Below are 70,569 nucleotides of genomic sequence, written 5' to 3'. Positions count from 1 at the left end.
AATCGAATGTTTGATTCTAATTGTGATTCTTATTGGCCATTTGAATTAGGGTTAGATCATTCAAGTTATCTAATTGCAAAATCCGTAATTGTTTTGTAAATTAGACTAGGTAACTGTTGGGTTTTAGCCATAAGAACATTCATATGTGCGCATGCAAAACCCTAATGCTTGGATCTAGGCTTTCTAATAAACATGCATTGAATCCAAGTCTTCTAATGACTAATTAGGTTAAATAACAACATTGAAACAGATCTAGAATCATACCTTTGAGTTCCTTGTTGATCTTGAGGTCTTGGAGCTTCTAGAGTCACAAATGTCACTCCTCTAATGGCTTACAAACACCAATAGCAATAAGAATGATTTAGGAGAGAGGAGAGGGAAGGAATTCGACCAGAGGTTCCTTGCTTTAGGAGATGTGTCGAATTCCATCAGCCATAGGGTCTATTTATACTTGTAGACTCCTTAAGGGTTTGGTAAAAAAAATTTAATGTCCCAAATGATTTTAACTTATTTTTTATGCCTAGAAAATGAATCTCCGGCTCCAAAAATACTTCACGGGTAGCTTAAGGAGGATGAAGAGGAGGTTCACACCACAATTGCGAGGCTCCAAGAACGATTCGGTAAATTCTTTCCATATCTTTAATCGTTCATAATTTACTTAAAATTCAATTGGTGTGCATTTGTAACTGTTTTGAACTCATTCTCAACCCAACTACCATCCTCCACCATCCTACTCTCAATAGGCCGACTATACCTCTCTCCAAGCATCGAGGACGATGCTTATTTTAAGCTTGGGGAGGGGCATCCATCCATGCATAAATCCCGTTGCATGTAGTTTTGTACATATTGCATTAATTTTCATTTCATTTTCTTTTTCATTTTTTTTTCTGCATGGAAATTTTTTCAAAAAAAACCAAAAAGATTTTCTTTCTATTCTAATTTTTATTATTTTCTTTGCAATTTGTTTGCATCTAAATTTTTGCATTGCATTCATTGCATAAAAAAACGATCCAATCCTAAGCAACCGAATCTTTTCAAAACAGTTGAGCCGGTAAGTAAGTCATGTGCCTTGAGATTGACTTGCTCTTTTTATTGAAAAATTTAAAAAGCAAGTTAATCGCCGCTCAGGCACTACAAACCTGGGATCCCCGATCCCCTAACTTGACACTAAGGTCCCTACCAGGTCCCACCTGCGCTGCTAAAACTCAGGGGCGTCGCCCACGGGTCCCACCTGCGCTGCTAAAACTCAGGGGCGTCGCCCACGGGTCCCACCCGCCTCTATCCTTCTAGTCCCACTAGTCTATTCACCCTCGCTCGGGCCTCGCCCACGGGTCCCACCCAAGCATACTACTTAGCAACCCTCCTCCCAGGTCTTATCTACACTGCTAATCTCATACGGGCCTCGCCCACAGGTCTCACCCAACTATATCCTGGAGCAGCCTCTCCCAAGGTCTCACCTTGCTAGGGCTATACATGCAACTCCCTATCATCCTCATCCACTATCCATCCTGATCCCCATCTGATGACTAGGAAATAAGGGACTCGCCCCAACTCCGCTAACAAAGCGACTAAGGAACGCTACGGCTTACCCATAGTCTTACATCACCATCCATTGCTGACTGCTAGTGAATGCTACGGCTGTCCCGTAGTCTCACATCACTTCCTACCACCGATTGCCGACACGAAGGCACCCATGCGCCATTAGCTCTCAAGATCCTCATTCTGACTCCCTCAAGTCCTACGGGTGATCCACGACCTGAATTCCCAACCATGAACTAACCATTACCATCACACGCACTAGCTGATGGGGAGTTTCTCAAACTCCCAACCCTGAAATCCTCAAACCATCAACCGCTGAACTACTCCTTTCCTCCCCGGAGGTCGTGCACTCATTCTAGGTATGCGTGCTCCCTTCTGGGCACACTCGGAGGATTCTCCCCCACTTCGATCCTGCTTACCCCTTGCTACTCAATACTCAAAAGAAATCCCAATCCTTGCTACCATCCCGCAATTAATCTGCTAAGGAACCCAAGCTTACCATAGCTAGGGATCTAGCCAATCCATCTCTGACACTACACAACCCCGGTCTAGAGAGACATACCAAGTCCCTCTCAAGCATGCTATAGCTACTGCATCCTTCGAAATCTTCCTCAATAAAGCACATCCCCTAACTACCATACAAATAACCAAGGTATGCAGATGGCATATAACTCGACCATAATCAACCACACATAAAATAAAATACTCATACCGATAATGATGCAGAACCACAACAATATAATCATGCACAAAATAAAAGAACTGAGAATGGAAATTGCATACCTGCAACGTCCGGCGTTGCTCGCGTCTCCAAGGTCGTCATCTGAAAAGCCCTGCTCCTTGTTGCAGGTGCCTCTACCCGGCCCTGACGGCCATCCGTGATCCTCAAGGTTGCAGGGGCGGGTGCCACCACCCGTCCTGCCGAAGACAAACTGGGGCACTGGGCCTTCTTGTGGCCCTGTTGGTTGCAGTGAAAACACATCAAGTCTAATCCCTGCGCGGCGGTAACAGTACAATCCCTGCTGAAATGACCAGTCCGACCGCACTTGAAGCAGCCAGACTCACCACCGCTACCACTCCTGCACGCGCCCCCGTGCGCCCTGCCACACTTTCCACACCGACTGCGTTCCTGATGATCCCTCGATCTCGAATCCAATCCCTTGGGCCTTTTGCCCGAACCCGTAGCTACCTGAATCTCATCCGGCTTCCTCCTCCGGATTTGCTCCAAATCAATTTCCATTTCTCTAGCCCGAGAAATCATATCTTCCAGCGTCTTACAGTTGGATCTGCTCACGAACTCCCTGATGTCATCCCTCAACATCTCATGGTACCGGGCCTTCTTCATCTCCTCATCCGCGACATACTGCGGTACGAGGAGAGCCCTCTCCCTGAACTTGGCGGTGATTTCCGCTACAGTCTCAGTAGTCTGCGTCAAATCCTGAAACTCTCGTGCCAGCTGCTGCACCTCAATAATCGGCGAAAACTCCGCCCTGAACCTGGCCGAGAAATCGCTCCAATTCATCGCGTCCAACGCGGCATCATCCCCCAAGGCATGACCAATCTCCTCCCACCAATCTCTCGCTCTGTCCTTCAGAAGACAGGAAGCGAGTCTGACCTTGTCCCCCTCGGGACACTTGCTCGAACGAAAAGCGTTGGCAACATCAGCCAACCATCTGCTACTAGCAATGGGGTCCCTAGCCCCATGATAATCTGGTGCCCCGCAGGCTCTGAACTCTCGAAATGTCAGAGTACGCGCTCCCATCAATGCCATCATCTCAGTATGGAAGGCTCCCAACCTATCATCCAAGATCTCCATTATACCCTCCTTGACCGTGCCGAAGATCACAGGAGTCTGAGCTAGAATACTGCGCGTAACCTCAGCTGATATCAACTCTCTCATCCGCTCCTCGAGCTGCTCGGCCCCTGAACCCGAGCCTGATCCCTCTCCGGCGCCTGATCCGCCCGCTGGTCTCTCTCGCAACGTCACCATGCTGAAACATATAACACAACCACTATCAGAATACTCATCACTGATGCGAGACCAAACACACCCTTCCAGGTCCCCGTTCTTGTCTCGGCCTTTCCCGAATCGAGTACGGATCCTCTGCTTTCAGTAGTACGGGCCCATACTACCTTCCACATCTATCCGTACTTTCCTCCCTCCGCTACCGGAAGTACCTGAAAACAAAACTGAAAACCGTAAGCACGAAGCTTAGTGAGTTCCCCACCTTACCACATACCATGCATAACCACATATTGCACATACTGGGCCACGCCCGCTATCCGGGGCCTCGCCCCCTACTTCGGGCCTCGCCCGCTACAACGGCCCCGCCGCTCCAGGCCCCGCTTGGCTTCGAGCCCCGCTCGGATACAAATCTGTTTCACTTAGGCCTCGCCTGTCATAGGGCCCCGCCCACTAATATATAATAGCACATACACGTATCACATAACATCACATAAGCTAAACATATACTAACAACTCTTGTTCTAAGGCCTCGCCTATCTCTGGGCCCCGCCCGTGTCCTGCTACTGATTATTCATGGAACCTCGTCCATACTCCTGCTGATAGTGAGATACGGGCCCAGCCCACCCTCACTCTTTTCCTAACTTGGGCCTCGCCCCTGGACTGCTGCTACTGAGATGTGGAACACCATCCACCCTCTGCTATTGGTGAGATACGGAACCTCGCCCACACTCACCTCCCTACCAGGCACATACAAGTATCACACAGACAACAAGTATAAACTATCACATAAACCATTTCTTGGGCACCCGCCCTCTATCATTGGACCTCGTCCGAATATCATACTAGCATACTGTGCCTAGGGCTGACCCCCGGGTCTTCTACTCATAACTACATGGGCCGGCATTGTGGCCGTAGACCCATTCATACAAAGGGAAACTCACCTGATACTGCTGAACTGCTTCTGCTAATCCCTTTGACCGCTACCCGATCACTGACTCCGAACTGCTGCTCCACTAGCTCCCCGAGCTACCAATATCAACACATTACTTAATCCAACCGATCTTCAAAGGTCAACCAAGTCAACCCTTTCCAAAGTCAAAGTCCTGGTCAAAGTCAACCTTCCAGGTCAACCCTACTCGCCAAGTCCACTTACTGACTCGCCGAGTTCTTATGCTCAAGGTCCTTCCAATCGCGACTTGACTCGCCGAGTCAGCCCCTGACTCGCCGAGTCTACAGATTCCTGAATCCTGTCCTGACCAACTCACTGAGTCCTTGCTCGACTCGCTGACTCGAGTCTTAACTCGAAGGGTTTGGGACTACGCGACCTGACTCGCCGAGTCTAAGAACAGACTCGCCGAGTACCAGGTAATCTTCATCCAACTCGCCGAGTTGTTCATCCAACTCGCCGAGTGCAAGCCCAACATCATCCGACTCGACGAGCTGTTCATCCCACTCGTCGAGTTCCTCTTCGTCTTCATGCTACTCGCCGAGTCCACTTAAAGGACTCGCCGAGTCCATTCAGATCTCCAAACATGCAGAGGACTTTTGAGTCATGCAGGGACTCCAAACCATAGATCCATACTTCCAAAGCTCAATCCCTACGTAAAGTTGCAAACTTTACGTATAACTAAAGAGATCTAGGCTCAAAACATACTAGGGTTTGGTTTTAGGACAAAAGGGCTTCACCAACTACTCATCTCCTGATGCTTTATGACATAATGGACCATCCCAACAATAGATCTGAAGTGGCAATAACATATCTAATCCCCCTAACCCGATTTGGGTCTCAAACAACCATAAAACCCCCAAATCTCATGGCAAAATAGATCTAGATGCAAAGAAGGGAAAATGGCAGCTAAATACCTCCAAGATGAACACAAACTGAAGTAGATCTCGAGCACACACCTCTCCTTTGAAGCAACCTTCTTGATCTACAAGCTCCTTTCCAAAGTTTCCTTCCTCCCAAGCTATTTCTCTCAAATGATGGAAGCTCACACGAAAATAGGGTTTACAGGTTCTCTGGGATGATATGGGGGCTGAGGGAGGGACATAACACCCTTTATATAGGATACAACTCTCGGAATTAGGGTTTTCCTCGCACAGACCAGACTCGCCGAGTCACCTTGGCCGACTCGCCGAGTCGGTCACTTACTCCTCGACCCGGATCCCGCTCTGACTCGCTGAGTTCATCCTTGGACTCGTCGAGTCGCCCCTAAAAATTAGGGTTTTCTTTCCTTTCTTGTCCTTCAAAACTTTGGGTGTTACAAATGTATTGTCTTATACATACTAGTAAGAAGTCAGAGGGAAACCAAAATAAGTACATCATAATGAATTTGAAATTTATGCTTTTTTTGCACAGTCTGACAATATGAAATAACAACAATGTTATCAAAAAGTCTATCATGTTTACAGTATACTTCTATTTATGTTCTTACAAATCGTTGGAATAAAAATATCATGACTATGAGCTACTTTACCATTTTGTTAGATATAATATTGTAGTAGATAGGCTTAATAACAACAACAACAACAACAACAACAACAACAACAACAACTAAACAAAGAATGGTTAGATCTCTGCAGATAAGTATGGTCTTGATGGTTATTAAAAGGATGAAATAGGCTCAAGCCAAAGCCTTAGCATATTAAAACATGAAATATTAAATCTTGAACAAAACATTAATCTTTGAGGATGACATCATAGCGTAAAAGTCTTTTAGAGTCGATTTGAGTATTAGAGTATCAGGGTATTCAAGATCTTTTTATGGAAGAATCTTGGCGATATTTATACTTCGTTCTCCCAGCACTAAGTTGTATTTACATATGAAGTTGAATTACTAGTAGCCAACTATAAAGGTAGATATGATGAGATACATTGTCGAGTGTGTGACATGTTTTCGAGTAAAAATTTAACATAGAAGTCCTGTAGGAACTTGGAACCATTATCAATATATATGGATCCATAGGATGATCTTACAATAGATTCTATCACCAAGTTACCCAAAACAAAGAAGGATCACGACATTATATGGGTTGTGGTTGACCAGTTGTCTAAGAGTGTTCATTTCTTCACAAAATGCAAAAAATTATTAATATAAACAATTGTGTTCATGAAAGAGAATATCAAGATACATAAAGTACCCTAATGATTGTATTGGATTGAGATAGCATATTAATTATTTACCAAAATAATTTCTAATTAATTTATTAATTCATTCATAGATTAACAACTTATTTTTTCCATGTCCTTAATCTTATTTTTGTCATGAGGCCAATCCAAAAGGACCATGCTATTATTTAGAAATATTACCAAATAGTTAATAACCTTGGGCACCATTTCTAACACTTTTCAAACTATTTTAGCTCTTGAGGGCAACCCGAAAAAGGACTTTGTTATTATTTTCAAAGTTCCACCAATTAGCTATGACATTGGACGCCTATTTCCAACAACATGAACTACCCTAACCATTGTTTTGGATCAAAATAACATATTTACATATAGTATATCATACGGATTATGAGATGGGCAGGAAGTTGTATCTAAGTACTACTTACTACCCCCATATTGTTAGATCGGCCGAGAGGACTATACATATGTTATAGAACATGGTGAGAGTTGATGTGCTATAGTATTTAAGGTAGTTGGGATCCTGGGATGACCACCTCCCACCGATGGAGTTCACTAATAATAAAAGCTACCATTAAAGCATAAATATGGCACCATATGATGTGTTTCATAGGAGGAAATGTTGAATATCATCTTGTTGGGGGGAGGGGAACAATATGAAAAATGGTGTAAAAGGTGATAGATAAGTTCAAGGCGGTCCATGAGAGGCAATTGTTGGCTTAAAACTGTAACGCCCGCAACTTTGAGCTAGTTAATTAAAATAGAGTAAGCAAAAAATGAATTTTTGATAGAAGATTATTTAGGATAAATAATCTTAACCAAAGTTATAGTATATGTGAAAAAGATTTTGTACATATAAAGAATGTTGAAATCTGAATTCGTATGAAGAAGTTATGCTTCTTTGAAGTTTTGCGATTAGATCAGCACGACTTTGCGTATCGTAAAATGTGATGTTTTGATATATCACTTATCAGCCTAAGTGATCTAAACTAAAGTCATAATGGTCGTAAAATCAAGGGTGGGCATATAGAGAACGTCCAAATATGACTTCATATGAGGAAGTTACGATTTTTTGAAGTTTCAATGCAGCGGTGTTAACATAGAAATCAAATTTTAGATCGGTTAATTGTTATCCGAAACAATATAATCAAGAGTCGAAGATCTTGTTAAAAGGAGTCTGTCCATATAAATACAGACGAGAACGGACGACGTATGCAAAGGATATGTATTTTAAACGAAAATTAGCAGTCTAAACCTTCTAAAAATAATAAATAAATAAACAAATTGACAACTAGCCGATGGAGTCTCATCGAAAGTTGTAGATCTCGTCGATAGCTACGCGTGGATATAAAAAACATCAAAAATGGAGTTTGTATGAAGAAGTTACGAATTTTTGAAGTTTCAAAAGTTCACCTCGCACAAATAAGGTGCGGCGCATACCTTCTAGAAGAAGTCACATCGCACCACAGCATGTAGGACACGTTTAACACACTAGGAGGGCCGACCGGGCAAGAGCGTGGTGCTCCTCTTGTCTGGGCGCGACGCACCTCCCCAAATCTTGCCCTGCAAACAACATTTGATGTCTATTCAGTTTTCCCACACTCTCATATACTTCTCTCTCAAATCTCTTTACATTTGGCCAAAAAAATTCTTAGTTTTTAGTATTTTGGCAAATCCCTGAGGCCCCTGAGAGCCCGACATCAAGTAGCTAGGAGGTCGGAGTTCTGCCAGTATAATTTTTAGACTTTTGTCAATAAAATCTATCTAATTTAAGCTACTCTCAATATTATTTTAGGGTAATTAATATTTATGTTTAAAGTTCTTATTATGAACCTTAAAATAATATTTGTCAGTTATTTCAAGTCAAAATACTGATTGATCTACTTACAGAGATGATATTTAAGCTGGATTTAGTGAGGTATTTAAAGTGGGATTTCCAAACAGTATACCGTGTATACCAAAGGACCCTACCTGTAACGCCAACTTTCAGGTATGTTTCTTTTAGGTAATTTAATATTTTGGATTTTGGATTTCTTGTGGACTAGATGTGGTGATGGACTCCCACGACGTGGCCAAGGCCAATGTTTGCATGGGCACTAAGTTTTAGCATCACAACATGACATCTAATCTCCACGACGTGGTCGTTGTTTAATGGTAAACCCTAATCCGAGGATTGTGCCCGTATTTAAGGGAATGCGATGGCTAGGGTTGCCCACCCTCATCCTCGATCACTCTTCCTCAGCCTCCAAGAGAAAACCCTAACCTCCATTGTTAACCTTTGAGTTTTTGTGGTGTTTGTGGTGTTTTGAAGAAGTAGAAGGAACCCTTGGCATTTGTTTCAGTAAGCAACTCTCCCTATCCCTCTTGTGCACATTTTCCAGGACTCTTGTAAGTCCTCAAGATCATATATTTAAGTTACTTGTCTCTAGATCCAGACCTTTTGTCCCTTAATCTTCTTGGTGTGGGAAATTGGAAGGTTATATCCCATAAAGTTCGCAACTTTATTGATCATTATGGTCATCTTAGTGGCATATGTTCCAGATCTAAGGATCTCTGGAGTTTATTGTCCCATTCTCAAGCTTGAGTTCCATATTTCCATGTTTTTGACCTAAAATGAGAGGGACGTGCATTGGACATGCATGTCCATAAAGCTACAATTTTTATGGCTTATTAGGTGTAGGAAGCCCTTTGGAAACGTTGGGTGAGTAACTTTAGAGCTTGGGTGCTTAATGGGTGCCTTCATGCCTTTTACTACCTTTAAGGAATTAGGGTTTGGGATCTTGACTTATTGAGGTGTATTAATGGATAAAGTTGGAAACTTTATCCATAAAGACCATGGGAAGGACCATATATGAGCTTTGGAGCTCTTAGAGTTGTAGTAAAATGGCTTAATAGGTTAAGTTATCCAGACCAGTCCCCACGACATGGCGAATGGGTATAAATATGTCCGTTTTGTCGTTTGGCTACCACGGCGTGGCTACCAGCTGGAGGTTGACCTTTGACTTTTGACCATTGACTTTAACCAAGTTTGACTTTAGGTCATTTGGGGCATTTTGAGTAATAGATTGAGGCTTGGTCCATGCGTATTGTACAAGTGACCCATAGAGCCAGTGCTTGGAGCAGTGATCAATTTAGCTATCGTTCAGATTGTGAGGTGGGTTTTCCTCACTGTACTTGTGGGTCGAAGGCCCCAAGGTCGGCCTATTAGGTTGTATGATGTATCCTGGTATATAGGATGTTGCTATATTATAATGATTTGTAGATCTACATGATTGTTTGTTGTTGGTTATATGATTATTTGTTTGTTGGTTATATGTTTATCTATTGCATATGTCGACATAGTATGGTTGGGTTGAGGCAATATTGCTTTGTGCGGAAGCCAACAAACCCGGGAGCAATCCAGACATAAGGTGAGGGCCAGGAGGGCAATTCATACTTATGTTGTGGGCTCATGGGGTAATACAATATGGTGATTATATATATATATATATATATATATATATATATATATATATATATATATATATATATATATATATATATTAAACCTTTAGAAAAAGGTGGTTATATGTGTCTTGTCTATTTTTCTTTTTTTTTTTATTTTGTTACTAACCTTTTCTTTTCCTTTAAATATGTTCGGCAAAACTAACTTCTTGTAGCTTTTATATATATACGAGTGTTTGTTGTAGCTTTTATATGTATACGAGTGTTTGAAAAAACTAGTTAGTAGTTAGAAGTTGTAACTTCTATTTGTATACTAGTTTTCAACAAAAGTAGTTGGAAGCCTTGAAACTTTTAAAACATATAAAACCATATAAAAATAACTTATAGAAAACACGTCGTTGCAAACCTCTCCTATTGATGAACAAAATTTTTTCTTAAAAGCTAGAAGCTCTCAAAATTTACAAGTCGAACACACACAAAATCTCCTTTTTCTCTTTTGTTTTCTTTTTCAAAATATTTTGTAGCACAATACTATGCCCTTTACATGTTACATATCCATGTTTGGCAAGCAGAAAAACGATTCTTCTCATCTTAAGTAAATTAATTGTCGTAACACTGCCATCTGTTAGGTAAAACTAACACAAATTAAATCATCTTTTCTCTTTAATAATAATTATTTTTTACATTAATTACCACAATGTATAAGTATGAATTTTGGGTTAAAATTTTCCGAGCCAAACATCCTTGCAACCCCAAACATCAAAACCAAGCCCATGAATAAAAGTAGATTCGAGAACGCAAGACTTAAATTGGAAACCACAAGAATAAGGATACAAGTGGATGGAGGGTACAGATGGAAATCAACATCCTTTCATCTGATTGGCCAAAAATCTATCCAAGATTTCAGTTCATCCTACCTGGCACCATTCACTTCTTTCCTATTGATATCAACATCCCCATATAATTTCATACCCAAGTCACTAAAACACACACTCACACAAAGACACTCAGACTCAGTCACCACCAACACCACCGTCAGCCACCTTATTTGCTCAGCAACAATGGCAGCTGCCTCCTCTGCTGCTGTCCTTAATGGATTAGGATCACCCTTCTTGTCTGGCGGAAAGAGGAGCCAGACCCTGCTGTCTGCACCCACCAGTGGTGCCACCATGCCAGCCGCTCCTAGGCGGTTAATCATCACAGCCGCCGTTGCTCCCAAGAAATCTTGGATCCCCGCCGTTAAAGGTGGCGGCAATTTGATCGACCCCGAGTGGCTCGATGGCTCGTAAGTTCTCTTCCTGTCTGATCAAATACTTAGACTGTCCCACCTAAGAATTCATAACTGTGATTCACCTATTTCTTTTTTACCGATTTTTCACTAAATTTCGTTTGACAACAGGCTCCCGGGAGACTACGGGTTCGACCCGCTAGGCCTAGGAAAAGATCCGGCGTTTCTAAAATGGTACCGGGAAGCGGAGCTTATCCACGGGCGGTGGGCCATGGCGGCGGTTCTTGGTATCTTTGTGGGTCAGGCATGGAGCGGCATCCCATGGTTCGAAGCCGGAGCCGACCCGGGTGCGATCGCTCCGTTTTCTTTCGGATCTCTTCTCGGGACCCAACTCCTGCTGATGGGTTGGGTGGAGAGCAAGAGATGGGTCGACTTTTTCAACCCGGAATCACAGTCGGTTGACTGGGCCACCCCATGGTCCAAAACCGCTGAGAATTTTGCTAACTTCACCGGAGAACAAGGTTATCCGGGTGGTAAATTCTTCGACCCGTTAGCGTTTGCGGGTACCCTTAATAATGGGGTTTATATTCCGGATACCGAGAAGCTTGATAGATTGAAATTGGCTGAAATTAAACATGCACGACTTGCAATGGTGGCAATGTTGATTTTTTACTTTGAGGCAGGACAAGGGAAGACTCCTCTTGGTGCTCTTGGGTTATAAGGGAAATATGGTTTTGTTATTATGTAACATGTAAATTTATTTATTTAGATATATCCAACAAACTCAAACCTTAATTCATCATTCATATGTTATTTATAGTTGCAAATGCATCTTTATTTAACATATAATAGTTAGTGCAACAAAAATATCAATTTTTTGTCCTACCAAAAGAGATGGGAGCAATGTGAAACAAAACACCTGGATGTAAGCATCATCTCCCATACAATTTCACCCTTGAAAACATCAAGATATCAAGATTACATTTAAGAAAAGGGTGTTACAAGAACCCCCATTGATTCATTTACTTGATACAAGTTCTACTAAAAGCAATAAGAACAACTTAAATTAACTCAAAAGTCGAAAATATTCAAAATTTCGACTTATGAAATATTACAATAAACGAAAAAAAAACATCACTCGCTGCTACCCATAGCCATCAAGAACTCACCCTCACAAACCACCTCACCTCCCACATACGCCTTTCCATCCATCTTTGCAATTCCAAAGCGTTTTTGAAGCTTTGTGAGTGTCATTCTCATGACCAAAGTGTCTCCGGCCACCACCGGTTTTCTGAACCTCACCTTGTCAATTCCGGCGAAGAAGAAACTGTCACGTGAGCCGCCCACTTCCGGTTGCAACATTACCAAACCACCAACTTGTGCCATTGCCTACAAAATATAGCAATGTACTTTTATATATAGACATTGCTATAATTGGATAATTTTTTTCAAGGTACAAGGATGTAATATAATAAATAAATCAATTAATTTACATTGATGTTTGTTGCATTTAAATGATATGCTCAAAAGATATTTGAGAAAACTTTGTAAAATGTTGGGAGATAATGGGAAAGCCTCCTTTCGCTGACTTTCTCTATTGAATTGTTCTTTTTTGCATTAAATCAAAAAGAAACACTTGTATATAGTTTACTAGATTAAGTGCTATATATGTTAAGTCCATTAAGTAGAAAAAAGAAACACCACATTTGTCACTTATACAGGAAGAAAGAAAAGAAATTGATTTAAGTCGATTTTTATTTTCAACTACTCTTTGCAGATTTTAAAAGTTTATTGGATAATATCATTGGTTCCTTGCTAAAATGCTACAAATTCCATGTCTAATGAAGTGTTTGGCTACTAGTCAAATATCCGAAGTACCCCTCAAAAGTAGAGGAATCTTGCAGATGATAATCAGTGATATCAGTCTATAACATTTCAGATATTTAACTAACAATGAAATATTTTCACTAAATTAAGTGCTTAATCCAACATTGCATTTAGGGGATGCTAGGTTTTATCCAAAACATAAAGTGTCGATCTTTTTAATGGATTCAGTATTCAGATAGTGATTATAAGCAGACCTTTAAATCTTTTAATTACAATGCAAAGTAGTACTTTTTTACCTCTTTGTTTTTCTTTAATTTAAAAGCTTATTAAAATCACCCAAAAAGTACCAAAGCAATAATTTTTACAGAAAAATGGCAAGACACCATAAGAATTATGAGTTCAAAAGCACAATATTCACACAAGATTTTCAAAAAGACTTGGATTTTAATCTGAACACCCAGAAAACATATATATATATATATATATATATATATATATATATATATATATATATATATATATATATATATATATATACTACACATATAACAGAAAACGTGAACAAGATTTTTAAAAATGTACCTCAACCATAAGAACACCAGGCATAATTGGTCTATCAGGAAAATGGCCAGGGAAAAAGTTGTCATTGATGGTCACATTCTTGATGCCAACTGCTGAAACTCCTGGATTGTACTCAATCACCCTGTCCACCAAAAGAAATGGAAATCTGCAACAACCAAACAAAACCCAACAGAAATCAATGCATCAAAATTTCTACAAACAAATTAAAGCAGGACTTAGTTTTTGCACAAGCAAACAAACGAAACCCAGATCAGAAATCAAACGATTCAATGAAATTCGTCAAGTAAAAGTACAAACCGGTGTGGCAAAATCTCACGAATCTGATTGATATCAACAACAGTAGGAAATGCAGGGAACCCTGAAACGATTGGAGACGTTAGAGAGAAAAACGGTGAAATGAAAACATGGTTTTTATAATTTGAAAAGGAAAAACGGCTTACTGAGTTCAATTGGGGTTTCATCTTTTGAGCTATCACTAGCAGTTGAAGCACAGTTAGCGATTAAACTGGTGTGGGTTGTCTTCAATTGGTTAGATACAAGAGGGGATCTGGAGATCCTTGGGATAGAAAACCCATTGAAGGAAGATACAGAGAGGGTTTTAGGGGTTCGGTTAGAGATCGGGGAATGAGAATTGAGTGGAGAGATGAGTGAATGAGCAAGAGCTGAGGAAGCCATTTAGAGGGATGATAACAGAAATGATAAACGAGTGTGGTTTTGGATTTATGGGTATTTGAGGCGGAGGAAGGCGAGAATAACGATGTGGAGGAGCTGCAGACAGCGGAGGTAGTTCGGTGGTTGGAGTGAAGAAGACGGAGATACCGAGAGTGTTGGTGTTTGTACTTTGGAGTGTTTGGGTTCTATGACAAGTAGAAAGTGGGACTTTGGAGCGGATATAAACCGGGTCGAATAAAATTAAGAGTAAATGTATAAAAAAAGAAATTGAATATCCTTTTATTTTTCTTATTTTTTATTAGTTAATTTTTTTAACTACCAATTAGCTTTTTAGTTAGAGAAATTAAATATTTTCCTATTATTTCTTCCTACAAATCCTCTTACTTAATTGAAATAGTGACATGTGTATCATTTAATGCTTATTTAATGATATTTTAATATATTAATATGACATATGTCATTATTTAATTGGATAAAAGAATTTGTAGGAACAAAAGTAGGAAGATATTTAATTTCTCAGTTAGAGAAATTAAATATTCTCCTACTATTTCTTCCTATAAATCCTCATACTCAATTGAATAGTGACATGTGTATCATTTAATGATATTTTAATATATATTAATATGACTCATGTCATCATTTAATTGGGTAGGAGGATTTGTAAAAACAAAAATAGGAGGATATTTAATTTCTATTTTAGTTAGAGAAATTAAATATTCTGCTATTATTTCTTCCTACAAAATTACAAATCTTCCTACTATCTATCGATTGGTTTTCAGTTATCACTTACTTTTTAATTAACAACTAACTTTCCAACTAATCTATCAAACATAATATTAACAAAAAAAAATATGCATATTATCAAGTGATTATTATTTTTATTAAACTTTTTATTTAAGTTTAATATGTGAATATTTAATATTTACATTTAGTTTTATGTCTTAAAATTATTATTATTATTATTATTTATTAAACTTACCTAAGTTTGTAATCTATAGATATTACATAAAATCAATAATTAGTGCAGTACTTATTCTATAAGTCTTGTTTTACCCTAGGAAGTATCTATAATACATGGTTGGTTATTAATCAATGCGAAATCAACCAAATTATTCTCAATATTGTTTATGGTATCCAAACTAAAGAAATTTAAACATTATGGATCTTCTCCCACCATCACTTTGAATATCATCTTGTATACCCTTCGTCTTGTATTAGAAAATTTTCACCCTACTAACCCCTAACCTAATATCCATATTAGGAAGGAGAAGGACTATACGTCGCCTTCACCTTGCATTAAAACTCAAGCCTTCACTTAGCCACAATTGTTGACTACTATGGTAGATCGCATAACCTAGTTAAACCACCACTAACTCCCCACCACAACCATTAGATAGAGAGTTTATAGTTTAAGATAATTATCTTTTTTCAGGATTAAAAAAATCACTAATTCCACGAAACGGCCATGTTCATCGTATGAACTTTTTTTTTTTTCTGACAAATGATAAATGTTTGTTTTGATCAACAAAATTCGTAATAATAAGTTTCTGCAAGTAAACAATTTTATATAAAAAAGATAAAAAAAAATTATATTTATTTATCTATTCATGTATTATTCCGAGATTTCAAAAAAATCACTAATTCCACGAAAATGCCATGCCTTCGTGTGAATTTGTATTTTTTTTGTAACTTCTGACGAATGATAGATGCTCGCTTTGATCAATAAAATTCGCAAGAATAAATTTTTACAAGTAAACAATTTATATAAAAAAAGATTTAAAAAAAACAATCATATTTGTTTATCTGTTAACAAGTTAATATAAGATAAAAAGAAAAAAAAAATAGGGATGAACGTTTGGACCAAAAAACTGAACCATAATCAATTTCAAATAACCACAACTAAATCACTGGTTTTAAGCTTCTGTTCAAAAAAAAAAAAAAAGAAGAAGAAACTGTTAAAGGTCATGTACTCTTGTTTTATCTCCTCTGGATCGAACACAAGATGTGGCATCAACTAGCAAGAGGCATGCACAAGATCAGGAGGTACTTTTGTAAATAATAATAATAATAATAATAATAATAATAATAAAACTCTTTTTTCGTTTCGCTCCTCTACCTCCGTCAACTCTTCCAAAGGTGAAACTAGGATAATGATCTAGACGTGAGTTGGAGTGTTCATATGAAGGCACGCATTACCCCATAAGCTACAAGTAAGTTTATTTAATTATAGTGTTGTTTCTTTGAACACAAGCTCACAATTGTATAAATAATACAGATTACAAGATGCATAAAGGAAAACGGAATGGGCTTGAACCTTGCATTTAATTAGACTTTACATAACTGCCTCTTTTCATAATTTTTGAAACAGGTTTGGTTCTACAACCTAACCCGATTTTTACAGTCATTTTAATCCCATAACTAACCAGCCCAGTGGCGAACTAAGAAGCGTCCAACCGTAGCCATGGCCTCCTTGATTTTTTAACAACTAACTACATAATATATATATATATATATATATATATATATATATATATATATATATATATATATATATATATAGAGAGAGAGAGAGAGAGAGAGAGAGAGAGAGAAAGAGTGTTAGGTTCAAATGTTTTCACTATCTATTGTGTGCATGTATGACTGATTCTGGACCAATCATTTTAGTTATTTTAAGAAAGTAATTAATGTATATTAAATATTGAAGATATAATTAATATTCATTATATCTTCAACATGTAATATGAATTAATTACTTTCTTAAAATAACTAAAATGATTGGTCCAGAATCAGTCATACATGCACACAATAGATAGTGAAAACAAAATAACATAACCCTATATATATATATATATATATATATATATATATATATATATATATATATATATATATATATATATATATATATATATATACACACACACACTAGGTGTGAGACTCGTTTACTACAGGAGTTTTTTAAAAAAAAATTAATATCAAGTTGTAAACATTAAGCAATTTTTAATGTAATACTTTGTTAGCAATTTTGAATTTTATTACAACACAAGTGGTAGTAAAGGATTCTAATTTATTTAGGAGACTGACATCATATTTGTATTTTTTATCACTTAATAGCAACATTTTTTCATTTGTATCAGATAATAACATTGTACTTTCATTTTTATACCATAGTAGAACAACTAAAAAACCATTCTACCCTTTTTAAAAATTTACCATTCTACCACTACACGGTTAACATATTAAAAGTAATAGTTTTAACATATATCTAGAAACATATTTCTAATTTTCAACAAAATAAAAACTTACTTATATTTATGTATGGACATGGCATCATATTTGCATTTTTAGCCGATAATAACAACATGCTTTCATTTTCATCACATAATAGCATCGTACTTTCATTTTCATCCCATAATAGCATCATACTTTTATTTTTATCACATAATAGCATAATAATTTCGTTTTTATACCATAATAGCATCATACTTGCATTTTCAACCAATAATAACAACATAGTTTTTGTTTTTATCAGATATTTCCATTAAAAAAACCAATGTGAGTTTGATGATAAAATTAAATAACGGTATGATGATATATTATACAAATCCACAAACAGAAATAAAAGTACAATGCTACAATAGGAAGAAATAAAAGTAGGATGCAACATTAACAATAATAAATGAATGTACATTGCTATACCTTGCATTTGAAAGTAACAATCTTATATAAAACATATGGAAAATGGTCCAAAAATGCAAAATGTAACCGGGGGGAGTGGGAATAAACCATATTGAGCTAATGAACAAAATGCACCAAGGGATAAAACATCCTCAAAATGAGGCAGAAAAACTGCACCAGAAAATTGAAAAAAAAAAAAAAACCCTTATTGCATACCTAGCAAAAAATTATACCATGGGTTGAATTAACGGGAGGGTCGATGATGATTTCCACCTAATCTCATTGAATGATGAAGAAGAAGAGTGCATAACAAACTTTACATGTGAGAATCACAACTGAAGAATCACCGGTGCTTCTCGTGTTCAATTAGTGTTTTGAGAGATAAATGGAGCGAGAAGGGATTTTGAGAGATAGTAAGAGAAGGAGTGTGCTATAATATCAAAAAGAAAATGATTTGGAATTGAGAAATATTGAGAGAAATCAGGCAATTGCAGAGATTACAGGTGGAGAAATCAAGTTTCCATTTTAATGGGATTTTAATTGAGTTTGAATTTTTTTTGGAAGATCACGTTCCTGATTTTATGCATTGTGAGTTAAAATGACCAAAAGGGCAATTCTGGAATATCACTTAGACATTTTGAGCGGGAGAAATAACTTGGGGGAGGATGAGAAATTGTCACGTGACAATTTGGTACTTATTTATTAGATTAGGGTGTGTGTGTATATATATATATATATATATATATATATATATATATATATATATATATATATATATATATATATATATATATATATATCATTTTTTTTTTTAAATTTTCTTAATTGTGAATTGAATCGTTAATGTTTTTTTTTTAAAACTTCATGTTGTTACGATTCATATTTTTTTTTTACTTGGATGGTTCATAGTTAATATCGTTAGCAACTTTATGTTTGCATTTATCATTATCATCACTTCACATTTTGTTTTGTATTTTTTTTTATAATTTTAGTTATTTATTATTCTTCTATTATTTTTAATTATTTTGATTCAAGTAATGAAAAATAAGAAGAAAAAAAACTCAAACACCAAAATTATAATATACTCGAATATATTAATACATTTTGCACTTTTCATCTTTTTTTGTTTTTTTTTCGTAGTTTTTTATTTTTTCGTATTATTTTATTAACTTTTTCGTGTTATGTTATTATTTTTTCATTGTTTCGTTTTGTTTTTCATCAATTTGATAAAATAATTTGATCTTTTTCTAAAAGCGTAAAATGTATGAATATATTAGAGTATATTATAATTTTGGTGTTTGAGTTTTTTTGGTTTTCTATTTTTTTAATTATTTTGGTTATTTATGGCTTTTGTATTTTTTTTATTTTGATTCGAGTAAATTAAAAAGTTATGTGTATTTTCTTTATTTATATTTGTAAATATAACTATTTTATTTACTCGAATAAAAATATTAAAAATTACAAAAACCATAAATAACAAAAATTATAAAACACACACACACAAACACAAAAAATTGTAATATACTATAATATATTCATACATTTTACACTTTTTAGGAAAAAGTAAAAAAAAAAAGTTTTCAAATTGATGAAAAATAAAACGAAATAACGAAAAAATTAAAAGAGTTCAAAAATAATATGAAAAAATTAAAACAATAATACGAATAAGTTTAAAAAATACGAAAAAAAACCCAAAAAAATATGAAAAATGTAAAATGTATTAATATATTAGAGTATATGACAACTTTTATGTTTGAGTTTTTGTTTTTTGTTTATCTATTTTTCATTATTTAAATCAAAATAAATAAAAATAATAGAAGAATAATAAATAAATAAAATTATAAAAAAAAATAAAAAACAAAATGTGAATAATGATAATGATAAATGCAAATATAAAATTGTTAATAATATTAACTATGGAGCATCCAAGTAAAAAAAATGAACCGACATAAAATTAAAAAAAACATTAATGCTTCAATTCTCAAATAAAAAAAATTAAAGAAAATACCTTTCATGTAATTTTGCAAATCATTTTTAAAATCCTCAAAGTGAGGTGTTTTACAAAGCATAGGGACTAATTATGAAATTTTGTCAAAAAAGGGGTCTATTTAAAAAAATAAAAAATAAAATAAAATATTAGATTACTCAATTTTCGGTATATATTAACCCTTATTTATATAATTAATATATATATATATTAAAGATAGGAAGGTTATAATAGTAAATTTGATATTTTTTTTTGGCAGAAATGGTCCCTACACTTTGCTTCTCATTGTTTACCTATTTTGACATTTTTGGACTATGCAATCAATATTTTTACACTTTTTAGGAACCTTTTAATATTTAAAGTTTGGTCACAAAACTTTAACGGTTTGACAACTTTGAACCCTTTTCTAAAAATTTCTAATTCCTATCCTTTTAATTCTTTAACCGTTTTGAAACTTCTGATCCTTGCAGTCAAAACTTTTACATTTTTTCATAAAAATATGAAAAAAAACGGTCTGGGGCAAACTACGGGCTTTTCATCCTTGCACTTTCTAGTCTGTCATATTTATCGATTTTTTTGGCAGAAATGGTCCCTTCACTTTGCTCCTCGTTCTTTACCTATTTTGACATTTTTGGTCATTGCAATCAATATTTTTACATTTTTTAGGAACCTTCTAATATTTAAAGTTTAGTCACAAAACTTTAACGGTTTGACAACTTTGATCATTTTTCTAAAAATTTGCTAATTCCTATCTCTTTAATTTTTTAACCGTTTTGAAATTTCTAATCCTTGCAGTCAAAACTTTTACAATTTTTCATAAAAACATGAAAAAAAATAAAAAAACGGTCCGGAAAAAACACCAGGCTTTTCAGCCTTACACTTTCTACGTCTGTCATATTTATCGATTCGGAAATAATATTAAAAGCTTTTGGCCTCTGCGTAACGGGATAACCTTTCTAGTTGTCGTTATTACAATTTTAATTATATATAACTGTTATAATTTACATACATAGTAATCATTTTTACAAAATTTTCAAATTATACTGAAACAGCAACGACTTCATGTAAGCCACGTTTCCCTTTCCGTTTCCGTTTCCGTTTCGTTTTCGCTCTCGCACCAAAAACGTCACGCCGGGGAACTGCCATAGCTACCACCGTAGATGGACTTCCCTCCCCAAATCCCCGGCGTATCTCCTCCCTCTTCATCCCAAACACACACGCATGCGAAACAACATGACAACAATGCCGGGCTGGCAATAGCGACTACCACCACAGACGACGAACACACGAATTCCATCTCCAATTCGAAAGCCCGTTCTCGCATCCAGCTGTTGTCAGCCCTATTAACCGGTGATGAATACGACACCGGAGACCGGAACCCGATTTCATCCCTAACGGACTCCGATCGACCAGCACGATCCCTCTTGTCCTCCGGCACCGCATACAGCGCTGTATCATCGTCTCTAACTACCTCACATGCGTCTGCCGCCGGAGACGGTCCAATTTGCCACTGGCTGTATGATACCTTTCTCTCCGATGATTCCGACCTCCGTCTCGTAGTCATTTCCTTCATCCCTCTCCTCGCCGGCATCTATTTTTCTCGTATCCACTCTCTCTCCTCGCCTCCTCCATCAGTTGCTGGATTAGAAGCTGTTCTCATTGCTGTATATTCATCGGAAACAAAGTCTCGTGCCGGGAAACCTATGCTCATTTCCATCCCCGATCTCTCTCAACCGTCTCTCTATCACTATCCTAGGGTTGTCAACACCATACAAAACCCTAGCTCAGCTAAATCCAACGATAATTCGCAAGCTCAGCCTATTATCACAGTCGTATCACCTCCGCTCGAGCCACAAACAGCTATAAAATCAACGAAACGCGCTACGATTGTAGGAGTTGCTTTAGACTGTTATTACAAGCAGATCTCTCAAATGCCAGAGTCGTCGAAACTTGATTTCTGCAAATATGCCACTGATTGGGCTGGCCAGGATTGCCCTTGCAAGTCTGAATTCGACCAAAAACCCCAAACCACCATAATTACTGATACCATTAGTACAGAAGAAATAGAAATCGAGGAGAATGTTTTGGAACAGATGAAGAATTTGCAGATCAATGATGGATATTCTAACAATGTAGCGAGAGCGACTAGAATTCCACTTCCATGGGAGCTATTACAGCCAGTTTTGAGAATTCTGGGACACTGTTTATTGTGCCCCTTGAATTCTAACGATGTGAAGGATGCAGCATCAATGGCAGTTCAGTGTATGTATGCAAGATCCTGTCATGATTTGGTTCCACAGGCAATATTAGCAAGTAGGAGCCTGGTTCAGCTTGATAAGAGAAGTCGTGAATCTGCTGCTTCCATGGTGAATCCAGTAAGTTCAAATGATAGCTCGCCTACTGAATCTATGAAACCAGAAACCTTTTTGCTCCCAGAATGAAGACAGAGTATACTTTTGTTATCTTTACAGGTTAGTGTTTGATATTTGCATGTACTGTAGAACAATGCAGTGTAAGTAGTAAAAATTTTCTATAATTTGCGGCTTAAACAAGATGAAAGTTGATTTGGCTAAATATCTTTTTGAATCTGAATCTGCATTCACTTAGATTTGATTCTTGAATGATGTTTGCTTTAATTTGATGATATTCCATGCTGATTTTTTCTTGCTTGTTGGTTTCTTTAAACTGCCAAATGTTCAAGAAATTGTTGATAAATCAAGTTCACTTGTGGCACCATTATGATTATTTTTCTGGTTATGACTTGATTCCTGAATGATGTTTGCTCTAAATCTTGTGTTGCACACCTTTGGAAGGTGGTGTTTTTTTTACTTGGAGTGTAAGGATAAAATCGTCATTTAGTCTCAATTAGATAGTTTATTCATTTAGTTTAATAAAGAAACATACTTCATGTATGCAACAACACTTTATATAGACAAACATCATTGCTCATTGAGCCACTTTATCCATATCCGTTGACTTATTGTGGAAAAAAGTTACATGCCGTTAATCTGGTAAACTATTTTTTGACTTAATACAAAAAGAACGACTCATTACAGAAAGTCAAGAAAATGAGATTTTCATTTTTGCCAAATGTGCTTTTTTTCCACTTTTCCAAAGTGTGCACTTGTTTTTCTCAAATATTTTTTGAATGTTATTTCCTTTATGAATAGAATGTTAGTTGATTTGATATGGAAGTAGTTTGCATAAGTAATGTAGAAAGTATGCTATGCAAAATGTTATGAGAGTTGGATGAATAAGAGAATGAGAATGAAGTTTTCAAAGAAAATCTACAAGTAGTACAAGATGATATCGAGCATCCTAAGGAAAATCTAAAACTAGGGTAAATAACAAGAAGGTGTCCAAGTGCACAATACAAATACACAATTAGTAGAAGATGATAATGATTAATGCGATGCATATCAAGAAGTAGATGAAGATCAATAAGGAAATAATAATTACCTCTAACGTACCATGCAACTATACATTATGTTTTGTTAAATGATTTACATATATTAATATTAATAATTTTATAATTATACGTTGTGAAACAGTTCAAAACTCAACCACAAAAATGTTGAGTGTCAACAATTAAAAAATGAAACATAAAAATCTTAAGAGCCGTGATAAATGGACCGTTTGAAAATTATGTTTTTCTTATTATTAACATTTTTTGTCATACGAAAAATAATCAAACATATCAAAATTAATAAATTTTCGTTTCTAATAATTATATTGATATCTATATATTTAAAAGATACAAAAGTTATGTTATAATATTCAACTATGAATATTGTAACATAATATTTTTTTTTCGTATTCAAAATATATCTGATTTATTAATATAAAAAATATAGAACTATTAACTATGATATGTTTTTGAATATTAAACAGATGTAAGAAAAATAAAAATAATAAAATAAAAATGGTATCTTTTCAATCCTAGCGTCCAACAACAAACAAAAAGTTTATATTAAAAACTTATTTGAGATTTATAAATTTTAGGATGATGATTATTATTACTTAAAAAAACCAACTTTTTCAAAATATTCTAAATTTACCAAATAACTGATTTTATGTTTTAAAGAGTAACCAACTCATTTTTCTTTATGATTACCTCTTATCTTAGGATGAATAGGTCTTCCTTCTTACAAATTTATTATTTTTGGCCTAAAGGTTTTTTTTTTTCAAATTTGCCCAATATATGGTTTTTTTTTTTAATACAAATTTTTTCACTACAACTTTTTAAGAATGATTTATAAGATTTTTTTCTTGACTTTTCTTTTTCCAACTTTTGTATTGTATCATATACATTAATAAACTAATTTTTCTAGATGATTGTGTGACATTTGGATATGAAGAAATACGATTTAATCGTTGTTTTTACTATTTTCTTTGATTTTAAATCATATTCGTTGTTATTTCATCTGTGACATCTTCATTTTTACGGTCAGAAAAGACATTTTTAATTATGTTTATTTTAAATCAGAGTATTCTTTTATGAATGCAGAATTTGTCTCATAAATTATTTTTGAAGAAATATTTTTCATTGATTATTAAAAACTTAGGATGTCATAACCGATAAAAGAAAACATAAGTATAAACGTAGTCATTACCGACCTTACAATGCAACATCTTGTATATTATGGCCCTATATTTCCTCAAATCTCTAATCGGATCCAAACATCATTATCTTTGTACTGCTTCTTGTGATACAAAGAAACTGAGTAGATCAGGTTGGGAAACTTGATAAGTACATAGTGTTTTCAACCCACGATAATAAAATTAATATGTTTAGTTATCTATCAAACAAATAACTCAATTACTCGTCCCTGTTTTCTTCTATATTCATCTCTAAGGATCTATCCTAAGGATCATCAGGAACATCGTTGCTGATAGTACTGTTTCAGAGATTTCTACGCAATACATGTCAGTAGGACCTATCGTAAGGATCATCGTGAACATCGTTGTTGACGAAATTGTTTCCGGGATTTCTCCACAATACATGGCAGTATGAGTATAGTACATCAAATGAACACAGTCCATCACCTACAGTTTATAAACATGCCTCATTGGGTCCAAACATCATTATCTCTGTACTGCTTCTTGTGATACAAAGAAACTGAGTGAGTCAGGTTGGGAAGCCTGATGAGTACATAGTGTTTTCAACCCACGATAATATTATTAATATGTTTAATTATCTATCAAACAATTAACCCAATTACTCATTCCTGTTTTCTTCTATATTCATCTCTAAGATCTATCCTAACGATCATCATGAACATCGTTGCCGACAGTACTGTTTCAAGGATTTCTCTGCAATATATGTTAGTAGGACCTATCCTAAGAATCATCGTAAACATCGTTGTTGACAGTACTGTTTCAGGGATTTCGCTGCAATACATGCTAGTAGGAGTATAGTAAATCAAATGAACACATAGTCCATCGCCTACAGGTTATAAACATGCCTCATCGGATCCAAACATCATTATCTTTGTACTACTTCTTGTGATACAAAGAAACTGAGTGGGTCAGGTTGGGAAACCTGGTGAGTACATAGTGTTTTCAACCCATGATAATATAATTAATATGTTTAATTATCTATCAAACATTTAACCTAATTACTCATCCCCATTTTCCTCTATATTCATCTTTAAGGATCTATTCTAAGGGTTATCATGAACATTGTTGCTGATAGTACTGTTTCATGGATTTCTCCGCAATACATGTTAGTAGGACCTATCCTAAGGATCATCGTGAACATCGTTGCTGACAATACTGTTTCATGGTTTTCTCTGCAATACACGTCAGTAGGAGTATAATACATCAAATGAACACATAGTTCATCACCTACAGGCTATAAACATGCATGTGTCCCATGGGACTACCTTAAATAGTATGTGGTCGTCATCTATACTCTGTTAGATAACTACATTGTTAGTAAACTAGTACTATTTGTACATCGTTAGTACACTAGTACTCTTTCTACATTGTTAGTACATTAGTACTATTTCTATATCGTTAGTACACTAGTACTATTTCTGCATCGTTAGTACACTAGTACTATTTCTACATCGTTAATACACTAGTACTATTTAAAGTCATGGTATATTATCATCGTTTTCATTTCTCATCACCCATCACCCTTATCATTTATCATCTTTCATCGCCCAACGTTATCCAATATTATAAGTATAAAAGTACATATATGGTAGAAAATCATATAAAGAGCATGTTATATTATTTCATTTAACACATAACATCTTTATCGTAGATAATAAACACATGTAACATTTAATTATCTAAATAATTTATATATATATGTGTAAGATGAAAGTAACTATGAACTCACTTGTTAAAAGTGGAAGACTAACGAATTCGACAACACTTCAACTTGGCACTTAGCTTTTCCTTTGATGTGACCTAAGTATTAATATTGCTAAGTCTTAGTCTAATGTCCTTCATGACTAATGATAGTCTATATTCCTCAACAATCCTAACGTCTACATCAAGATCTATCAAGTAAGGAGCAACATGTAAGATCATATCGGAGGTAGGGTCCATTTCGTATACAATGTATACTGTTTGAAAATCTCACATTAAACACCTCAGTAAATCTAGCCTAGACATCACCATGTAAGTATATCAATCAGTAATATGACATGGAATCATTAATAAGTCTTATTTATAAATTCATAATACCTACTATGAATATATATATATATATATATATATATATATATATATATATATTCATAGTAGGTATTATGAATTTATAAATAAGACTTATTAATGATTCCATGTCATCTTATTGATTGATATACTTACATGGTGATGTCTAGGCTACATTATATATATATATATATATATATATATATATATATATATATATATATATATATATTGTAACATCATGATGTTAAGGTACTTCTAAATTCAATCCTATAATTTAATCATGTTTGTAACACCCAGAATCAGAAAGACCAAGAAAGGAAAGGAAAACCCAAAGTTAAAGGGGTCAAATCGTCGAGTCCATGGGCGAACTCGGCGAGTTGGAGCGGGACCCGTGTCGGGGTCTAAGTGACCGACTCGGCGAGTCGGAGGGACCGACTCGGCGAGTCAGGTCTGGGTTGGAAAACCCTAATTTCCGGGCTTAGTGCCCTATTTAAGCACCATTTCAGGCCTTCACCCCAGCCTCCATCACTCCCTCTACCTTCACTCGAAACCCTAAGCAGCCATTGAGTGTCATTGAGCTTCTCTTGCCATTTTTGAGTGATTTAAAGCAATAAGGAAGAAGGAAGACTTTGGGTGATTAAAGAAGTAGCAGTGGACTTTGTGTTGGTGTGTCATTTCAGATCCTAGAAAGGTATGAAGCTCATACCTTGGCTGTTATTCACTTAGATCCCCTTTCCTAGTTAGATTTTGTCATTTTGGGCCATTTGCAAAGCCAATTCGTGTATTGTGCCTTTATGAGCAAGGAGAACTTCGGATCTAGGGTTGTCTTGGCCTAGAAACCCATAAAGCAGCAGTCTTTGGTGGGTTGGTGAAGCATGCTTGTCACAAAACCTAGCCTTAGAGTGTTTTAAGCCTATAGCATCTTGGTTTCACGTAAAGTTTGCAACTTTATGTGAAAGATGGGCCTTAGAAGAGTGGATCTACAGTTTGGAGCCCCTGCATGGCTCGAAAAGCCACTGTACGGATTAAGAGCTGAAGCTACTCGGCGAGTTGGATGAAGTTGGGCAGGAACTCGACGAGTTGGAAGAACAACTCGGCGAGTCTGTTGAAGATTGCCTTGGACTCGGTGATTCTGTTCTTGGACTCAGCGAGTCAAGTCACGAAAACCCAAACCCTTCGAGTTACGACTCGGATTAGTGAGTTGAGTGGGGACTCAATGAGTTGGACAGGTCAGGACTCGTAAATCAGTGGACTCGACGAGTCATGGACTGACTCGGCGAGTCGAGTCGTGAATGGAAGGACTCTGAGCATATGAACTTGGCGAGTCAGTAGGCAGACTCGACGAGTAGGGTTGACCTGGAAGGTTGAATTTGACCAGGACTTTGACTTTGACCGGAGTTGACTTAGTTTGATTTATGGAGTTCAGTTTGGAACTAAGTGTTATGTTGATACTAGTAGCTAGTGGAGCAGCGGTTTAGAGGGTTGTCGGTTAGCAGCCAGAGGATTATTAGCAAAGTTCAGCAGTGCGGGGTGAGTCTCCTCACTGTTAGTATGGGTCTAAGGCACCAATGCCAGCCCATGTAGTTTATGTACGATAGGAAGACCCGGGGGTTAGCCCTAGGCAAAATGCATGAAAGACCAGGAGGCGGCTCCTGGCATACAGTATGTTATTATGTATGATAGGAAGACCTGGGGGTTAGCCCTAGGCAAAATGCATGAAAGACCAGGAGGCGGCTCCTGGAACACGGTATGTTATTATGGAAGGTAGGAAGACCCGGGGGTTAGCCCTAGGCAATATGTTTGAAAGACTAGGAGGTGGCTCCTGGCGCATTGTATGCTATTATATATGAAAGACCAGGAGGTGGCTTTTGGCACACTATATGTTGTTTAGCTAAGTAGAGTAGTATGTACGGTTGTCTTTGTGATACTTGCATAAAAGACCAGGGAGTGGCCCTTGGCACTTGTTTGTAAGACCCAGGGAATGGCCCCAGGCTTGACCAGGAAGACCACGTGCGGCCCGTGGCATATCGGCAAGACTATGTGTGGCACATAGCACCTTAGCAAGACTATGTTTGGCACATAGCACCTTACTTGATTATGGATATGTTGGCTTTGTATGGCATGTATGGATTAGTTGGTTTGTATGGTATGTGGTATCTGGGGAACTCACTAAGCTTCGTGCTTACGGTTTTTAGTTTTGGTTTCAAGTATCCGGTTTTCAGAAAAGGAACTCGGGAGGGTTGCAGTGCACACACCATGACAAGTTAACCTGGGATGTTTTACTCTGATAGTTAAACAAGCGATTTGGAAATGAAACTATGATTTGTCATATAAATCCTTTTTGTATGTTTGAATAACTTTATACTATGATGTAGTAATATTTTTTTTAAAGAAATGTTTGGCCTTGAATTTGGGACGTTACAAGTTGGTATCAGAGCCTTAGTTTGAGGGATTCGGGCACACTCTCGGGTGTGTCTGAACTCAAACTGAGGAAGTGGTATAAAATTTTCAAAATAAATTCCATAATGATAAAAGGATTTTTAAGGAAAGAAAAGGGTTTTAGAAAAAGCAAAAAGGAACTTTGGAAAGAGAAAAGGGTGTGGTGCATACAATCAGCCGAGCTCAAGTAAGTACCCCAAGATACCCATACAAGTTATGTTTTGATACGAATATTAGAAATGCATGCTAGATTAGGACTAAGGATCTAGGAGGATGCCTTATGTGCCTATTATATATATATGAGCTTTATGAGATGCATGCTAGAATAGATTCCTGAGTAGGGGATAAAGCAATATGATTGTATGATGTGGTTAGATTTTCCCTTGTCTGAATGTTGCTTGCTTTGTGCATTGTGGGATTCTGAGTGATGAGAATTAGCCATTAGGTGAATATGTCACATCACGTGTGGTCAGGATTGAATAATCTCAGAGTGTTGAATTTGGCCCTATTGCATGCGCAACTCTTGTCTGAGTCTAACTGTTGTAGGGACGAGTCTTTTACTCGAAGGATTATCTGAGCCTCATCACATGTGATGGTATTCAGGTGATGGCTAATTGGCATCACAAGGAGGCCTTCAGCAGCTGAGGACTGGTTTGAGTTGAGTCAGTTGTTTCCCTAGGGTAAGCCTAGGATGAGAAAGTATTGGGCGTTGTAGTAGTAAAGAAAGGGACCTAGTGGAGTCAAAGCAGTTCTTGAGGAAAGTACGGATAGATGTGGAAGGTAGTATGGGCCCGTACTACTGAAAGCAGAGGATCCGTACTCGATTCGAGAAAGGCCGAGATGAGACCGTGGAACTTGTAGTGTGTTAGACCTCTCAGGAGTATGTATGATCCTGACTTTTACGCGTGTATTTTTCAGCATGGTGACCACATGACACGGAGCAGGAGGGTCAGGATCCGGTTCAGGATCAGGTTCGGGCGTGGGATCCGAACAAGTTGATGATGGGTTACGCAAGTTCATCGCATCTGAGATTACGAGAGGCATCTTTTAGGCAACCCCGGTCATTTTCGGGTCGATCAAGGAGGGGATCATTGAGCTGATGGAGGATCGCCTCCGAGCTTTCAGGAGTAATTTGGCATCTAGCCAGGCGAGTACACGCACGCCGTCCTTCAAGGACTTCAGAGGGTGTGGTGCGCCGAATTTTCACGGGGTGAAGGACCCCATTGCTGCCAGAAGATGGATCGCAGACATTGAGTCTGTACAGTTGACGAGCTTCTGCCCGGAGGGGTCGAAGGTCCGCTTTGCGGCGGGATGTTTGAAGGACCAAGCCAGAGATTGGTGGGAGTCAGTTAGTGACTCATTGGGAGCCTCGGGCGTCGAGGCTATGACCTGGTCAGACTTTGTGACCAGGTTTAGGGCGGAGTTTGCACCGGCAGTGGAGCTTCAGTAGCTGGCCATAGAGTTCCTAGAGATGAGACAGACGACCGAGTCGGTGGCGGAGATTACCGCCAAGTTTCGGGGGAGGGCCTTATTAGTGCCTCAGTATGCAGGGGATGATGAGATGCAGAGGACCCGCTATCATGACATGTTGAGAGCGGATATTCGGGAGCATGTCAGCTTCGCGGCATGCTCGACCCTGGGCTCTATGATTGCCAGAGCTAGGGAAAGGGAGATCGATCTGGAGCACATTGTAAAGAAGAGGTCAGATCAGACATACACTTTAGAGGGTCCCGGGAAGAGACCCAAGACTTCAGATCAGCGATTAGTAGGTCGGCAGGGCCGAAGTCAGTGCAGCATGTGCGGGAAACCGCACGAGGGAGTGTGTCGTTCCAGGGGTTTTGACTGCTACAAGTGTGGCAGTGATGGTCACGTCAGCAGGGAATGCCCACAGGGGGCAAGCCCATTATGTTTTCACTGCAATCAGGTGGGCCACAAGAGGGCTGACTGCCCAACGATGAGGGGAGGAGCAGGGAGTGCATCTGCCCCAACGAACATGAGGATTCTGGATGGGCGATAGGGTAGGGCCTTGCAGTGACAGATACGGAAGATCTGGATTACAGCAAGGAATGTTGCAGGTACATATCTATGGCTATTTTCACTTCTATGCGAATTAGGGAAGTTTTTACCCCGGACTCAGGCAATTTTATGTATGATTTGTCTCTCTGCTTGTATTTGGATTGTATTTGGAATCGTTATGCCAATTGCATACCAGGAGCTTTTAGTAGCTAGTGTAGGTCATCTTTCACTTCAGGTTCGAAGTGTCCAATATCATCTCGGTTACGGTTGAAAATGGTTCAGGGAGTAGTCAGCCACCATCATCAGGGTTTGATGGTTCTAATCTTGGCGTTCGGGATGGCTTTTGGAAGCATCAAAGAAAGTGGCTTATCACCAAGGAGGTTGCCCGGAGCAGTAGTTATTCGGACCTTAAGGGCATTAGTTGGAGATCAGGGGATTATCAGGATCGGGGATGCAGGAGGTGTTCGTCTAGTATTCGATGATCGTACGGTATTAGGAATGGACTAGCGATGGATCGCTAGCGACATACATGCGATGGTAGTTATCATGCTCTTCTCTGCAAGGGAGGAAGGAATGGAAATCCTCGGGTTTTTGCGTTCAGTAAAGACTTAGCCGACGCTAAGTGGGGGAGAAATAATCAGGTTATGGGAGTAGAAGGGGTTTTGAAACTAGGATAAGTTTCTCTCTCCTGTTAGGAAGAAAGACGGCCCAGGTGGTTGTATGAATGGAGGACAGTGTAAATTAGAAGTTGGGAAAACTTGCCAATTGTGAGACCTCATTCTCGAGATGTCTGGTAGCAGACTGCAGAGGAATCGGCCGGGAGTTCTTGTTGGGACATGAGTACCGCTTGGGGGTACTAGATTGTGCTTGTATGATTGACTATGGGATTGTCGTAGCATTCACTACCAGTTAGCCGGTGTGGGAAGGTGTTGTCAGACTACCGGATGGCCGCAGCATTCACCAGTGGTCAGATAGTAAGAGAAGTATGGTAAGACTACGGGGCGGTCCGTAGCGATGGTTAGCAGATATCGTCGAAGTGTGGTGCGACTGCGGTATGGCCCGTAGCATTAGATTAGTAAGACTGCGGTGTGGCCCGTAGCATTAGTTTAGTAAGACTGCAGTGTGGCCCGTAGTGATCGTATATGAGTATAGTTAGACTGTGGTATGGCCCGTAGCATTAGCTTAGTAAGACTGCGGTGTGGCCCGTAGCATTAGTCTAGCAAGACTGCGGGGTGGCCCGTAGCTTTAGTTGGCTGGCAGCGTAGAGTGTTGTAAGACTACGAGGTGGCCCGTAGCATTCGTTAGTCCCTATTCGCTAGTGCGAATGTATCAGGTGTATGATTCAGTGGCAAGGGTTTCAGGTAGTAAGTTCAGGACGGGGCAACCCCCCGGATGTAAGCAGGCCACATTATGATTGGGTCTGGAAGACGGTAGGTCATTGGAGACCAAGAGTGGCACAAGACTGCGTGTAAGCTGTGGCATTGATTAGTAGCTTAGTTTGTGGAGTGTGGGCGAGGGCCCGTATCTCCGAGGTAGCATGGGGGAAACCAGTATTCCGGGTAATGGTAGACCAGTTGGGACCAGGGCGGTCTCGGTTCATCCAGTAGGCGGATGGGAGTCAACAGGACTATATGAGTATAGTTAGACTGCGATCTCGGGATCGAATGATCTTAGGGTAAAGGATTTGGCTCGGTGACGCCGTTCTCGGCTGAGCCCGAAACGTAGCAGAAAGGAATCTGCTACCAAAAGTATTGTTTGAATTCTCACTATTGGGTGGAGCTTTTAGTATTAGAGCATTGTATGGGGATCATTCCGTGAGTACTGGTTGATGGTCGGCACAGGGAGTGGCCAGGATTGCGGTTTCGGCAGAGGATTGGTCCTCGAAGGAAATTAGGAAGATTGTTGCTTGTGGAAAGTACCTTAGAAGGCCAGTGAAAGAGTAAACCCCTTGCGAATCAAGGGTAGGTGTATCAGGAGTATTGGTAAAATTACCGGTTGGATAAAGTGTGGTACTCGAAAGTTGCATGTAACGGGTTATTTTGAAGATGACATCTTCAAGGTTTGGATCGAAAGGGGTGGAGTTTGTACCATGTGGTAAGTGGCGACCGGATGGTAAGGTAGTTGGTCGTGACAGACTTCGAGGACGAAGTCTAGTTTAAGTGGGGGAGTTTTGTGACACCCAGAATCAGAAAGACCAAGAAAGGAAAGGAAAACCCTAAGTTAAAGGGGTCAACTCGTCGAGTCCATGGGTGAGCTCGGTGAGTTGGAGCGGGACCCGTGTCGGGGTTTAAGTGACCGACTCGGCGAGTCAGGTCTAGGTTGGAAAACCCTAATTTTCGGGCTTAGTGCCCTATTTAAGCACCATTTTAGGCCTTCACCCCAGCCTCCATCACTCCCTCTACCTTCACTCGAAACCCTAAGCAGCCATTGAGTGTCATTGAGCTTCTCTTGCCATTTTTGAGTGATTTAAAGCTATAAGGAATAAGGAAGACTTTGAGTGATTCAAGAAGTAGCAGTGGACTCTGTGTTGGTGTGTCATTTCAGATCCTAGAAAGGTATGAAGCTCATACCTTGGCTGTTATTCACTTAGATCCCCTTTCCTAGTTAGATTTTGTCATTTTGGGCCATTTCCAAAGCCAATTCGTGTATTGTGCCTTTGTGAGCAAAGAGAACTTCGGATCTAGGGTTGTCTTGGCTTAGAAACCCATAAAGCAGCAGTCTTTGGTGGGTTGGTGAAGCATGCTTGTCACAAAACCTAGCCCTAGAGTGTTTTAAGCCTATAGCATCTTGGTTTCACGTAAAGTTTGCAACTTTACGTGAAAGATGGGCCTTAGAAGAGTGGATCTACAGTTTGGAGCCCCTGCATAGCTCGAAAAGCCACTGTATGGATTAAAGGCCGAAGCTACTCGGCGAGTCACAAGGGTGGACTCGGCGAGTTGGATGAACTTGGGCAGGAACTCGACGAGTTGGAAGAACAACTCGGCGAGTTTGTTGAAGATTTCCTTGGACTCGGTGAGTCAAGTCACGAAAACCCAAACCCTTCGAGTTAAGACTCGGATTAGTGAGTTGAGTGGGGACTCAGTGAGTTGGACAGGTTAGGACTCGGAAATCGGTGGACTCGGCGAGTCATGGACTGACTCGGCAAGTCGAGTGGCAAATGGAAGGACTCTGAGCATATGAACTCGGCGAGTCAGTAGGCAGACTCGGCGAGTAGGGTTGACCTGGAAGGTTAACTTTGACCGGAGTTGACTTAGTTTGACTTCTGGAGTTCTGTTTGGAACTAAGTTTTATGTTGATACTAGTAGCTAGTGGAGCAGCGGTTCAGAGGGTTGTCGGTCAGCAGCCAGAGGATTATCAGCAAAGTTCAGCAGTGCGAGGTGAGTCTCCTCACTGTTAGTATGGGTCTAAGGCACCAATGCTAGCCCATGTAGTTTATGTACGATAGGAAGACCCGGGGGTTAGCCCTATGCAAAATGCATGAAAGACCAGGAGGCGGCTCCTGGCATACAGTATGTTATTATGTATGATAGGAAGACCTAGGGGTTAGCCCTAGGCAAAATGCATGAAAGACCAGGAGGCGGCTCCTGGCACACGGTATGTTATTATGGAAGGTAGGATGACCCGGGGGTTAGCCCTAGGCAATATGTTTGAAAGACCAGGAGGTGGCTCCTGGCGCATTGTATGCTATTATATATGAAAGACCAGGAGGTGGCTTTTGGCACACTATATGTTGTTTAGCTAAGTAGAGTAGTATGTAAGGTTGTCTTTGTGATACTTGCATAAAAGACCAGGGGGTGGCCCTTGGCACTTGTCTGTAAGACCCAGGGAGTGGCCCCAGGCTTGACCAGGAAGACCACGTGCGGCCCGTGGCATATCGGCAAGACTATGCGTGGCACATAGCACCTTAGCAAGACTATGTTTGGCACATAGCACCTTACTTGATTATGGATATGTTGGCTTTGTATGGCATGTATGGATTATTTGGTTTGTATGGTATGTGGTATCTGGGGAACTCACTAAGCTTTGTGCTTACGATTTTTAGTTTTGGTTTAAGGTATCCGGTTTTCAGAAAAGGAGCTCGGGAGGGTTGCAGTGCACACACCATGACAAGTTAACCTGGGATGTTTTACTCTGATAATTAAACAAGCAATTTGGAAATGAAACTATGATTTGTCATATAAATCCTTTTTGTATGTTTGAATAACTTTACACTACGATGTAGTAATGTTTTTTTTAAAGAAATTTTTGGCCTTGAATTTGGGACGTTACAATGTTGCATTTTGTTCCCTAAGTTCAAGAAAGTGTGCAAAGGAGCACTAATGACATTTTTATAATTTTGGCCTTGGAGTAAACAATGCGTACGCGGTGTACGTTGATTGTACTAGTGTCACGCCCGTAGATCCGGGCTAGTCAATTTAGAGATAATAAGGGTTGAAAACGACTTTTAAACAAAAGATTATTTAGAATAAATAATATAAACCAAGTTATAGAATATGTCTAAAGGGTTCCGTACACATAAAGAACGCCGAAATCCGAGTTATAACGAAGAAGTTATGGCCCGTTGAAGTTTTTCAGCAAAACCGGCACGACACCGGGAGACGTAAATAGTGAATTTACGATAGAGGACTTTTGAGCCTTAGTGATATAAACCAAAGTTGTAGGATACGTTAAACCAAGAATATACAAAAAAAGAACGCCCAAATCTGACTTCGTATGAGGAAGTTATGATTTTTAAAAGTTTCGGCTTAGCAGTGTATAGCTCGAAACTCGAATTTATGTTCAAGCAGTTTTGGCGTACGCAACCTTAATGAGATTTGAAGATCTCATTAATAGGAACTCAACAGTAAAAACATAGACGAAAACGGAGTCCGTATGTAAAAGTTACGAATTTTACGCGGACATTTAACAGTATAATCTCCTCCTACGCGTGGATATAAAGAACGTCGAAAACGGAGTTCGTATGCGAAAGTTATGAATTTTTGAAAATCGGCTATTATACCCTCTGTGTGCGATGCCACGTATTAGCACCAGATTTTGCCTTGGAGCCTAAGCAAGCTCCTAAGGTGAACACTAAAAACTCACGAGGTGAGTGACCCCATTTCTCTCACCAAACTCTTTCTTTCCTCTCTCCATACTCTCTCTAATACCCCCAAACCCCCCTAAAGCCTAGGGTAACTCCCTAGCACGAGGCGGAAGCCCCGAGGCTCCCGGAGTCCCGAGAAAAAAGGTCTTTCGGTTTTGAAACGCTGCTGTGTGTGAATATTATCTGTATGTGTATTTTATATCTATGATAATGTTGGGGTAAAACATGGGTAGATGTAATAGATGGAGTATGGGTTGGATGATGAGTTGAGAGGTGTTATAGACCACAAGGTGAGGGTGAGAGGTGGACGATGTGAGAAGCCTTTTCCCAAATGATGGCCCCGTCATTCAGTAGAGTATGGATGACAACCACGAACTATTCTAGACAGTCCAGTGGAACACTAGCAGGCTCGCAACCTGTAGGTGTTATGAACGACATGTTCACCCGGTGTACTCTAAACCTAGGTGATCATGCAAACATGATGCCTAAACCCTGGTGATCATGCAGACATGATGCCTAAACACTGGTGATCATGCAAACTTGATACCTAAACCTTGGTGATCATGCAGACTTGATGCCTAAACCCTGGCGTCTATGCAAACTTAGTGCCGTTGTGTAAACCGTAGCAACGATGGACTTCGTGCCGATTCCTTAGGACGATCCTTAGGAATGAGTGAACGAGAAATAACTGATTCTTAGGGTAGATCCTTAAGAATAAAGAAGATAATGGGGTTGGTTAATTGGGTTGATTACTTGATTGTTTAAACATAATAATTATATTATTGTCGGTTGAAAACCCTATGTACTCACCAGGTTTCCCAACCTGACCCACTCAGTTTATTTGTATCATAGGATTCGATATGATGTTACATTACACTGAGAGATTTAAAAGAGATGTAGATCACTAGTGATAATGAATGTAATTTCTGTTTATGCTTATGTTTCTATATTGACGATGACATCCCAAATGTTTTAAAATGAATAAAAATATTTTTCTTTGGAAATACTTTGATAGCGTATTTATCATGTTTTACTGGGAACAAATTACGCAACATTTTTAATAAAAGAGGTACTCTGATTTTTATAAAGCATAAACAAAATCGGTCTTTTCTGGCCGTGAAAATGGGGATGTCACAGTTGGTATCAGAGCATTAGTTTAAGCGAACTAGGAATATGGATTTATTTCTAGACTTAAACTTAGAATGCTAAGCAATGATTGTGAGGAGTGTGTCTAATGGATTTAGGTAATACGCCTGAATAGACACAAGCACTAGCTCAATTAGGGAGGATGCCTAAAATGCTTTTATGTGCTAAATGATTTATGATGCTATATGCTATGGTTTGATCGGATCTATGGTTTGTTGCTGACTGGATCTAGAAATATTATGTGTTCAGATTTCTAAACGTTTAATTACGGTATTAGAACTGGCATGTAATTTTTCGGAGTAATAAGGAGATTAACACGTCAATCGTAAATAAAATCTTTCCTATCTTAATTGTCGTCATTTCGCACCGAACATCTGATCTGGGATATAGATCAAAATGGCTAGAACCTGAAATGGAGTCGGTTGCTTAACTTGATCATAGGAAAGTAACTTTTATCATTCATAGTCCAATTTACGCTTATTATCAATTTGGTGTTTAACTTGTGCATGATCATTGCTTAGTAATTCATAAATTGATAGGCCTAGATATTTGATCATAATAGCTTGTTAACAAATTGGTAATCAATATAATCCATCCATTAGAAATCAACTATAGGATAAGGTGAAATCGGATCTAAGCAGAAGTATTCTTTTAATTCTTGAAGTTAATTTGTTTTCTTTGCTTGCTTAATTGTTAGTTGATACTGTTGGGTTTTGAGCATTCTAACACTTCCTAAGTGTACATGCAACCCTAATAAACCTTGGATCTATGTTTGTCTAAATACATGCAAAATTTGTTTTCCAAGGTTTATAACTTATCTAGCATGGCATGGGGAACTTTTAAACATAAAAGGAACTAGATGAATTACATACCTTTTGATGAGTGTTGATTCCTTGGAGTTTGAGAGCCAAGCACCAATAATGTGAATGCCTCAAATGGAAATCACAAATCACCACAAACTTGGAAAAATTTATGAGAGAGTATACACACTCTTAGAAATCGGCCACACCTTACACACACACACACACTCTATGGTGCTATTTCATGCAACATAAGCTTGTTTATATAGTGTGCATGGTTAGGGTGAAACCCTAATAACCCATGTCTTTTCCTTTCCAAGGATCCATGGGTTAAAAGCTCCATGGATCATCCATGGATTTCCATATAAGCTGAGCCCATTAACAAATGAGTATTAGCCCACACCATATAAATATAATAGCCCATGATTTAATTAGTCTTCCTTTTAATCACTAAATTAATTCATAATTAATTCAAGATTAAAACTAATTAAATAACATGACTTTATATTAATATATTATAACTTATAATATATTAATAAGTCGTAAGTATACAATTCTCATAAAATTATCCATAAATAGTTTGGGTGAAGTGCAACCCAAATGGACCATGTCGGGTCGGGTCAAGTATATACCAAATAAGTTATGGATTAGACACCTTATCCAACAGATACTAAGTTCTTCTGATCTTGAAAAATCAATAACCCCCCCCCCCCCCCCAAATCATAGTTTGTTTTGTATTTTAATCAGAAGTAGTTATTTTATTTAGTTGAATTTCGTTCTCTGTGTTCCACACTCGAGTTACCTGAGTTGTTCTATAATCTGACTAGGTACACTGCCTATAAGTGCATAATTAGTAAAAGTTTGTTAGGTTATAAATTTAAGACTGATACATATATTTATGCACATCACAAACATCTTTTTGGACTTGTAGTATACCATTTAGACATGTTGTGTACAAGTTTATTAAGTGATGATGTGGATTCCACTCACCTCTTCTCCTCTCTCTTGGAACCGTCCAAGCTAGGACAAGCATAGTGCTTGTTGCTTGCTTTGACTTCTTTGTTCTTACACTTTCTTATTTGCAATACTTGATTTCTTTAAATGGAAGCATGGAATTTCATTTACATGTAAGAGTATAATAAGAGAGAGAGAGAGAGAGCATAAGTTAGTCCATTTCTTTTTTCTCTTTTCTTTATGAAAGTCGAGAGTAAAAAGGGTCATCCCCTTTCCTCTCATTCGTAAGTTTGTTGCTATTTTGGTGCTAAGAGTTTGTTCTCCTTTGAAGGTTTATTTCATATAAGTCTTAAAGGTGTAAGATCAAATCTTTACAAGTGAAGGAAAAAGCATCCTTTAGTGGTATTGGTGACTTATTGAGGTGGATACATATAGAGAGCTCTTTACTTGGATCTTTTTCTTCTCCATCAACTACCAAGCGTCCCATTGAGGACTCAAATGACTTCAAAGGTTGATCATCTTTCAGCTCATCTATGGTTGTTGTTTTCTTTCCAATCTCTGCAATATGATCCTTTGATGGGAATAAAATCAGCTTTATGTTTTTCAAAATTAAAGTCTTTTGTTGCTAATCTTGTATTTTTGAAACAATTTTTGAAGAAAAGTCAGCAACAACAACAACAAGAAGCTATAAAAGGCAAAAGAGAAAAGAAAACAATAAAAATTTAAATCATTTGAAGGATAAACACTCTCAAAAAGGCTTTAAGAAAAAGCACTGTGACGGGATATCAATGGTAAATATAAGTACAAATATATATAACATTTTTATTTATTTTTCAAAACAACAATAACTCCAAATACGAATATATTAAATGCTTGTATTACAGTATGTGCTACAAACATTTAAATGTTTGTATTAAAGTACGAATATTTTAAAATTTTGTATTAAAGTACAAATATCTTAAATGTTTGTATTGAGGTAAGAATAACTTCAAGTTCTCAAGTTCTCACATAATATGTTTGCAGAGATGTGATTCTCGAGCGACGACAATGTGTATCTTTTAATGATGTTAGCGATCTTATTATCTATATTGTTTATTATTGTTGTATTATGTTTTGTGATTGGCCTATTAGCCTTATTTTGAAGTAATCGTGTGTGTGTGTGTCTATATATATATATATATATATATATATATATATATATATATATATATATATATATGTATGTATATTTCATTAATAGAAGATCAGATTTCATGCGAAAATTCAAACGATTTAATGGTATTAGAGCTAACGATATCCCTATAATCTTGCAAATCTTTAAACCCTGGACGACAGTTTCCTTCCCATCGGTTGCTATCTTCTTCCTCATGGTTCTTGCTTAAATATGATCTTTTACAGTCTCCTACTTTTCTATTTTCTCACAATATCAGGAAAAAAAATTTCTGACAAACCATCCCCTACAATTAACATCAAGCACGTTGTACCTCTAGTCCTTGATATGGAATAGATGAATTATGACATATAGAGAGAGCTATTCGAAGTTCACTGCATTGCTTATGGGGTCGATGATCACCTCCATCCTCATGTCGACTATTGAATCAACAACTGCCAAAGTTGCATGGCTTCGCATGGATGCAATCGTAAAATCTTCGATGTATGGTACTCTCTCCTTCCCTCTCTTGAATATGATCTTCAAGAAATAGGCTACAACGTATGAAGTCTAGCAGTGTCTTAAAAAGGTGTTTCGTGATAAAAAAGTTTAAAGATCATATAGATTGACAGAGAATTGCATAATATCTCGACTGGAAACAAATTTATCACAGAATACTACAACAAGATTAAATATCTTGCCAATCTTGTTGAACACTTGAATGCAAGGGTTCCTAAAATTAATTTAGTTGCATACATGATAAATGGGCTCACTTATAAATATAGACGCATAGCAACGACTATTCATTACTAGAACCCACCACTTTCATTATGGGAGCTAGATCAATGTTAGTACTCGAGGAATAGGAGATGCTTCAAGAAGATCGACGAGAGGCATCCGTCACTCATACCGATCATGCCTCCTGCCAAACAGTTCTCACTGTCTGCAACTGAAACAATAATATTTCTCATGGAGGATTTCATGGAGGTCGTCGTGGTTAGAATTTTCGAGGAAATTATGGTGGAGGGCGTAATGGTGGTCGCAATAGTAATCATGGAGGCAACAATTTACTTAATCAAGGACAACAACAACATACAGGAGGATGTATATGGGCTTATGGTTGGTTTCAAGTACAATGCCCCAATAATGGGACGCAACAGGCTGGACTTTTTCCAAGACTAACTCTTGCTTCTTTTTAGTCCAACAACACTTGGTACTAGACCCAAACATCAGCATACCCAGCAATAATCAGCCCAACAACATCAGTTTTTTAGTAGTCCTTGTTAACCTTACAATCCATTTATGATATTGCCATATTTATAGATATTTTTAGGCAATATTTATTTACATTATTATTAATAATTTGGTTATTTGCATAAAATATTGGTACTTATAAGCTTAAATTATACTTTGCAGCCAAATAGAAGCATTTTCGAAGAAAGGGACTAAAGTTGAAAAAACATGGAACTTTGGAGGCTTGAAGGAAAGAAGAATAAAAACTCAGCAAAAAACATACTCACGACGTGAGCAATTGAAGACTCACGACATGAGTGGAGTATTTTAGAAGATATGCACCAGATGAAAGAAAAGTCCTTGTCGAATACGTTAATCTCACATTCACGACGTGAGGCTTATTGGCTCATGACGTGAGATTGGAATAATCGGAAATTATATAAACCCTTGTCCATTACGACCTAGGGAGACTTTTGGCTACTTGGAGGGTTCCATGAGACGAATTTCAGAGGAGAAGAAGGTCTGGAATAGGGTTCCAACACAAAAGGAGAAGAGAGTTCATAATTAGTTCAACTTTTGGTACCTTATTCATGTCTATTACTTTGAATTGTTTTAGTTTGATTTTGAGTATGAGTAGCAGAATTTAGTTACTCCTGTTTAGCTAGATGAAACTTTGACTTATGGTTTAGTTAATTTATTATGGATTTGATTAGTTGGTATTAAGCTTGTGTTTGATTGTTAATTCCTAGCATGCTAATATTTGATTCTTTAGTTACTTGAATACATGTTCTGTGTAGCTTAGTGATAATTAACTTACATGAACTTGACACCTAGTGATTTAGTGAACATTAAATTGTTAGAGCTAGAATCGACCAAATCTTAGGAAAGTAATTGAAGTAATTAAATTTAGCTGTGTTAGACAGCATATATTATGACCCTAATTATGTTTGCCTAATAAATCTTACATAACTTATTCATAATCATAACTAATTCCGTGTTTGATTGTGTGACCATGCATAGTTTTACATGAATAAGTTAGTTATTGGTAAATTTAGACCTAAATTACTAATATAATATAAATTAGATAACCAACTTTGACAATCCATAGAAGTGGATTCGAACTAAACGGGAGTATTTTAGTAATTGATTGAATTTTGTTAAAGAGTTAAGTTCATCTAAACTTGCAAAATTAGATAAATTCTATTTCTTTGTTAATAATTAGGTTAATTTAGTTGTAGATAAATTAATTAGTCAAAACCGTTCCCTGTGATCGACAGCCGACTTACCCGACTATTCTATAATTTGACTAGGTGCACTGTCTAGGTGCAATTTAGTTAGTTAAGTTAGTTAGGTTATAAATATAAAATTAGGTGTCACTATCTACATGCATCAAGTTTTTGGCGCCATTGCCGGGGAACGACTTATTTGATAGTTTATTTATTTGCTTTAGATCAATCGATCCTTTTTGTGGGGTAAAACCTGCAAAAAGTTACTTTTTCAGCTTTTTTTTTGTTCCCGTACCTAACTCACGATGTGAGCCTTAGACTCACAACATGAGTTCAGTAGATTTTACATTTTCTTCGTTTTTTCTTTTCTGTTAGTCTTTCTGGGACAACACGAGGTGGTAACCTTTACCACGTCGTGGTGGCCAGTCAGTAGGAAGTTTTTATTTAGTTTTTGTTTAGTTTTATGTTTTTATTTTGTTTATTTTGCAGGAGTTCATGACCAGAGGCTCTAACACACCTTTAGTGCCACCACTTGAAGATCCAGAGTCGGTCCTTCACAAAAAGAAGGATAAGAACGTGAAAGAAGATCAAACACCAAAGAAGACACCCTTACAAAAATTCAAGTCAGTGTTCTCAAAGAAGTCGGGGAAGAAAATGGAAGAGTCGAGTTCATCTTCAAAGAACAAGAGCTAGGTTGAAAGATTAGATCAAATACCTATCCCAACCGAATCCGAGTATGACTCTGACACCGAGTTTGGACTATATATGTAATGCCCCGATTCTTAGGTATTGCTTAAACAAGATTTATTGGCTTAAGCTCTACTCGACGAGTTGGTTGACCTACTCGTCGAGTAGCACCGGGGTGATGAAACGACCCAAAAATACTACCCAAAAATTTCGATTTTTATTATAACAAAACCACGAAACTGAGTATCACATAATAAAAACCATATGCTGCGTGTTTCAAAATCCATAATAAAATACTGTGAGAAAACTGTATCACAACTGTATCCAAACATATCAAGAAACTGAATCAACTCCCAAGACAAAACTAAAGGTGTGGTGTGTGCGATGCCATCATCCCGAGCTCTTCCCTTTGCTTGCGGAAGTACCTGAAACCAAAACTGAAACTGTAAGCATGAAGCTTAGTGAGCTCCCCCAAACTACCACATACCATGCAATAACATATAAAGCACATATTGGGCCCTGCCCACTGCATCGGACCGAAGTCCGGGTTAACTGGGGCCTTGCCCCCTGCATCGGACCGAAGTCCGGACTAACTGGGACCTTGTCCCCTCCATCGGACCGAAGTCCGAAGCTGATTGACTGGGACCTTGTCCCCTACATCGGACCGAAGTCCGAAGCTGACTGACTGGGACCTTGTCCCCTACATCGGACCGAAGTCCGAAGCTGACTGACTGGGACCTTGTCCCCTACATCGGACCGAAGTCCGAAGCTGACTGACTGGGACCTTGTCCCCTACATCGGACCGAAGTCCGAAGCTGACTGACTGGGACCTTGTCCCCTACATCGGACCGAACTCTGAAGCTGACTGACTGACCACAGCATAGCATAACATATCAATTAGCATAAACACATAAATCCTGTCTGAGCCACGGAGGCGTCAAACATACTAACTACTGCATTGGACCGAAGTCCAGAAACTACGGCTAACTGAACGGGCCGACATTATGGCCTTAGACCCGTTCCTACTGGAAGGAAACTCACCTCGTGAAGTGGCTGCTGTGTGTATGGCTCTGGAAGCTATCTGCTGCAGCTTCGGTATCTCCCCGGCTACAAGTCCATAAACACACTCAATCAGATGCTAATCACTACATTGGGTAAAATGACTCTTTTACCCCTGGCCAAAGTCAACTCTCCTGGTCAAAGTCAACCTACAGTTAACCCGACTCGCCGAGTTGAGCCGCCAACTCGGCAAGTCCCTAGTCTCACTTCTCAACCCTGGTCGTGGCTACTCGTCGAGTATGGCATCGACTCGACGAGTACCCTCTTGATTCAAGAACTCAGGCAATCTGCATCCGACTCGCCGAGTCATATGAACAACTCGATGAGTTGTTCTTGAGCTAAGAAGATTGCCTTGGACTCGCCGAGTTGTATGAACAACTCGTCGAGTCCCTCCATCACTGAGTCTGCCCTCAAACTCACTGAGTCCACTCTCCTACTCATAGGTTCCCACTCGACATCACTCAAAAGGGGGGAAAAAATCGGGACTCGCGACTTGACTCGCCGAGTCGTTCCTCCGACTCGCCGAGTCACATCCATGCAGCTACTCTAAACTCGATTCTGCTTGAATCCAGCGTCTAAAACTTATAGATCTGGGCTTCCTTAGTCCGGTTAACACGTAAAGATTCTATCTTTACGTGCCCATAAGCATCCATGGAGATAATAAGGCTCAAAAAGCATGATAAAGGCTAGATCTAGGGTTCTCATGCAAAGAAACTTCAAAAAGGCAATAGATCCGGGCTCTACAACTCCTAAATGAACAGATCTAGGGATATCTCAACCTATTAAGGCATCCATACAACTATAAGGTTGGAAAATACATCAAACTAGCCCTAGAAATGATCTAATGGAGGTTTTAAGCATAAAACAGGAGGATTCCGAGAAATACCTCAATGAACTCTGATTTTGACCTTGGACCTTTGCTCTACACCTCTTCTCCTTGTTCCTTTCTTCTTCTTCTTCTTCAAGCCTTCAAGAATCCACACAAAAAACACTTAGATCAAACAAGGGGATGGATTAGGGTTTCTCACAGCTCTCTGAGGGTGAAGGAGGCGAGTTTGGGGCACATAACATTGCTTAAATAGTGAGCAACCCGGGGATTTAGGGTTTCTTCCTGGCAGGCAAACTCGCCGAGTCCCGAATATGGACTCGCCGAGTTGCGGACTAACACGTGCTCAAAAACTCGACCTTACTCTACGAGTCAGGCCATAGACTCGCCGAGTCCCTCTATAAAACCTCTAAATAAATGCCACGGGAACAACATACCAGAGATGGGGCGTTACAATTCTCCCCCACTTGTCTCAGACTTCGTCCTCGAAGTCTGCTACGGCTGAATCTGCAAATAACTCCGGGTAGTGCTCTCTCATTTCCTCCTCAGCCTCCCACGTCCACTCAGACCCCTTCCGGTGCTGCCACTAAACCTTCACTAACTGAATTGCCTTGTTCCTCAAGGTCTTCCTCTTCCGGTCCAGAATCACGACCGGCCTCTCAATATAATTCATGTTGCTATCAACCTGAATGTCCTCTAGGGAAACAACTGCTGACTCATCCACCAAACACTTCCTCAACTGAGACATATGGAACGTGTTGTGGATCTGGCTAAGCTCTACCGGAAGATCCAACCGATAAGCAACCCGACCCACTCGGGCCAAAACCCTGAAAGGACCAATGAACCTGGGGCCCAACTTGCCCCTCTTCCGAAACCTGATGACACCCTTCCAGGGTGAGACCTTCAGAAGGACCATATCGCCTACCTGGAACTCCAAGTCTGAACGCCTCCTGTCGGCGTAACTCTTCTGCCGACTCTGCGCAGTCTGCAGTCTACTACGGACCTGCTGAATCAACTCGGTCGTCTTAAGCACCACCTCTGTGCTCCCAACGACCCGCTGACCGACCTCGCCCCAACAAATCGGGGTCCTACACTTCCTCCCATAAAGCATCTCAAAGGGAGGTCGATCAATGCTCGCATGAAAACTGTTGTTGTACGAAAATTCCGCTAACAGAAGATACGTATCCCAACTGCCGTCGAAGTGTAAAACACATGCCCGGAGCATGTCCTCGAGAGTCTGACGCTCTGCCCGTCCGTCTGAGGGTGGAAAGCTATAACATCCCAAAATTCAAGACCAAAAATTTCTTTTTGATAAAACATTACTTTAAACAAGACGTCATTCCAAAACATAATCTGAGTATAAGTTTTCAAAACACATGTTTATTATCAGAGTAAACATTCCCAGGCTGACTAGTCTATGGTGTGTGTCATGCGATCACCCCGAGCTCCTCCCTCCGCTACCGGAAGTACCTGAAAAAAAAACTGAAAACCATAAGCACGAAGCTTAGTGAGTTCCCCACCTTACCACATACCATGCATAACCACATACTGCACATACTGGGCCACTCCCGCTACCCGGGGCCTCGCCCGCTACAACGGCCCCGCCGCTCCAGGCCCCGCCTGGCTTCGAGCCCCGCTCGGATACAGATCTGTTTCACTTAGGCCTCGCCTGTCACAGGGCCTCGCCCACTAACATATAATATCACATAAACATATCACATAAAATCACATAAGCTAAACATATACTAACAACTCTTGCTCTAAGGCCTCACCTATCTCTGGGCCCCGCCCGTGTCTTGCTACTGATGAGTCATGGAACCTCATCCATACTCCTGCTGATAGTGAGATACGGGCCCAGCCCACCCTCACTCCTTTCCTAACTTGGGCCTCGCCCCTGTTCTTCTGCTACTGAGATGTGGAACACCATCCACACTCTGCTATTGGTGAGATGCGGGTCCTCGCCCACACTCACCTCCCTACCAGGCACATACAAGTATCACACAGACAACAAGTATAAACTATCACATAAACCGCTCCTTGGGCACCCGCCCTCTATCATTGGACCTCGTCCGAAAATCATACTAGCATATTGTGCCTAGGGCTTACCCCCGGGTCTTCTACTCATAACTACATGGGCCAGCATTATGGCCGTAGGCCCATTCATACAAAGGGAAACTCACCTGATACTGCTGAACTGCTGCTGCTAACCCCTTTGACCGCTACCTGACCACTGACTCCGAACTGCTGCTCCGCTAGCTCCTCGAGCTACCACTATCAACATAACACTCAGTCTAACTGACCTTCAAAGGTCAACCAAGTCAACTCTGGTCAAAGTCAACGTCCTGGTCAAAGTCAACCTTCCAGGTCAACCCTACTCGTCGAGTCGCCCTACTGACTCGCCGAGTTCATAATTCCAGAGTCCTTCCACTCGCGACTCTACTCGCCGAGTCAGCCCCTGACTCGCCGAGTCTACTGATTCCCGATTCCTGTCCTGTCTAACTCACTGAGTCCTGGCTCGACTCGCTGACTCGAGACTCAACTCGAAGGGTTTGGGACCACGCGATCTGACTCACCGAGTCTAAGAACAGACTCACCGAGCACACGGCAATCTTCATCCAACTTGCCGAGTTGTTCATCCAACTCGCCGAGTTCATGCCTATCTTCATCCGACTCGACGAGCTGTTCATCCCACTCGTCGAGTTCCCCCTCATCTTCAAGCTACTCGCCGAGTTCAATAAGATCCACTTAGATGTAGAGGACTTCCGAGTCATGCATGAACTCCAAACTGTAGATCTACCCTTCCCAAGCCATTCCCCACGTAAAGTTGCAAACTTTACGTGTAGAGAGGGAGATCTAGGCAAAATACACCCATAGTTAGGGTTTAAGACCAAGAGGCTCCAAAATCCACCCAATGGCTGATACTTTGCGGAAATCCAAACCAGAACAAGCATGGATCTGAGGTAGCAACCTCAAATCTGGACTTCAAACTCGAGATTGATCTTAACCATGGCTTAAAAGCCCCAAAACTCATAACCAAGGAATATCTAAAGGAGGGGAAACGAATTGATACCTTCCAATGCTCTGAAATGCTCCCCAAACTTCAGATCCAAAGCCACTCCTTGATGCTTCAAAGATTCCCACTTCTTCTTCCTCTTCTAAATCACTCAAAAATGGCTAAAAGCTTGAATGAACACAATGGGGGGCTTAGGGTGCGGCGTTCTGGGTGTGAGAGGCAGTAAAGGAGCCTTAGGAAGAAGATTGAGACGTTTAAATAGGATCCAAACCCCGGATTTAGGGTTTTCCTCGCACAGACCAGACTCGCCGAGTCCACTTGGACTCGCCGAGTTGGTCACTAACTCCTCGACCTGGATCCCGCTCCGACTCGCCGAGTCCTTCCTTTGGACTCGCTGAGTCCCTCCTAAATTTAGGGTTTCCTTTACTTTCTTGGCTTCCAAAATCTTGGGTGTTACAAAAGCGATGCTGAAATGAAGACGAGTACCCATCTCGTCGTGAAACCGCTTCCAGAATCTGGATGTAAAACGGTCATCTCGGTCTGACACCACCGATACTGGCACTCCATGACGTGCCACGATCTCACGCACATAGATATCGGCTAACTTTTCTGCCGATATACTCTCCTGAATCGGGATAAAATGAGCACTCTTCGTCAACCGATCCACTACTACCCATATCGAATCCACTCCTCATGCGGTCCTGGGAAGCTTGGTGATAAAATCCATGGTGATGTCCTCCCATTTCCACACGGGAATGTCTAACGGCTGCATCTTGCCGTGAGGCCTCTGGTGCTCCGCCGTGACCTTCCTGCAGGTCAGGCATCACTCAACATACCAAGCGACATCCCGCTTCATGCAGGGCCAGCAATAATCGGGTCGAAGATCTCTATACATCTTCGTCTCCCCTGGGTGGATAGAAAATCGAGACTTCTGAGCCTCATCCATCAACACCTGTCGTACTCCACCCCAATACGGTACCCACACTCTCCCATGAAGCGTCAGCAATCCCCGACTGTCATAATCAAACAAAGCTACTCGGCCCACTATCCTCTCATACTTTTGCCTCTCCTCCTTGAGGCCCTCAACCTGATCCTCCTTGATCCGCTCCAACAATGGAGTAATCACTGTCATCCTCAAACACAAATCCCTGATAGGGGTTGCCGACACCTTGCGGCTTAGGGCGTCGGCCACCACGTTGGCCTTTCCTGGATGGTAAAGGATCTCGCAATCATAATCCTTCAGCACATCCAACCACCTCCTCTGCCTCATGTTCAGACTCGGTTGATCCATAAGGTACCTCAAACTCTTGTGATCCGTGTAGATAGTACAACGGACCCCATAAAGATAATGTCTCCAAATCTTGAGGGCAAACACAACCGCCCCCATCTCTAAATCATGGGTAGGATAGTTAGCCTCGTGAGGCTTTAACTGCCTCGAGGCGTAAGCTATCACATGGCCACGCTGCATCAACACTGCTCCCATACCTGTGATTGAGGCATCACAGTAGACTACGAAGTCCTCTACTCCCTCTGGCAAGGTAAGGATCGGAGCCTCGCACAATCTCTGTCTGAGGGTCTCGAACGCTGCCTGCTGCTCAGGCCCCCAACGAAATACCACCGACTTCTTGGTCAGTCGGGTGAGCGGCACTGCTATCTTGGACAAATCCTGAATGAACCTCCGGTAGTACCCTGCCAATCCTAGGAAGCTCCGAATCTCGGATGGAGACTTTGGGACCTCCCACTGCATCACGGCCTCTATCTTGGCCGGATCCACCAAAATACCCTTCTGGTTGACGAGGTGACCAAGGAACTGCACCTCGCGCAACCAGATGTCGCACTTGGAGAACTTTGCGAAAAGTCTCTCCCTCCTCAAAACTTCCAACACCTCCCTCAGGTGCTCCTCGTGCTGCTCCTGCGTCTTGGAATACACCAAGATATCATCTATGAATACTATCACTGACCGATCCAGCATCGGCCTGCACACGCGATTCATGAGGTCCATGAACGCGGCTGGAGCATTGGTGAGCAAATGGCATCACCACAAACTCATAATGACCATACCTGGTCCTGAAAGCAGTCTTCTGAACATCCTCATCCCTAACCCGCATCTGATGATACCCGGAGCGTAGATCGATCTTGGAGAACCAAGACGCTCCCTGAAGTTGGTCAAACAAATCATCTATCCTCGGAAGTGGGTAACGGTTCTTCACCATTACCTTATTCAACTCCCGGTAATCTATACACATACGATGCGACCCATCCTTCTTCCTCACAAACAGGATCGGCGCTCCCCAAGGCGAACTGCTCGGCCGAATGAAACCCTTGTCTAGCAGCTCTTGCAGCTGCGTAGACAACTCTTGCATCTCAGGGGGAGCTAGACGATACGGTGCCTTGGCTATCGGAGCCGCACCAGGAATCAGGTCGATCCTAAACTCGACCTGCCTCTCAGGAGGTATTCCCGGTAAATCCTTGGGAAATACATCCGGGAAGTCTCGCACTATCGGAACATCATCAACTGCCGTCTTGCCCTTCTCCCGGGCATCCAAGACATAAGCTACATAACCCGCGCAACCCTGCTGGAAATAACGTCTCGCTCTCGCGGCGGAACAAAAGGTTGGTCCGCGCTGTGGCCTCTCGCCCTGAATCACTAACTCTCCCCCACTGGGAGTGCGAACCCTCACTAGCTGCTGCTCACAATTAATCACCTCCCCATTGGGACTCAGCCAATCCATGCCTACTATAACCTTATTCCCTCGCAGGGGAATAGGAACCAGGTCCACCGAAAACTGCTCGTCGAACAACTGAAGAGAACACCCTCTATGCACTCTGGCGACCCTCACGGTCCTGTCATCTGCTATCTAAACCTCTAGTGGACAATCCAGCTCCCCTGGAGCTCTACTAAATCTCTTGCTAAGCGCAAGCGATACAAATGATCGGGTAGCCCCCGAATCAAATAATACCATAGCAGAAATGTCGTTCACAGAGAACGACCCTATATAAAACATGTAATCATAAGAAATAATCAAACAATAATAATATAGAGATGAAGGGAAGATACATACCCGTCACCACATCAGGAGTCGCTCGTGCCTCCTCTGTTGTCATCTGAAACGCCCTACTCTTCGCCACTAGCGCCTCGGCTCAGCCCTGCCGACCATCTGTAATCCTCAAAGTAGCAGGGGCAGGTGCAGCCACCTTCCCTACTGCGGCTAAACTCGGGCACTGGGACTTTTTATGTCCCCTCTGATTGCACTGAAAGCAAATCAGATCTGATGCTGCAACGGCAGTAGCAGGAGCCGTACAATCCCTGCTCAAATGCCCAGTCCGACCGCACTTGAAGCAGCCAGAACTCCCTGCCTTGCACACCCCCATCGTGCATCTTCCCACACCTGCCACATCGACCGTGGCTCGGCTGAATCCTGGATCTGTGATCTGAAACCTTGGGCTTTTTGCCCGAACCTCCTGAACCCGAAACCGCCTCCGGTTTCCTCTTCTTCTCCATCTCTAAATCAATCTCCCTCTCTCGAGCTCTAGCAATCATGTCATCCAGCGTTTTAGCTGGACCGGCTCACAAACTAGCGGATATCGCTCCGCAACATCTCATGATAACCGGCCTTCTTCATCTCCTCATCGGCCGCATACTGAGGAACAAGAAGAGCCCTCTCCCTGAACTTGGCGGTGATCTCCTCCGCGGTCTCTGTAGTCTGGGTGAGGTCCTGAAACTCTCTGTCTAACTGCTGCACCTCAATAATCGATGCAAACTCCGCCCTGAACCTGGTAGAGAAATCAGCCCAGGTCATGGCATCCAACGTTGCATCATCTCCAATGGTATGTCCGACCTCCTCCCACCAATCCCGTGCCCTGTCCTTCAGGAGACAGGACGCCAATCTAACCTTGTCCCCCTCGGGACACCGGCTCGTGCGGAACACGTTGGCCACATCCGCCAACCATTTAGTACTTGCTATGGGGTCCCGCGCCCCCTGATAGTCTGGAGCTCCACATGCCCTGAACTCCCTGAACGTAAGTGTGCGCGACCCCATCATGGCCGCCACCTCGGCACGGAAGGTGCCCAACCTCTCATCCATCAACTCTAGGATACCCTCCTTGATCGAACCGAAGATCACAGGAGTCTACTCTAAAATGATACGAGTAATCTCTGAAGAAAGAAACTCTCTGGTCTGCTCATCCATGCGCTCGTCCCCCGAGCCTGATCCTGATCCCTCCCCGGCACCTCCACTGCCGGCTGCTGGCCTCGAACGTAAAACCACCATTCTGAAACACATCATAGCAGCATCTGAAAACTGAAATATCTCAAGGGATCATTGATACTACGACTAGCTTCTTGGTCTTGTCTCGGCCTTCCTTGATTCGAGTACGGATCCTCTGCTTTAAGTAGTACGGGCCCATACTACCTTCCACATCTATCCGTACTTTCCTCAAGAACTGCCTTGACTCCACCAAGTCACTTCTACTACTACTGATCTCTGCTACTCTCATCCTAGGCTTGCCCTAGGGAAATCTCTGACTCCACTCAAACCAGTTCTCAGCTGCTGAAGGCCTCCTTGTAATGTTAATTAGCCATCATCTGAATACCATCACATGTGATGAGGCTCGGATAATCCTTCGAGTAAAAGGCTCGTCCCTACAACGGTTAGACTCAAACAAGAGCTGCGCAATAGGGCCAAATCCAATACTCTGAGATTATTCAACCCTGATCACATGTGACGTGGCGTATTCATCTAACGGCTAACTCTCATCACCAAGAGTTCTACAAAGCACTAAGCAAGCAGCATTCGGACACCGGAAACTACTCAAGCAAATCTACTCTCATAACGAGAAACTGAACTAGCATACAATGCTAAGCTCGCGCTACCAGGCATAACCTAAACAGGCTATCCTACTGCTGTCTACTCAATACTAGCATGCAATTCTCATAAAGCTGAAACACATACAGCAGGCACATAAGGCATCCTCCTAGATCCTTAGTCCTATACTAGCATGTTGTTCTACTGAAACTGGAACAATTAATCGTAAAAATAAAACTTGTATGGGTAATTTAGGAGTACTTACTTGAGCTCGGCTGATCGCATGCACCACACCCTTATCTTGTTTAAAAATTCTTTTCTTTCTAAGTGCTTTTCAAAATTCCATTTGAAAACATTTTTCTTTTTTGAAAATCTTTTTTATCTTTCCCTTAGTTTGAGTTCAGATACACCCGAAGGTATATCCGAATCCCTCAAACCAAGGCTCTGATACCAACTTGAAACGACCCAAAAATACTACCCAAAAATTTCGATTTTTATTATAAAAAAACCACGAAACTGAGTATCACATAATAAAAACCATATGATGCGTGTTTCAAAATCCATAATAAAATATTGTGAGAAAACTGTATCACAACTGTATCCAAACATATCAAGAAACTGAATCAACTCCCAGGACAAAACTAAAGCTGTGGTGTGTGCGATGCCATCATCCCGAGCTCTTCCCTTTGTTTGCGGAAGTACCTGAAACCAAAACTGAAACTGTAAGCACGAAGCTTAGTGAGCTCCCCCAAACTACCACATACCATGCAATAACATATAAAGCACATACTGGGCCCTGCCCACTGCATCGGACCGAAGTCCGGGCTAACTGGGGCCTTGCCCCCTGCATTGGACCGAAGTCCGGACTAACTAGGACCTTGTCCCCTCCATCGGACCGAAGTCCGAAGCTGACTGACTGGGACCTTGTCCCCTACATCGGACCGAAGTCCGAAGCTGACTGACTGGGACCTTGTCCCCTACATCGGACCGAAGTCCGAAGCTGACTGACTGGGACCTTGTCCCCTACATCGGACAGAAGTCCGAAGCTGACTGACTGGGACCTTGTCCCCTACATCGGACCGAACTCCGAAGCTGACTGACTGAACACAGCATAGCATAACATATCAATTAGCATAAACACATAAATCCTGTCTGAGCCACGGAGGCGTCAAACATACTAACTACTGCATTGGACCGAAGTCCAGAAACTACGGCTAACTGAACGGGCCGACATTATGGCCTTAGACCCGTTCCTACTGGAAGGAAACTCACCTCGTGAAGTGGCTGCTGTGTGTATGGCTCTGGAAGCTAACTGTTGCACCTCCGGTATCTCCCCGGCTACAAGTCCATAAACACACTCAATCAGATGCTAATCACTACATTGGGTAAAATGACTCTTTTACCCCTGGCCAAAGTCAACTCTCCTGGTCAAAGTCAACCTACAGTTGACCCGACTCGCCGAGTTGAGCCGCCAACTCGCCGAGTCCCTAGTCTCACTTCTCAACCCTGGTCGTGGCTACTCGTCGAGTATGGCATCGACTCGACGAGTACCCTCTCGATTCAAAACTCAGGCAATCTGCATCCGACTCGCCGAGTCGCAAGGTTGACTCGGCGAGTCACATGAAGATGGCCGTGAACTCGATGAGTTGTATGAACAACTCGGCGAGCCGGATGAGTTTTCTTTTGGATGTATATGAAGGTGTATCCGTCGAGTTGCAAGGAAGGAACTCGACGGGTGGCCTTAAAGCTTGATCGAGAATCAAAGTAACTCAGCGAGTTGGAATGTACTTCAGGGAACTCGGCGAGTAGCCGAGGGTACTCGGCGAGTTAAGGTCAACATGGACTGTTGACCTTGACTGAGGACTTTGGCTTTGACCAGGGGTTGACTAGTGGATTGTGGAGTACCTTATAAGGTTAAGGACTTATGAGTATAACGTACTATGATGATAGGTGGTGGAGCCTATGTCAAGTGATCCGAGAGTTGGAGTTTACCTTTCGTGTCGACATCTGCGAGGTGAGTTATCCTCACTATATCGATAGGGTCTACGACACCAAGGCCGGCCCTTTAGTTGTTATTGTTATGGTATGCTACATGTGGTTATGATATGTTATATTGGTATCCAGATAGACAGTATGTTGTCATGCTCTTAAGATCCGTTAGGATTGAAATGTTAGTGACCTGGTTAGGTCGGTGTTTTGGTTATGGGAGATTACTATGATCGATGATCTGTGAGATAGTTATATCTGATATTTGTATATGTACGGGTTGATGTGCTTATTGATCTGATTAGATCGGCGTCCTGGTAATTAGGACACTATTATGTTAGTAACCTGGTTTAGTTCGGTATCCTAGTATATAGGATGATGCTATGTTAGTGACCGGTTAGGTCGGTATCCTGGTTAGGATGTTGCTATGCCTTATGATCTGCTAGATCGATTTGTTTGTCTATGGACTGTTATGTGATTACCTGTTATATGTGCACATGGTTATTTACTTGTGGTAGGGTTGAGGCGGTCCTGCTTTGTGCTGAAGGCCAATATACCCTATGAGCGGACCGGGGAGACTGTAGTCCCACGTGGCAGACCAGTCATGCCGAAGGCTCGAGATAGATTCAGACAGACTGTAGGCTCAGTAGGGCGGTCCAATCAGGCCGATGGCCCAGTATGCATGTTGATTGATTGATTATTATTGATATGGTATTGTTAGTGTGGTATTGCTATTTTGGGGGTAGCTCACTAAGCCCTCGGGCTTACAGTTTTCAGTTTACTATTTCAGGTACTTCAGGAGGTCATGGAAAGGTGAAGGCGTGACCGTACCGCTCTTCATCCTTATGTTATGATTTTTGGGACACTCTGATGGGAAATGATTTGAAAACATTTGTAAACAATGCTATTTGGTTTTTATTTATGATTTAAAAAGTTTAAATTTGGCGTAAAATTTATGGTTGTTAAAATATACGAGTGAACCTGAGAACGAGCCAAGAAACGAGATGGCAAACATTGAAGAAATGTCAATGGGAGCTTACAAGAAGCGAATTTGAGATGATGTTGGTCCAGGTTTAGTACAACCAGCGATACCTGCCACTACCACATTCAAGCTGAAGGGACACATCCTTACTGCACTTAAGGATATCCCATTTTATAGGAAGGATCATGAGGATGCCTTTAATCAGCTAGATGAGGTCAACGACATTGCTGACTACTTCAATGTACCGAATGTCAATAGAGATACCATCTTACTAAGGATGCTACCAGTCACTTTCAAGGGAGCTGCAAAAGACTGGTTGAAAGCACTTCCACCTGGTACAATCACTATTTGGGCTCAAATAGTGAGCAATTTCTAGATCAGTTTTGCCCACCTTCCAAGATAGCTAAACTCAAGAAGGCAATAACCAACTTTGAGCAACAACCGTGGGAGTTACTTTCAATGGCATGTTTCACTCTCGAGTGTACCCTTCAGGTTTTGTGACTGGGATGCCAAGGATCACAAAACAAGGTGTGAAGTAACCATGCAAATTACTTGGTACTCTTAATGTTTATCACTCAATCGATGTGCCGATTAACCACACACGCTCCACCGACCTATGATAAACCTTAAGCCACACTTTTCCTACCTTGTTAAGTCTAGGTTAGTGTGCCAGTTAACCACACACGCTCCACTAATGACTTAATCAAAGTGCAAAGTGTAATTTCATGGGTTAGCACCTTATTTACATTTTCCTAAAGTATCTAAGATTGGGAATTTATAAAAACATTTAGTTACTTTACATTCATCATACTTTTAATGAGGATTTAAAGTCTTTGTCCCACCCTTTCGGCTAACGATCCTCCACCGTTCAAGGAAGCGGTGGGTGAGAGTGGACACCCATTGAGTTGCCATTTTATATGCAACAACCTTATACCCCCCTTATAGACCGGCTTCGTGAATGAGGCCTACTAACGGTAAAACAACTTGTTCTTATACATATATAATTATTATTAAACTTATAATATTATAAAGTATAAGGGTTGAATTTTAACTTTTAAAATTCTAAGGGTTGGAACTAAAGTTTTACCAAAGTGTGTGAGACTTTACATGTTCCAAAACTTGAGTGCAAGTTTTGTAACTTTCAAAACTTTTCATCTTTCAAAACTTATAAGTTAATGGTTTATTAAAATGAGAGACTTTTCATTTTATGTAACCTATGTGTTTCTTTAATGGACTTTAAAAGAGTGACTTTTAGTAATCCATAACTTGAGGAAAAATTTTGGATTCCATTAAAATACGTAATGATCAAGAATTAAACTAACAAGCAATTTGCAAATAATTTCTATGATCTTCTAAACTCATAAGTTCATGAACATTCATATCAACAATTTCAAGGATCATAAATAAAAACACAAAACTTTAAATTTTGATAATAGTCATTGAAAATGGATTAGCATAACCATTACACCATCTAAACCAAGTTTTATAAGACCAAAACAGTGGCATCCCCATTTTTACGGCCAGAAAAGACCGATTTGTTTATGCTTTGTTTTATAAAATCAGAGTAATCCTTTGAGTAAAAGAGTTGCGGAATTTGTTCCAAAAATAAAATATGATAAGAATTTATCGAAGCATTTCTTTAAAGAAATGTATTTTCATTAAATAACAAAATCTCGGGATGTCATGTTCCGATAAAGACCAAAAGCATAAACAATATAAAATACACCTTACAACAGTTATTTATAACTACTGATCTATAATCCAAAATCTATCGTCAGGTCCACCAACTTATACTCTTGTGTCATTACATGTAATGCAAAGAAAACTGAGTGGGTCAGGCTTGGGAGCCTGGTGAGCATATAGGGTTTTCAACCCACAATAAATAATTATTATCTTTAATCATTAAACAATCAACCCAATTACCCATACCCATTATCTTCTTCATTTCTTAAGGATTTACCCTAAGAATCGATCATCCTTCACTCGTTCATTCCTAAGTATTGGCCTAAGGAATTGACACAAAGTCCATCACTGCCAAGGTCCTCAAATTACAACTGGTAAACATTTAGTTCAACCTACTTAATGAACCCCTAGTCCAAACACTCCTAGTGAAACACTCAATTCAAAGCATTTGGTGAACACTTAGATTCTAAAATACCTAATGAACACACTCAGTTCAACAACACCAAGTGAACACATCTAGTTCAAAAATACCTAATGAACACATTGATTTCAAAATACCAAACGAACACATAGAGTTCGAAAATACCTAATGAACACATTGAGTTCAAAACACCAAGTGAACACATAGAGTTCAAGATTAACTAGAACAAACCTGTTAACTTTTTCATTGAATTGTCTAGAACAGTCTGTGGTCACCATCTCTATTCCACTAGTTAACTAGAACATCAATATCATCAAAACTTCTTAACATTTCGTCTCATATCAACTATTTCATCTAACCATGTTCTACCCAACATATATGTAGATGCAAACACATATACAGTTTATATTATATATAAAAAAACTGTATAGAACATTCATTCAATATTCGTCTCAAGTAAACAAACAATGTATAAACACATAGCACGTATTTCATAGCAAATACTTCGTATTTATGTGCTAGAAGAAAGTAGCAACACACTCACACCAAACATATACTTAATACATTCAAACAATACTTATATTAAAATCGTGTTTATGAAAGGGACTATACACTCACACCAAACATATACTTAATACATTCAAATAATACTTGTATTAAAATCGTGTTTATGAAAGGGACTATACACTCACTTGATCAGAAGATGATCGGGCAGCACTACAGCTGTAAGAGTAGTGTTTCTTCGGTGAAACCGGGAGATCTTCACAAAAACCGGGCTTCTCGTGGATAGAGTTTCGGCTCGGAAACTTTACTTCTCGGGATCTACGGGGCTTTGGGACTTGCTTCGGGTCTCAGGAAGATACCGGGGGTTTTGGGGGTATAAATTTCACGCAAAACGATGAAATACGGGAGAGAGAAGAAATGGGCAACCAAATTTGGCTGCCCAAATGATCTATTTATAGGGTTGGAGTCTGGCCGCGAACGCAACGCGTTCCACACGAACACAATACGTAGGAGTGGGGTTCCGATCCTATCCATTATCCGCTGAGTCAGCATCAACGTGGCTACTCCGGAGCCAAGTATTGAACGCAGGGCGTTCCCCAATTGAACGTGGTGTGTTCCCCCTTTGGGATGTGTGCCTCGAACTTCATAAAATCATAAATTTCGCATATGATCTCTGTTTTCAACGTTCTTTATATCCACACGTAGGTGAGATTACGCTCTATAACTCTCATTTAGACTCCGTCGGCTAATTTTGAATTTAAATTTTATTATATTATTTTTAGTAGGCCGGGACAGGAAAACTCCGTTATGAATTCACAACTCTTTCATCTGACGTCCGTTTTCGTCTATCTTTTTACCATTGGACTACTATCGACGAGATCTTCGATTCTCGTTTAGATTGTTTCGGCCAAATATCACTCGATCTCAATTTCGAGATTTGGGCTGCATACTGCTAAGCTGAAACTTCGGAAATTCATAACATCCTCATACGAAGTCAGATTTAGACGTTCTTCTTATGCACGCTCTTGGTTTAACATATTCCATGACTTTAGTTTAGATCTATAAGGTCAAATATCGCTCTAAAGTAAATTCACTATTTACGTCGCGCTGTGTCGTGCCGGTTCTGTCGTGAAACTTTGACATGTCATAACTTCTTCGTTATAACTCGGATTTCGGCGTTCTTTATATGTACGGAATCCTTGTAACATATACTAAAACTTAGTTAAGATTACTCCTTCTAAATAATCTTCCATCAAAAAGTCATTTTTAACGCTCATTGTATCTAAATTGACTAACCCAGATCTACGGGCGTTACAATTATCTCCCCCTTAAGATGATTACGTCCCATAATCATCAACGGAAATAGGACTTGTATAATGATTACATACATTATCTTTTCATCCTAGGTAATAATCATAACTTCTATGTTTCTTCAAATGAGTATCAAACTCTTGGACTTCTTTACCGCAGGCGATGCTCAATCTTGCACCTGCCCTTCATACTATGTTGGACCTTCAATCATAACCTACGAGTTACAAAATAAATCCTTATTGAGGAATTCTTCTTCTTCTTAGGATAAGTACTTTCCTTTATTTATTGTAACAGATCGATGGGTCATGTTCTAATGACCTTTCATCGTATGATGAAACGCCTAGACTCTAGTCTCTTAGAGTCAAATTCCAAAATGGAATATACTTTCCTTCATATTCTAATGTGATATGATCACATTTTAGCATGTAGCATTTCTAGCTACAAGCTTCTTTAACAACGATCGCGATGCTATCGATCGCATTGATTTCAATCTTCTGACTTAGGTCAGATGTTACATCGAACTTGGTTCTCCAAACCACGTAACAAACTCATCGTAGTCGGACTCAATTCGATATGACCACTAGGGTCGAAATAACAACCATCTTACTAGTCATTACCGAAACAATGGAAATGACATAATTGAATATAACGGAATCAATTCCTAGTTTCTTGATAACCTTGTGACTTTTCCGGATCCAAGTGCGAGTCCTGTGCTTCCGGTAGTATAGATCTCTACTACCATTCACACCTACTCATACTCGTCCCAAGTATTGTCTCTCAGTCAACCAAGTCACTACAGAAAATCACACAATCATCCAACACATCGGATATTAAAACCATAGATATCACCTAGATATCAAAACCATACATATCACATAGATATCAAAACTAGGGTTTATATTATTTCTTGAAACGATTACACAAAGGTTCAAGTTCACCCAATACTATGCCTCTAATAGGTTACACCACAAGCTACTATTCACACTACTACTTCATAACTTGAGCTTTAGATATAAAAATCCATATCCCTGATTCCTCGAGTTATCGTCTGTCTTGTCGAGGATCATGTGGAATGCCTTTGGCTTTGCTGGTTCTTTCTTCTTCGGGCAATTGATCGAAATATGCCCTTTTTAGTTACACTCATAACACACTCTCTTACTAGATGCACATTCATTGGCGTAGTGCCCAGACTTTCCACACTTAAAACATGTAACCTCCTCGCCACATTTTCCCAAGTGTTTCTTCTTGCACTTATCACACCATATCGCTTCATCTCCTCCTCCTTTGAACTTTTTCAAACCAGACTTTGAGAATTTTCTCTTCTCGTCGGACCTTGAAGATCTTTCATTCTTTCTATTCTCGCCGACTTCAACCTTGTTGGCGGTTCTGCCCTTGATCATATCTTCGACAGACTTAGCAACCCAAATTGCTGTCTCAAGGGTAGGCGTCTGGCGTACTGGCACCGTGTACTCCCATGGTAGTCCCTTTGCATACCTATCTATTTTCGCTAGCTCGTCTGAGACTGAAACGACCCAAAAATACGACCCAAAAATTTCGTTTTTCAACATAACCAAAAACCATAATCTGAGTATCATATCATAAACCATACATGATGTATCTCAAAATAATAAAACACTATGCGAAAAACTGTATCATATCCATGTTATATAAAAATCAAGAACCAATCAACTCCCAGGATAAAAGCTAAAGCTGTGGTGTGTGCGATGCCATCATCCCGAGCTCCTCTCTCTACAAGCGGAAGTACCTGAAACAAAACTGAAACTGTAAGCACGAAGCTTAGTGAGCTCCCCCAAACTACCACATACCATACAATACATATAAATCACATACTAGGCCTTGCCCACTGCATCAGACCGGGGTCTGGTACTAGCTGCATCGGACCGAAGTCCGGAACTGACCGGGACCTTGTCCCCTGCATCGGACCAGAGTCCGGAACTGACTGCATCGGACCGGAGTCCGGAACTGACTGCATCGGACCGAAGTCCGGAACTATCTGCATCGGACCGAAGTCCGGAACTAACTGCATCGGACCGAAGTCCGGAACTGACTGCATCGGACCGAAGTCCGGAACTAACTGCATCAGACCGAAGTCCGGAACACATAACACAAAAATGCTTGAATCACAAAGACGTCAAGCCCGCTAGCTACTGTATCAAACTAAAGACCGGACTACTGATAATTACACGGGTCGGCATTGTGGCCGTAGACCCGATCCTACTGAAAGGAGACTCACCTCGTGAACTGGCTGCTGAGTGAATAGCTCTGAGGGCTAACTGCTGCTGCTCCGGTATCCCCCCGGCTACAAGACCATAAACATACTCAATCAAATACTAAACACTGCGCTGGGTAAAATGACTCTTTTACCCCAGGTCAAAGTCAACTCTCAGACAAAGTCAACTCTCAGTCAAAGTCAACCCATAGTTGACCTGACTCGCCGAGTTGGGCCGCCAACTCGCCGAGTCCCTATTCTCACTCTTCGACTTAACTCGCTGCTACTCGTCGAGTATGGCATCGACTCGACGAGTACTCTCCCGATCCAAGAACTCAGACAATCTTCATCCGACTCGCCGAGTCCCTATGAACAACTCGACGAGTTGTTCTTGAGCTTAAGAAGATTGCCTTGGACTCGCCGAGTTGTATGAACAACTCGCCGAGTCCTTCCATCACTGAGTCTACTCTCAACTCGCTGAGTCCACTCTCTAACTCACTGGATCCACTCGACACTGATAAAATGAAGGAATCGGGGACTCGCGACCCAACTCGCTGAGTCGTTCTTCCCGACTCGCCGAGTTGCCGCCATGCAACTGATTTTTACTCGATTTTGTTTGAATCCAACACATACAATTGATAGATCTGAGTCCAATAAGCTGATTTACCACGTAAAGTTTCCAACTTTATGTGTACAACCTCATGAGCAAGGGAAATAAGGCTAAAAGATGCACAAAATGGGTAGATCTATGGTTAATTTGCAAAGTAACTCCAAAAAGACAGTAGATCTGGGCTCTACAACACCCTATCATTCAGATCTAAAGATATCTCGACTTATTAAGGCATTCATGCACACATAAGGCTTGGAACAAGCATCAACTAGCTCTTAGGAGAGCCCTAATGGAAGTTTAAAGCATATAACAAGAGGGAACTTCGAAAATACCTCAAATAACTCAGACTTGCCCTTGGATCTTTGCACTCCAACTCTTCTCCTTGCTTCCTTCTTCTTCTCCTTCTTCACACCTTCACAAAATGGCACCAAAACACTTATAAGCTCTCAAGGAAGGATTAGGGTTTTCTCACTGCGTTCACAGGGTGAGGGAGGCGAGAATGGGGTTATAAGGTGGTTTAAATAGTGGGCAACCCGGGGATTTAGGGTTTCACCCAGACGGATGGACTCGCCGAGTCCAGGATATGGACTCGCCGAGTCCCCGGCTCACGCGTGCTCGCAGCCGCGACCCTACTCGGCGAGTCAGGCTATGAACTCGTCGAGTTCCTCTTGCAAAACTTACAACAATTACCAAGGAATTAACATACCAGAAACGGGTCGTTACAATTCTCCCCCACTTGTCTCAGACTTCGTCCTCGAAGTCTGCTACGGCTGGATCTGCAAATAACTCTGGGTAGTGCTCTCTCATCTCCTCCTCAGCCTCCCACGTCCACTCAGACCCCTTCCGGTGCTGCCACTGCACCTTTACTAACTGAATTTCCTTGTTCCTCAAGGTCTTGGTCTTCCGGTCCAGAATTGCGACCGGTCTCTCAATATAATTCAGGCTGCTATCAACCTGAATATCCTCTAGGGGTACGACTGCTGACTCATCCACTGGACACTTTCTCAACTGAGACACATGGAAAGTGCTGTGGATCTGACTAAGCTCCTCAGGAAGATCTAACCGATAAGCAACCCGACCCACCCAGGCCAAAACCCTGAAAGGACCAATAAATCTGGGGCCCAACTTGCCCCTCTTCCGGAACCTGATGACACCCTTCCAAGGTGAGACTTTCAGAAGGACCATATCCCCCACCTGGAACTCCAAGTCCGAACGCCTCCTATCGGCGTAGCTCTTCTGCCGACTCTGAGCAGTCTGCAGTCTACTACGGACCTGCTGGATCAACTCAGTCGTCTTGAGCACCACCTCTGTGCTCCCAATGACTCGCTGACCGACCTCGCCCCAACAAATCAGGGTCCTACACTTCCTCCCATACAGCATCTCAAAGGGAGGTCGATCAATGCTCGCATGATAACTATTGTTATACGAGAATTCCGCTAACGGAAGATACGTATCCCAACTGCCACCGAAATCTAGGACACATGCCCTAAGCATGTCCTCGAGAGTCTGAATTGTCCTCTCGCTCTGCCCGTCTGTCTGAGGGTGGAAAGCGGTGCTGAAATGAAGACGAGTACCCATCTCGTCGTGGAACCGCTTCCAAAATCTGGATGTGAAACGGACATCTCGGTCAGACACCACTGATACCGGCACTCCATGACGTGCCACGATCTCACGCACATAGATATCGGCTAACTTCTCCGCCGATATACTCTCCTGGATCGGGATAAAATGGGCACTCTTCGTCAACCGATCCACTACTACCCATATCGAGTCCACTCCACGTGCGGTCCGGGGAAGCTTGGTGACAAAATCCATGGTAATGTCCTCCCATTTCCACATGGGAATGTCTAATGGCTGCATCCTGCCGTGAGGTCTCTGGTGCTCCGCCTTGACCTTCCGGCAGGTCAGGCATCTCTCGACGTACCAGGCGACGTCCCGCTTCATGCAGGGCCACCAATAGTCGGGTCGAAGATCTCGGTACATCTTTGTCGCTCCTGGGTGGATAGAAAATCGAGACTTATGAGCCTCGTCCATCAATACCTGCCGTACCCCTCCCCAGTACGGTACCCATACCCTACCATGAAGCGTCAACAAACCCCGACTGTCGTAATCAAATGAAGCTATTCGGCCTACTATCCTCTCACACTTCTGCCTCTCCTCCTTGAGGCCCTCCATCTGAGCCTCCTTGATCCGCTCCAACAGTGGAGTGATCACTGTCATCCTCATACACAGATCCCTGATAGGGGCCGCCGACACCTTGCAGCTTAGGGCGTCGGCCACCACGTTGGCCTTCCCTGGATGATAAAGGATCTCACAGTCATAGTCCTTCAGCACGTCCAACCACCTCCTATGCCTCATGTTCAAACTCGGCTGATCCATAAGATATCTCAAACTCTTGTGATCCGTGTATATAGTACAACGGACCCCATAAAGGTAATGCCTCCAAATCTTGAGGGCAAACACAACTGCCCCCAGCTCCAAATCATGGGTAGGATAATTAGCCTCGTGAGGCTTCAACTGTCTCGAGGCATAAGCTATCACATGGCCCCGCTGCATCAGAACTGCTCCCAAACCTGTGATCGAGGCATCACAATAGACTACAAGGTCCTCTACTCCCTCTGGCAAGGTAAGGATCGGAGCCTCGCACAATCTCTGCCTGAGGGTCTCGAATGCTGTCTGCTGCTCCGGACCCCAACGAAATACCACCGACTTCTTGGTCAGTCGGGTGAGCGGCACTGCTATCTTGGAGAAATCCTGAATAAATCTCCGATAATACCCTGCCAACCCTAGGAAGCTCCGAATCTCAGATGGAGACTTCGGGACCTCCCACTGCATCACGGCCTCTATCTTGGCCGGATCTACCAGAATACCCTTCTGGTTGACGAGGTGACCAAGGAACTGCACCTCGCGCAACCAAAACTCACATTTGGAGAACTTTGCGAAAAGTCTCTCCCTCCTCAAAACCTCCAGCACCTCCCGCAGGTGCTCCTCGTGCTGCTCCTGCGTCTTGGAATATACCAAGATGTCATCTATGAACACTATCACTGACCGATCCAGCATCGGTCTACACACGCGGTTCATGAGATCCATGAACGCGGCTGGAGCATTGGTGAGCCCAAATGGCATCACCACAAACTCGTAATGACCATACCTGGTCCTGAAAGCAGTCTTCTGTACATCCTCATCTCTAACCCGCATCTGATGATATCCGGAGCGTAGATCGATCTTGGAGAACCAAGACGCTCCCTGAAGCTGATCAAACAAATCATCTATCCTCGGGAGTGGGTAACGGTTCTTCATCGTTACCTTATTCAACTCCCGATAATCAATACACATACGATGCGACCCATCCTTCTTTCTCACAAACAGGATCGGCGCTCCCCAAGGCGAACTGCTCGGCCGAATGAAACCCTTGTCTAACAGCTCCTGCAGCTGTGTAGACAACTCCTGCATCTCAGGGGGAGCTAGTCGGTACGGTGCCTTGGCTATCGGAGCCGCACCAGGGACGAGGTCGATCCTGAACTCAACCTGTCTCTCAGGAGGTATCCCCGGCAAATCCTCAGGAAACACGTCCGGGTAGTCTCGAACAATAGGAACATCATCCACTGTCGACTTGCCCTTCTCCCGGGCATCCAAAACGTAGGCTACAAAACCGGCGCAACCCTGCTGAACATAGCGCCTCGCCCTTGGGGCGGAACAAAAGGTCGGTCCTCGCTGTGGCCTCTCGCCCTGAATCACCAACTCTCCCCCACTGGGAGTGCGAACCCTCACTAGCTGAAGCTCGCAATCAATCACCGCCCCATTGGGGCTTAGCCAATCCATACCCACAATAACCTTATTCCCTCGCAGGGGAATAGGTACCAGATCCACTGAAAACTGCTCATCAAATAACTGAAGAGAACACCCTCTGTGCACTCTGCCGACCCTCACGGTCCTATCATCCGCTATCTCAACCTCTAATGGACAATCCAGCTCCCCTGGAGCTCTACTGAACCTCTTGCTAAGCGCAAGAGATACGAATGATCGGGTAGCCCCCGAATCGAATAATACCAAAGCAGAAATGCCGTTCACAGAGAACGACCCTAAATAAAACATACAATCATAAGCAACATTTAATCAATAATAATAAAGAGATAAAAGGGAAGATACATACCCGTCACCACATCAGGAGTCGCTCGCGCCTCCTCTGCTGTCATCTGAAACGCCCTACTCTTCGCCACTGGCGCATCAGCTCGGCCCTGCCGGCCATCTGTAATCCTCAAGGTAGCAGGGGCAGGTGCAGCCACCTTCCCCGCTGAAGCTAAACTCGGACACTGGGACTTTTTATGTCCCCTCTGATTGCACTGAAAGCAAATCAGATCTGATGTTGCGATGGCAGTAGCAGGGGCCGTACAATCCCTACTCAAATGCCCAATCTGACCGCACTTGTAGCAGCCGGAACTCCCTGCCTTGCACGCTCCCCCGTGCAATCTCCCACACTAGCCACATCGACCGTGGCTCTGCTGACTCCTAGATCTGTGATCCGAAACCTTGGGCTTTTTTCCCGAACCGCCTGAACCCGAAACCGCCTCCGGTTTCCTCTTCTTCTCCATCTCAAGATCAATCTCCCTCTCCCGAGCTCTAGCAATCATATCTTCCAGCGTTTTACAGCTGGACCGGCTCACAAACTGGCGGATATCGCTCCGCAACATCTCATGATAACGGGCCTTCTTCATTTCCTCATCAGCTACATACTGAGGAACGAGAAGAGCCCTCTCCCTGAACTTGGCGGTGATCTCCGCCACTGTCTCTGTAGTCTGGGTGAGGTCCTGAAACTCCCTAGCTAGCTGTTGCACCTCAATGACCGGTGCAAACTCCGCCCTGAACCTGGTAGAGAAATCAGCCCAGGTCATGGCGTCCAATGCTGCATCATCCCCAATGGCATGCCCGACCTCCTCCCACCAATCTCGTGCCCTGTCCTTCAAAAGACAGGACGCCAATCTGACCTTGTCCCCCTCGGGACATCTGCTAGTGCGGAAAGCGTTGGCCACATCCGCCAACCATCTGCTGCTCGCTATGGGGTCTCGCGCCCCATGATAGTCCGGAGCTCCACATGCCCTGAACTCCCTGAAAGTAAGGGTACGCGACCCCATCATGGCCGCCACCTCGGCACGGAAGGTGCCCAATCTCTCATCCATCAGCTCTAGAATCCCCCTCCTTGATCGAACCGAAGATCACAGGAGTCTGCTCTATAATGATGCGCGTAATCTCCGAAGAAAGGAACTCTCGGGTCTGCTCATCCATGCGCTCATCCCCCGAACCTGAACCTGATCCCTCCCCGGCACCTCCGCTGCCGGCTGCTGGTCTCGAACGCAGAACCACCATTCTGAAACACATCACAACTACATCAGAAAACAGAAATATCTTGAGGGATCATTGATACTACAACTAGCTTCCTGGTCTTGTCTCAGCCTTTCTTGATTCGAGTACGGATCCTCTGCTTCCAGTAGTACGGGCCCATACTACCTTCCACATCTATCCGTACTTTCTTCAAGAACTGCCCTGACTCCACCAAGTCACTTCTACTACTACTGATCTCTGCTACTCTCATCCTAGGCTTGCCCCAGGGAAACCTCAGACTCAACTCAACTAGTCCTCAGCTGCTGCAGGTCTCCTTATAATGCTAATTAACCATCACCCGAACACCATCACATGTGACGAAGATCAGATAATCCTTCAAGTAAAAGACCCGTCCCTATAACGGTTGGACTCAAACAAGAGTTGCGCAATAGGGCCAGTTCCAGCACTCTGGGATTATTTAACCCTGATCACATGTGGTGTAACGTGTTCACCTAATGGCTAACTTCCATCACTCAGAACTCCCACAAAGCACGAAGCAAGCAGCATTCGGAATAATGGAACATACTTAGGCAAAACTATTCTCAAAACGAGAAACTGATCTAGCATGCAGTGCTAAGCTCATACTATCAGGCATAACCTAAACAGGCTATCCTACTGCTGTTTACTCAATACTAGCATGCAATACTCATAAAGATGTAACACATAAAGCAGGCACATAAGGCATCCTCCTAGATCCTTAGTCTTATACTAGCATGCTGTTCTACTGAAGCTGAAACTGAACAAATAACTTGTATGGGTAATTTGGGAGTACTTACTTGAGCTCGGCTGATCGCATGCACCACACCCTTATCTTGTTTAAAAATCTCTTTCTTCCTAAGTGCTTTCAAAATTCTTTTAGAAACATTTTCCTTTTTTTTTTTTTTTTAAAAAAATCTTTTTATTTCCCCCTTAGTTTGAGTTCAGATACACCCGAAAGTGTGTCCGAATCCCTCAAACCAGGGCTCTAATACCAACTTGAAACGACCCAAAAATACGACCAAAAAATTTCGTTTTTCAACATAACCAAAAACCATAATCTGAGTATCATATCATAAACCATACATGATGTATCTCAAAATAATAAAACACTATGCGAAAAACTGTATCATATCCATGTTATATAAAAATCAAGAACCAATCAACTCCCAGGATAAAAGCTAAAGCTGTGGTGTGTGCGATGCCATCATCCCGAGCTCCTCTCTCTACAAGCGGAAGTACCTGAAACAAAACTGAAACTGTAAGCACGAAGCTTAGTGAGCTCCCCCAAACTACCACATACCATACAATACATATAAATCACATACTGGGCCTTGCCCACTGCATCAGACCGGGGTCTGGTACTAGCTGCATCGGACCGAAGTCCGGAACTGACCGGGACCTTGTCCCCTGCATCGGACCAGAGTCCGGAACTGACTGCATCGGACCGGAGTCCGGAACTGACTGCATCGGACCGAAGTCCGGAACTATCTGCATCGGACCGAAGTCCGGAACTGACTGCATCGGACCGAAGTCCGGAACTGACTGCATCGGACCGAAGTCCGGAACTAACTGCATCAGACCGAAGTCCGGAACACATAACACAAAAATGCTTGAATCACAAAGACGTCAAGCCCGCTAGCTACTGTATCAAACTAAAGACCGGACTACTAATAATTACACGGGTCGGCATTGTGGCCGTAGACCCGATCCTACTGAAAGGAGACTCACCTCGTGAACTGGCTGCTGAGTGAATAGCTCTGAGGGCTAACTGCTGCTGCTCCGGTATCCCCCCGGCTACAAGACCATAAACATACTCAATCAAATACTAAACACTGCGCTGGGTAAAATGACTCTTTTACCCCAGGTCAAATTCAACTCTCAGACAAAGTCAACTCTCGGTCAAAGTCAACCCATAGTTGACCTGACTCGCCGAGTTGGGCCGCCAACTCGCCGAGTCCCTATTCTCACTCTTCGACTTAACTCGCTGCTACTCGTCGAGTATGGCATCGACTCGACGAGTACTCTCCCGATCCAAGAACTCAGACAATCTTCATCCGACTCGCCGAGTCCCTATCAACAACTCGACGAGTTGTTCTTGAGCTTAAGAAGATTGCCTTGGACTCGCCGAGTTGTATGAACAACTCGCCGAGTCCCTCCATCACTGAGTCTACTCTCAACTCGCTGAGTCCACTCTCTAACTCACTGGATCCACTCGACACTGATAAAATGAAGGAATCGGGGACTCGCGACCCAACTCGCCGAGTCGTTCTTCCCGACTCGCCGAGTTGCCACCATGCAACTGATTTTTACTCGATTTTGTTTGAA

General features: G+C 41.2%; 3 protein-coding genes across 3 annotated transcripts; 2 read left to right on the top strand and 1 right to left on the bottom strand.

The window, feature by feature from the left end:
* The first annotated feature begins 11,047 nt into the window (after window positions 1-11,047).
* Window positions 11,048-12,103, top strand: LOC145076755 (chlorophyll a-b binding protein CP24 10A, chloroplastic). The gene is made up of 2 exons (XM_079022546.1): window positions 11,048-11,361; window positions 11,476-12,103. The coding sequence occupies exons 1-2, from the start codon at window positions 11,138-11,140 to the stop codon at window positions 12,023-12,025; spliced, it is 774 nt and encodes a 257-aa protein (XP_078878672.1). The 5' UTR covers window positions 11,048-11,137; the 3' UTR covers window positions 12,026-12,103.
* Window positions 12,104-12,210: 107 nt separating this feature from the next.
* On the bottom strand, window positions 12,211-14,569 carry LOC145076756 (uncharacterized). Its single transcript, XM_079022547.1, has 4 exons — window positions 14,154-14,569; window positions 14,011-14,071; window positions 13,714-13,858; window positions 12,211-12,693 (listed from the first exon to the last, which is right to left on the bottom strand). Exons 1-4 carry the CDS (start codon window positions 14,386-14,388, stop codon window positions 12,439-12,441), a joined length of 696 nt encoding a protein of 231 aa, XP_078878673.1. The 5' UTR covers window positions 14,389-14,569; the 3' UTR covers window positions 12,211-12,438.
* Window positions 14,570-21,083: 6,514 nt separating this feature from the next.
* LOC145076698 (uncharacterized) lies at window positions 21,084-22,642 on the top strand. The gene has a single exon (XM_079022506.1). The coding sequence runs from the start codon at window positions 21,211-21,213 to the stop codon at window positions 22,489-22,491; it is 1,281 nt and encodes a 426-aa protein (XP_078878632.1). The 5' UTR covers window positions 21,084-21,210; the 3' UTR covers window positions 22,492-22,642.
* Window positions 22,643-70,569: the final 47,927 nt, after the last annotated feature.

The sequence above is a fragment of the Lactuca serriola genome, chromosome 9 (genome assembly GCF_051521515.1).
Source record: "Lactuca serriola cultivar US96UC23 chromosome 9, Lser_US96UC23_V15, whole genome shotgun sequence".
NCBI lineage: Eukaryota > Viridiplantae > Streptophyta > Magnoliopsida > Asterales > Asteraceae > Lactuca > Lactuca serriola.
This window is presented reverse-complemented; position numbering and strand designations above follow the sequence as displayed.

What these genes read in the sequence shown, in the direction of transcription:
- LOC145076755 (XM_079022546.1), top strand. Translation starts at nt 11,138, where the DNA reads ATGGCAGCTGCCTCCTCTGCTGCTGTCCTTAATGGATTAGGATCACCC. An exon ending in CCCGAGTGGCTCGATGGCTC is followed by an intron (nt 11,362 to 11,475) that starts GTAAGTTCTCTT and finishes GTTTGACAACAG; the next exon opens with GCTCCCGGGAGACTACGGGT.
- LOC145076756 (XM_079022547.1), bottom strand. Translation starts at nt 14,388, where the DNA reads ATGGCTTCCTCAGCTCTTGCTCATTCACTCATCTCTCCACTCAATTCT. An exon ending in TGAAACCCCAATTGAACTCA is followed by an intron (nt 14,072 to 14,153) that starts GTAAGCCGTTTT and finishes CAATCGTTTCAG; the next exon opens with GGTTCCCTGCATTTCCTACT. An exon ending in CGTGAGATTTTGCCACACCG is followed by an intron (nt 13,859 to 14,010) that starts GTTTGTACTTTT and finishes TGGTTGTTGCAG; the next exon opens with ATTTCCATTTCTTTTGGTGG.
- LOC145076698 (XM_079022506.1), top strand. Translation starts at nt 21,211, where the DNA reads ATGGACTTCCCTCCCCAAATCCCCGGCGTATCTCCTCCCTCTTCATCC.